This window comes from Sminthopsis crassicaudata, chromosome 2 (genome assembly GCF_048593235.1).
Source record: "Sminthopsis crassicaudata isolate SCR6 chromosome 2, ASM4859323v1, whole genome shotgun sequence".
NCBI classification, from domain to species: Eukaryota; Metazoa; Chordata; class Mammalia; order Dasyuromorphia; family Dasyuridae; genus Sminthopsis; species Sminthopsis crassicaudata.
This window is the reverse complement of record NC_133618.1, coordinates 41,129,411-41,201,499: the sequence shown is the minus strand read 5'-3', so window position 1 is coordinate 41,201,499 and position 72,089 is coordinate 41,129,411. Positions and strand designations below refer to the sequence as shown.

Below are 72,089 nucleotides of genomic sequence, written 5' to 3'. Positions count from 1 at the left end.
TATATAGATTAAGAAACAGCCTTGGAGCTAGGAAGAATAGAGTTCCTCTTGCCTCTGGCACATCCTAGTTGAATGACCTTGAACAAGTCCTTAATTTAGTAGCTGGCTCAGGGAAATCTCTGAGACTTGAAATTTCTCAGGAGTTGCTGATATGCTGTAGCAGAGGGAATTCCCAAACTGATGTCATCACAGGTTCAGGTTAAAACTTTTTTAATGATTAGGAGGAACAAATTGACATTACATTGATAAAAGCTGACAAAAGGAAATGATGCTGAAGACAGTGCTTTTACTGGAAAATGAAATGACATTTCAGCTAGCTGGTTTTTATAACAGTTGACTGGGTTTTGCACATATCTATATCACCTACAATGGAGGCACTCATGCGATACTTAATTGCTTCTGGAAAAGACATTCTATGTTCCCCTATGACATGAGTGGAAGCAAGCAGAAACTGGGCTGTTCCCACCCAGAATGGAGAAATCCATCCATTCTTCTCCATGCAATATCCACTATGTTTCCACAACATGTGGATAGAAGCAGCAAACATCCTCTTTTCTTTACCTCTTTCCTTCCATATTATAGAGGTTGCAGAATATTTTCTCCCCAAAACAGGTGCTGGCTGTCTCCCATAGGGGTGTCTCAATTGAAAGTGATCAGGGCATTTGCAAAATCTGGTTGCCCAAATAACTTACAGATCCTATTGCCCCATAATTCATGGCACCAGAAAATGACTTCAAAACCTAAACTCCAGTTCCTCTTGATTCCAGCAATACTGAAACGAAGGAAATACAGCACCAAAAATGAAGATACACAGTTAGTCCCTTGATTTTTGTTCAATTCAACATGTCTTTTAAAAAATATATATTTTTACTATAGCTTTTGATATACAAAACTATGCACGGGTAATTTTTATACATTGATCCCTGCAAAACCTTCTGTTCCAACTTTTCCCCTCCTTCCCTCCATTCCCTCCCCTAGATGGCAGATAGTCCCATACATGTTAAATATGTTAAAGTTATATATATTTAGAAAGAAGGTAAAAATAACCTGAGAAGAAAAAACAAAAATGCAAGCAAACAGTAACAGAAAGAGTGAAAATATTATGTTGTGGTCCATACTCATTTCCCAGTGTTCTTTCTCTGGGTGTAGCTGGTTCTGTTCATTACAGATCCATTGGAACTGACTTAGATCCTCTCATTGTAATTCAACATGTCTTTATTAAACATCTACTAGGTACTGTATGTCAGCTAAGTGGTCCAATGGATAGAATGACAGAGTGTCAGGAAGACTTGCATTTATGTCCCATCCCAGACATTTACTAGCTGTGTGACCTTGGGCAAGACATTTAATCCAGTTTGCTTCAGTTTCCTCATATGTAAAATAAGCCAGAAAAGGAAATGGCAAACCACTCCAGTATATTTGCCAAAAAAAAAAAAAAAATACCAATGAAATTCAAAATGAGATCACAAAGAGTTGCACATGACTAAAATGACTGAACAACAACATTAGGTGCCAGGATATTCAATGACAAGTTCTTGCTTTCAAGAAGATTACATCCTAATGGAAAAAAAAATTAAATGAAGGTGGTCTAGCTGTACCTAATCTAGAACTATATTATAAAGCAACAGTCACCAAAACCATTTGGTATTGGCTAAGAAATAGATTAGTTGATCAGTGGAATAGGTTAGGTTCACAGGGCAAGATAGTGAATAAAAATAGCAATCTAGTGTTTGACAAACCCAAAGATCCCAACTTTTGGGATAAGAATTCATTATTTGAAAAAAACTGCTGGGAAAACTGGAAATTAGTATGGCAGAAACTAGGTATGAACCCACATTTAACACCACATACTAAGATAAGATCAAAATGTGTAAGAGGCTCTGGACCTGAACCTCCTGGGGGAGAGTTGAGACGCCTTTGTGTCAGGACCCGCCTGAACCTGGATCTGTCACCGTGGCAACTGACTTGGTAGGATCTGGGTGGGTGCAGGGGAGGCACAGTAAGGACTGGCTCCACCTTCGGGAAGGAATCGGGGAGGAGTCCAAACTACACCAAATTAAAAAGTTTCTGCACAAACAAAACTAATGCAAACAAGATTAGAAGGGAAGTAACAAATTGGGAAAACATTTTTACAGTTAAAGGTTCTGATAAAGGCCTCATCTCCAAAATATACATAGAATTGACTCTAATTTATAAGAAATCAAGCCATTCTCCAATTGATAAATGATCAAAAGATATGAACAGACAATTGTCAAATGATGAAATTAAAACTATTTCCACTCATATGAAAGTGTTCCAAATCACTATTGATCAGAGAAATGCAAATTAAGACAACTCTGAGATATCATTACACACCTGTCAGATTGGCTAAGATGACAGGAACAAATAACGATGAATGTTGGAGGAGCTGTGGGAAAACTGGGACACTGATGCATTGTTGGTGGAGTTGTGAAAGAATCCAACCATTCTGGAGAGCAATCTGGAATTATGCCCAAAAAGTTATCAAAATGTGCATACCCTTTGACCCAGCAGTGCTACTACTGGGCTTATATCCCAAGGAAATACTAAAAAAGGGAAAGAGACCTATATGTGCCAAAATGTTTGTGGCAGCCCTTTTCATAGTGGCTAGAAACTGGAAAATGAATGGATGTCCATCAATTGGAGAATGGTTGGGTAAATTATGGTATATGAATATTATAGAATATTATTGTTCTGTAAGAAATGACCAAGAGGAGGAATACAGAGAGGCTTGGAGAGACTTACACCAATTGATGCTGAGTGAAATGAGCAGAACTAGGGGATCATTATACACTTCAACAATGATACTGTATGAGGATGTATTCTGATGGAAATGGATATAGATAATTCTCCACATAGAGAAGAGCTAATCCAATTCCAACTGATCAATGATGGACAGAATCAGCTGCATCCAGAAAAGGAACACTGGGAAATAAGTGTAAACTGTGAGCATTGGTTTTTTTTGTTTTGCTTTGTTTTTCTTCCCAGATTATTTTTACCTTCCGAATACAATCTTTCCTTTGCAACAACAACCACAACAAATTTTGGTTCTGCACATATATATTGCACCTAGGATATACTATAAGCTATTTAATATGTATGGGAATGCCTGCCATCTAGGGGAGGGGGTGGTGGGAAGGAGGGGAAAAATTTAGAACAGAAGGGAGTACGAGGGATAATGTTGTAAAAAAAATTACCTATGCATATGTACTATCAAAGAAAATGTTATAATTATAAAAATTAATAAAAAACATAAAAAATAGGAGTAAACAATAAAGTGCTAAGGCTGGGAGCAATCTAAAGATTCTAAGATGTTAAAGTAAAAAGGGAGTTTCAGCAATAGAGAACAGAGCAGAGACACCGAGGCAACAAAGATTAGTATATTATGTACTGGGAGAATCTAATAACTTAGTTTGATTAGAATATTAAAGGATGTTGAGAAGGTTGTCTCTTCATCCTGGAAATGCTTTCCTCAACCTTCTTGGAGAATCTGGAATTTCCTGGTCCTTTCCTGGTCTCCCCAGTTTGCAATGCTATCCCCTCTGAAGCTACTTTTCATACATTCTATATTTATCTTGGATGTACCCCTTTATGCATATTCCATCTCCCCAAATGGGATGTAAGCTCCTTGCCAGAGACTGTTTTTGTTCTTTGTATCACCATCACTTAGCACAATGCCTGGTATATAATAAGCTCTTAATAAATGTTTGTTGATTAAAAAGATGATAATAATAAATAACAAGTATATAGCACTTGATGCTAAGCACTCTTCATATTATATCATCTGATCCTCACAACAGCCCTGAGGAATAGATGTTATTATTATCTCCATTTTACCAGATGAGAAAATGGAGGCAAAGAGAGGTAACTAAGCCCAGAGTCATACAACTAGGATATGTTTTCATTTTCTCACTTGAGGCTGAGCACTGGATTCTTAGTCCAAGAACTAAGCAAAAATCAGACCATGAAATCTCTCTCTCTTCTAAAGCAATATTGTAACCTTCAAGAAGATGCTGCTTTGGGAACTGTGTCATCTTTAAGGAGACAGGAGGTAACTACAGCAACACTGAAACATGGCTGACCCCAGTCTACGTAAGAGACTTGCAGTTCTGTTGTATGCACAGCTGATTAAATATTTGTGAAACTCATTTTACAATGTCACTTTACTAAGTGCCAACTGAAGGCACTAAACCTACCTGTAATTACAAAGTTCAGAAATAACCTCAGAATGAGAACTACACGGCTTCTTTCATGGCTTAAAATAGAAAAATCTCTAAAGCCAACCTAGAGAAAGCAAATAAAGATGATGGGATATAGAACATGTCTAATTGTCTATCTAGAAACACCTCTGTGTTAGTGGGACACTTCAGAGGGGACCCAAGTCCTACCAACTGACAATCTATCACTAAGACTTGCTCAGAATGTGGCTTTTGGAGGTGCCTTTTTTGGTTTTAGCTAAGGTTGGAGTTTAAATCATATTAAGTTAATGGACAGAACTGACTTTCCATTTGCCCAGCATGGCCTGATCTGGTGCTGCTGGGCTTCCACTGACGTCAGTGAAGCATTTGGCTGACTCTGCTTAACAAATTCAGAAAGAGAGCTAATGGATTGGAATTTTCCACTCATAGAAGTTGGGTGTGAGGTAGTATGGGAGTCAGGAAGGCCTTGGCTCCATCTTTTGCAACATATATTTCTGTGGAACTGAAAGATTTTTCAAAGCTATTTGCTTCTAGAAAAATTTTAATCTGGCAAAATTTTAATGTAATGTAATCTGTCGATGAGGGATGAGGGGAAGGAGAGAGAAAAATGGACATCAAAATATTATAAAAGTAAATGTCAAAAACTAATAAATTAATAAATATATATTTTTTTAAAAAGAGAGATTAGAGTCAAGAAAGGATGCCAAGAAATAGAGCAAGATTGCATGTCCAAGAATATTGTACTGCCCATGCTCTGAAGATTTGACCCTTTCATTTGTGAATCACTTCCCAGGTCCTATATTAGTGGGTTCTATAACTACATTAGACAGATTGCCACAGCCATCATCTTGAAAGCTACCTTGCTGCCACTCTCTTTCCCTTTCCCCTCCCCCTTTTCCAGTTCTGGATTCATAATCAAATCAATACTGTCACTGCTGTTAGAAAGAATGTGTCATTTTACTTCTCTGTATTCTCAAAATAACTTTCTCTGGTCACTATTCTACTCTATGTGCTGTCTCCCCTTTAAAGAGATTATTACATCCTATCAAGAGAAACAATGCATAGTCAATCTTTGATTTTTCAGGGTAATGTTCTTAGAAAGTGGCATGAAAGTTAAAAAAAAAAAAAGCAAATGTAATTATATTGAGCTTATGGGGAATAGGAGTTTAGATTTCTGAGATTACCATAAAAAGCTGTAATCTTTTGCTATAAATTGTTTTATTACTAATGAGAAAAATGTTTTTCATGTTACCTGTTTTATTTTGTGTACTGCATTTTATGGGTTATTTCATAGTTACCACGTTAAGAAAAGTGCATATTATCAGAATTAAAGTTTTGTTATAAAGAATTTTATGCAGGCCCTTTTTGTAGTGGCAAGGAATTAGAAACTGAGTAGATGTCTACCAGTTGGGAATGACTGAATAAGTTATGGTATTTGAATGTCATGGAATATTATTGTTCTGTAAGAAACGATCAGGAGGTTGATTTAAGAGAAGTCTGAAGAGACTTACATGAACTGATGCTAAGTGAAGTGAATAGAACCAGGGGAACATTGTACACAGCAACAAGATTATATGATGATCAATTCTGATGGACATGGTTCTTTCCAACAACGAAGTGATTCAGTCCAGTTTCAATACCTTGTAATGAAGAGAGCCAAATTCACTCAGAGAGAGTCTATGGAGAGAAGAGAGACTGAAGGCCAGGAGCCTGAAAAACATTTATTCAGGAAATATTTAGGTACAAAAAGACAGAGGCAGCATAGTATTGTATAGGTCAGTTGCTGATAGTGTAGGTGAACAAGATTGTCTTGTCTCTAAGTCTAGAATTCTACATACTATGCCCTGCCATATAGTAGACCTAATTTCATGACCTCGATCATGTCTTGTAATGTTCTTGAATTGTGAGGGTCTGGTAGTATGCTCAATTATAATCCTTCTCTGGGAGGAGAAGCGGGGAGTTAATTTTAAATTGGTACAAGATGGTGGAGGGGGCCAAGGCAACGCGGAGGCAGCAGCAGCAGCACCTGCCCCAGGAGCTGCGGCAGCGCCGGCCTTGGAGCGAAGACCCAGCGGTCCAGGACAACCACATCTCATCCCCGTCCTCGCTAGGTGAAGATTATGAAGACAATGAATTGGTAAACTCAGATGAGGCTGTGAAGAAACCCTGTCCAGTACAGATTGTTCTTGCTCATGAAGATGATCACAACTTTGAGCTTGATGAAGAGGCATTGGAGCAAATTTTATTACAAGAGCATATACGTGATCTTAATATCGTGTTATTTGTGGCAGGAGCTTTCCGAAAAGGGAAATCATTCTTATTGGACTTCATGCTGAGATATATGTATAACAAGAATTCCCCTAGTTGGATTGGTGGAAACAATGAACCATTGACTGGCTTTACATGGAGAGGCGGATGTGAGAGAGAAACAACAGGCATACAGGTCTGGAATGAAGTGTTTGTAATTGATAGCCCAGATGGAACCAAGGTTGCTGTACTGCTAATGGACACCCAGGGCACTTTTGATAGTCAATCAACTATCAAAGATTGTGCAACTGTATTTGCTTTGAGCACTATGACAAGTTCTGTTCAGGTTTATAATTTATCTCAGAATATTCAAGAGGATGATCTTCAGCATTTACAATTGTTTACAGAGTATGGAAGACTTGCAATGGAAGAAATCTATCAGAAACCACTTCAGACATTAATGTTCTTGATTCAAGATTGGAGTTATCCATATGAGCATTCATATGGCTTGGAAGGAGGAAAACAGTTCCTTGAAAAAAGATTACAGGTAAAGCAAAACCAACATGAAGAGTTGCAGAATGTAAGGAAGCATATTCATAATTGTTTCTCTAACCTTGGCTGTTTCCTGTTGCCACATCCTGGTCTTAAAGTTGCAACCAATTCAAGTTTTGATGGGAGATTGACTGATATTGATGAAGACTTTAAAAAAGAGCTTCGCAATCTGGTTCCATTACTGCTTGCCCCTGAAAATTTGGTAGAAAAAGAGATAAGTGGATCCAAAGTGACTTGTAGAGATCTTGTAGAATACTTTAAGGCTTATATTAAAATTGATCAAGAAGAGCTTCCACACCCTAAGTCTATGCTTCAGGCAACAGCTGAAGCTAACAATCTTGCTGCAGTAGCAGGAGCAAGGGACAGCTATAGCAAAAGCATGGAGCAGGTATGTGGTGGAGATAAGCCTTACATTGCACCTTCGGATTTAGAAAAAAAAAAAACACTTGGATTTCAAGGAGGTGGCTGTCAAACAGTTTTATTCTGTGAAAAAAATGGGAGGAGATGAGTTCTGCCGTCGTTATCAGGACCAACTTAAAGCTGAGATTGAAGAAACCTATGCAAATTTTGTAAAGCACAATGATGACAAAAATATCTTCTATCCTGCTCGCACCCCTGCCATGCTGTTTGCAGTCATGTTTGCTATGTACATAATCTCAGGACTGACTGGCTTCATCCGCCTGAACTCCATAGCTGTCTTGTGTAACCTGATAATGGGTTTAGCACTTACATCCCTTTGTACTTGGGCATATGTTAAATACTCTGGGGAGTTCAGAGAAATTGGAACAATGATTGATCAGATTGCTGTAACACTATGGGAACAGGTATTGAAGCCCCTGGGTGATAAATTGATGGAGGAAAACATAAGGCAGTCTGTAACAAACTCTATCAAAGCAGGCCTGATGACCAGGTGTCTCATCATGCCCGATTAAAGACAGACTGACAGTTCATCTCCTCTTCAACTCCAACTCTTGTCCTTTCTCAAATCAGACTGGTTTCCTTTCAGCCTGCCTGGCGTCAAGACTTTATCCCAAATTAGTATGGCAGAAATTAGATATGGACCCACACTTAACACCATATACCAAGATAAGATCAAAATGGGTCCATGATTTAGGCATAAAGAATGAGATCATAAATAGATTAGAGGAACAGTGAATAGTCTACCTCTCAGACCTGTGGAGGAGGAAGGAATTTATGACCAGAGGAGAATTAGAGATCATTATTGATCACAAAATCGAAGATTTTGATTACATCAAACTAAAAAGTTTCTGTACAAACAATACTAATGCAAACAAGATTAGAAGGGAAGTAACAAATTGGGAAAATATTTTTAAAAGGAAAGGTTCTGACAAAGGTCTCATTTCCAAAATATATAGAGAACTGACCCTGATTTATAGGAAACCAAACCATTCTCCAATTGATAAATGGTCAAGGGATATGAACAGACAATTCTCAGATGATGAAATTGAAACTATTTCCACTCATATGAAAGAGTGTTCCAAATCACTACTGATCAGAGAAATGCAAATTAAGACAACTCTGAGATACACCTGTCAGATTGGCTAAAATGACAGGAACAAATAATGATGAATGTTGGAGGGGATGTGGGAAAACTGGGACACTGATACATTGTTGGTGGAGTTGTGAAAGAATCCAGCCATTCTGGAGAGCAATTTGGAACTATGCCCAAAAAGTTGTCAAACTGTGCATACCCTTTGACCCAGCATTGCTGTTATTGGGATTATATCCCAAAGAAATACTAAAGAGTGGAAAGGGACCTGTATGTGCCAAAATGTTTGTGGCAGCTCTTTTTGTTGTAGCTAGAAACTGGAAATTGAATGGATGTCCATCAATTGGAGAATGGTTGGGTAAATTGTGGTATATGAAGGTTATGGAATACTATTGCTCTGTAAGAAATGACCAGCAGGAGGAATACAGAGAGGCTTGGAGAGACTTAAATCAACTGTTGCTGAGTGAAATGAGCAGAACCAGAAGATCTCTGTACACTTCAACAACAATACTGTATGAGGATGTATTCTGATGGAAGTGGAAATCTTCAACATAAAGAAGATCCAACTCACTTCCAGTTGATCAATTATGGAAAGAAATAACTATATCCAGAGAAGGAACACTGGGAAGCGATTGTAAATTGTTAGCACTACTGTCTATCTACCCAGGTTACTTATACCTTCGGAAGCTAATAATTAATGTGCAACAAGAAAATGATATTTACACACATATATTGTATCTAGGTTATATTGTAACACATGTAAAATGTATGGGATTACCTGCCATCGGGGGGAGGGAGTGGAGGGAGGGAGGGGATGATTTGGAAAAATGAATTAAAAAAAAAAAAAAAGATATCTTCTTCTAGAAATGTGTTGTACTCCAAAAAAAAAAAAAAAAAAAAAAAAAGACTTTATCCCAGAGTCCATTCTCTCAGACCCAATGCTGCCCTTCTTTTATCCTCTCAGAGAATGGGCATGGGATAATGCAAGGGCTTCTGGGAAACATTACTTCAACCAATGAGCTTGCTCCTCCTAGAATTCCTAAGGTGTAAACTCCTTTTAAAGGCCTGAACCAAAGGTCTGAGCCAGAGAACTGTCAAGTCAACCTGAATTTTCACCTTGTCACTGTCCAGACAATCTGAGTTCTCACCTTGTCACTGTCCAGACAATCTGAGTTCTCATCTTGTCACTGTCCAGACAACCTGAGTTCTCACCTGATAATCCTAACATCGTCCCTCTTCTTCAAACCTTCTTATGACTCCTATTAACCAACCATGTAAAGTTGCAATTCTTTAGCCTAATATTCTTACAATATTAATTTGGATCCATTTACCTTTTCCACTGTCCCGTGGGTGTCAGACTTGAACCTGAACCCTAAATAAACTTTGGTCAAATTTGTTGAAGTTATATTTTCTGATTAATTCACATTCCTACAATGAAAATAGGGATTTTAAAGTTAACTTCGTTCCAAACACTTAGCTAGTATAGTGCCAAGTACCTGGAAACCTAAGCCCACCACCATTACCAACACTACCACATAATAGCTAGCATTTTTAAATTTGAACTAATTTTTTTCAGATTTGAACTCAGATCTTCCTGATTTCTGTTGCTCTGTTTGTTGTGCTACCTAGCTACAAATTATTTTTTAAAATTTAAATATTATTTTATTTTTTCCAAATACATGTAAAGATAGTTTTCAACATTCATGTTTGTAAGATTTTGTGCACCAAATTTTTCTCTCTCCCTCTTTTATCTCTCCCCTTCCCAAGATAGCAAGAAATTTGATATAGGTTAAATAAGTACAATTCTTTTGAACATATTACATATTTGACATGTTGTACAAGAAAAATCAGACCAAAAGGGAAAAAACTATAATGAAGAAAACAAACAAAAACAAAAAAGGTGAAAATACTATGCTTTGATCTACATTCAGTCTTTATAGACACTGAATGCCTCTGGATGCAGATGAGACTTTCCATCCAAAGTCTATTGGAATTGCTTTGAACAATTGAGAAAAGCCAAGTCCATCAGAGTTGATTTATCACATAATCTTGCTGTTACTATATACAATGTTCTCTTGGTTTTGCTCACTTCACTTAGCATTAGAAAATCTTTCCAGGCCTTTCTGAAATCATCCCGTTGGTCATTTTTTATAGAACAATAATATTCCATAGCATTCATATACTATAATTTATTCAGCCGTTCTCCAACTGATGGGCACCCACTCAGTTTCCAGTTTCTTGCCACTACAAAAAGAGCTGCCACAAACATTTTTGCACATGTGGGTCCCTTTCCCCCTTTAAGATCTCTTTGGGATATAAGCCCACTGCTGGGTCAAAGGGAATGTACAGTTTGATAACTTTTTGGACATAGTTCCATATTGCTCTCCAGAATGGTTCAATCATTTCAAAACTCCATCAACAATGCATCAATGTTCCAGTTTTCCCACTTCCTCTCCAACATTTATCATTATCTTTTCCTATCATCTTAGCCCATCTGAGAAGTGATATCTTGGAGTTATCTTAATTTTTATTTCTCCAATCAATAGGGATTTAGAACTTTTTTCACATAACTTTAGCTGCAAATGATAAAAACAAATGAAATGCATTCAATGCAAATTTCACTGCTTGGGCATATACAGGATACACACTGTAGAGGAAACATGAAGGTCATACACAAATACACATTAGAGTTTCATGCAGAGTTCACATCAGATATACTACAGAGGACATTGACAGCAAACTTAAGCATAATGCTTTTGCTTGTTTTTTCCCTTTGACCTATTCTGAGATGATCACTCCTTCAACTGATCTCTCAAGTCCATCTCTAACTTCCAAGGCTTGGCACATAATAAGCACTTAATAAATGCTTGCTGACTGATTGGACAATCGTGGCTCTTGGACAAAGACATGGAATAAATCCCACAATAATACTTCCTGGTAAAAATTATATGCACCCACTAGAAAAGTCACATGTGGATTCCTTTGAGTCTTTGTTCAGGCTTCCAAGTTCCCAGGATATTCAGTAGAGTATGATTAAGATGCTCTGGCTGACGATGTCCTTGAGGATAACAAGATATAGTCTTCTCTATCTATTTTAATGTCTTCTTTATTCCTGACATGAGTAACAACCAAATGAGTAGCTTGTACTCAATGTCTCAACCTTGATAGAAATAAACAGACCTTAATAGAGAAGTATTTTTCCTACAACACTCGGGGAGCTTTTCTGGTTCCTAGTTGCCTAAGCTCCTGTGTATCAGGTGAAGTGATCTATGACTAGTTCCTCTTATTCCCTTCTGGGAAAAAAAAGTTTATTAATGTCAATTCCAAAGATTTGTTGTTGCTTTTGTGTTTCATGTGAGGAGCCTGACTTGGTAGAGCATTGTATTATTGAGCCTGGTTCTCTCACTTCTAGAGAAGAGAATGGGATACGTATTTTTGTGACTAATATGTACCAAGCATTGTGCTAAGTACTTTTTATAAACATGATCTAATCTGGTCCTCATAAACAAGCCTGAGAGACTGATGATATGATTACCTTCATTTTACAGTTGAGGAAACTGAGGAAAACAGTATTAAGTGACTTGTCCAGGATCCCACATTTTTTGTTATTGTTCAGTTGTTTCAGGAATGCCTATCTCTTCATGACCCCATTTTGGGGACATGATGACCCAGAGAAGACCCATGAAGACCTTTGGCCAGGATATTAGAGTGGTTTGACATTTTCTTCTCCTATTTATTTTATAGATAAGAAATTAAGGCAAACAGGATTAATTGAGTTGCTCAGAATCACACAACTAGTTAGATTCTGACGCTGACTTAAACTCAGGTTTTCTGACACCAGGCCTGGTACACTACATACTGAGCTACTTGGTTGTTCATATGACACCGTAAGGATCTTAGACCAGATTTGATTTCATGATTAGAAGCCCAAAACTCTATCCACTGTATTGCTGCCATTTGGAACCAACAGCTGCCTTTGTTCCAGAGTTTTCTCTTGGCCTGAATGGGCAAATCATCAGAGAATGCTTTCACAGCAGTCAACAAACATTTATTAAAATCTCATTATATGTCAGGCACTGTACTGAGTACTGGGAATATAAGGAAAGAAAAAATAAACCAACAGAGCACAGTCCTTTACCCCAGAGCAGCCCATGTTGTAATAATTGTGAATATTTGACATACACAGTGGAAATGGAAGATAACCTCAGAGGGAAGGAGCTATTGTCAGTGGAAACCAGGAAAGGCTTTAGACAGATTTGAGCTAAATCTTGAAGGAAATCAGAAAAGACAGAAGTGAGCCATAGACCGGGATAAGACTGACTGACTTCTGGTCCCATTGATAGTCTGCTAAAAGAGTTTCATTGCATAGCTTCCATCTTGGCTCTTCTTATAATAGCATAGTGCCATTTGGAGAACTAAGTTTTGAGATCTCAATTCTGTTGTCTTATAGCATCTTTTAGAACTCTTCATTTTGGATATATGCTTGTCTCCTGTCATTTGAGAATGAACAAGGAAGGGTATGTTAGATCAATGGTAATTCATTTACTCCCACCAATGGCATTCCCTTAGGAAAAAGTTCTAGACTCTTAACTTATCATAGAATATAGATTTAGAGTTGGAAGGGACTAAAGAAATGGACTAGACAACCCCTCTTTTTACAAGTAAGGAAACTTGCCCAGAGAAGTTGTGACTTGTCCCTTTTTCCTTATATTTTACAGATCATCCCCACTTCTTTTCATGGGGATTAGCAAGATTTTAAATGCATGGAGTCTAAAAGTCATGTATCTGCATTCATTTGTGTTGGTCTCCCATGACTGATAATGCATGCTGAATTTTCAGGATCAATGCGCATCATATACTTTTATGGTTTCCTTGACCTTTTATATTTAGGGCAGCTACCCATCCCTGATGGCAGCCAACATAGCACTTGCTAGAATATGTCAGTGGAGTTTTAACTGTGCAAATTGATAAGAGCTCATTAGAAAAAAGAAAGCCATCTTTTATTTATCTTTTTATGCCCTGGGGATCTGATAGTATCAACTACTTTGCACTGAATATACTTGACTGAAAAAATGAGTGGTTCTCAAGTTTTTTGGTCTCAGGACCACCTTTATATGCATCGAAGGACCCTCTCCCCATTCCATTCCACCCCAAGAGCTTTTGTTTATGTGGATTATTATATCCAGAAATATTTACTAAATTAGAAATTTAAACATCTTATTATTATTATGAAAATAGTTTTGACTTTATAGACTCCTTGAAAAGATCTGGGAGACTCCTATGGAGATTCCTAGAAAAGAATTTGAAAATGGTTAGCCAAGAGATACAATTCATGGCATGATGGCTTAGTTTTCTTTATCAAAGCCTGATAGTCCACATATCAAGGACAGTTCTTTAAGGCAGTTCTTTTAGATGTTCCATCTTAGGAGAAAAACAGAATATCCTAATACTGGAGGGAAGAGGAAAGAAAAGGAGAAGAGAGATAGGAGAGGGGAGGGGAGAGTGTCATTAAAGTATGTATTGCTTCTTGGGTACCTCCTACATCCCATTCAAAAGTAAGACTATTTTAGCTCGTTCATTAATTTCATTTTTAGACATTCCTTCCATTTCATTAGCACTGGAGAATTTCCAAAGCTGGGAATCAATGTTTTCTTGACACTCCCAACTGCTTCCTTCTTCTATCTTCCTAATTGCTTCTTTTAGATTTCTGTGAGCAGTGTTGCATTTATGGACTAAGCTCTAGGTTGCTACCTTTACTATTTTTTGACAAGGCTAAAAACTATATATGCTGAAAAGCTACAGATATTTCCCATGTCTGGACATACCAAGACCACAGTGTCTACATTCTCACACCCACAATTTCCTTTGTGATCGTCAAGATATTAGGACACATTCTGCTTTCCAGAGCTAAGGCCCAGCAAGCCAACTGTGCCCTCGGCTTGGCATAAAAACAATCCTTTGTGCTCCCTCTCTAGATGATCTCAGCCACAGCAAAATCCCAGAATTGTTTCTCACCAACTTCAGGTGGTCTCTAAGCTTGGATAAGCTCTTGTGGTACCTGTGTCCAGCCATAAAGTCCTGCTCTGAATCAAACTTATCACGTTGCCATTACCTCTCATTGTTAGGGCTACAGCACAGTGAGAAGCCATAAGAATAAATATTGAGATCTCCCTGCACTGCCTGCTAGGAGTGGGGTTCTTGCCTATATAGATAGGAAGCATATTGTAGTATGTGCTTGCAAAGCATATCACTCCTTTTGAAATTAAACTTCTGTTTAATGTCTGATTCTCTGTCTGTAGCCTGCTTTGTTTGGCTCCAGCCACTCACAGGCTATAGGCCAGTTCCAGTCCAGCTGAATGGTCGCCAAAAACACTGCAACATTACCAGGTGGAGTGGCTGGAGTAAGTGCAGTTGCTGCTTGTTCAATAATTGTCAGATCTGGCAGCCTCACAGTTGTGTTAATAGTTATGTGCATCACTGTCAAAAAATGTTATAATTATAAAATAAAATAAAAAATTAAAAAAAAAATAGTTATGTGCATCAATCAATATCAAAAGACTCTTGGAGGATGGTTAAAATGAAGCTATTTCTGTGTTACCAGAAACTTAGTCAAACACAGCATAGGGTCAGTGAAAACACTGATCAAGAACAGACCAAGAGGAATTGTGAATATATTCAGCCATTCTGGAGAGCAATTTGGAACTATGCTCAAAAAATTCTCAAACTGTGCATACCCTTTGATCCAGCTGTGTTACTACTGGGCTTATATCCCAAAGAGACCTTAAAGGAGGGAAAGGGACCGGTATGTGCAAGAATGTTTGGGGCAGCCCTCTTTGTAGTGGCCAGAAACTGGAAACTACATGGATGCCCATCAATTGGAGAATGGCTGAATAAATAGTGGTATATGAATATTATGGAATATTATTATTCTGTAAGAAATGACCAACAGGATGATTTCAGAAAGGCCTGGAGAGACTTACATAAACTGATGCTGAGGGAAATGAGCAGTACCAAGAGATTATATACTTCAACAACAATACTATATGATGATCAATTCTGATGGACGTGGCCATTTTCAACAATGAGATGAACCAAATCAATTCCAATAGAGCAGTAATGAACTGAACCAGCTACACCCAGTCAAAGAACTCTGGGAGATGACTATGAACCACTACATAGAATTCCCAATCCCTCTGATTTTGTCTGCCTGCATTTTGGATTTCCTTCACAGGCTAGATGTGCACTGTTTCAGAGTCCGATTCTTTTTGTTCAGCAAAACAACTGTTTGGCCATGTATACATATATTGTATTTAATTTATACTTTAACATATTTAACATGTATTAGTCAACCTGCCATCTGGGGGAGGAGGGGGAAGGAGGGGAAAAATTAGAACAAAAGGTTTGGCAATTGTCAATGTTGTAAAATTACCCATGCATATATCTGGTAAATACAAACTATTAAAAAAAAAAAAAGACCAAGAAGTGAAATGAACCTTAAAAAGCAATCATGCCTTACAGTAACTGCCTCGCTACTTTCTGCCTTGCCAGCACAGTCCAGAGAGAAAACCTTCCTTGATCCAGATTTCCAATGACAAGAAAAGTCCAATCCAAGAAAGCCAGATCAACATTTGGCAAAATGAGCAAAATTCTGCTCATTTACTCAATCCTGGGATCTCCTTCTGATTGACTCCATGAATTAGTACCCCTAAGTTTCTTCTCCTTATGGTGTTAAGATAGGCTAGGCTAGATAAAAATAATGACAACCAATAAACGTTGATTAAGTATCTACTATGCACCAGGCACTGTGCTAAATGCTGGAGATACAAAAAGAGACAAAAGACCATTCCTGCTCTTAAGGAACTTAATAATCTAATGGGGGAGAAAATAATTTAGATTTTAGTATTTTAAGTTTTATAAAGCATTTTATACTTATTAGTGGTTTGATTTATGGTCCTGCTTTCTTGGTTTTCCTCTTTCTCTTCCATCATCTCCTTATTGTTACCTCACCAATGATTCAGCTTCTCAGATCAATTAGCAGTCTTAGGACCTTGTCATCAAACTTGAGTTTTAGGACTCAAGTAATTAAAAAGTATAGTTCCTATTTTTTAGCCTGCTAGAAAGTAGAGGTTTCCCTTTCTATTTTCTATTGCACAGCATCAGATCATATTAAATTTCATTAAATAAACCTGTCAGCCAAACTGGATTGACCCCCAAACATACTCTACATTTTCCCACCTCTCTGTCTTTGCTCATGCTTTTTCATGTGCCAGAATGCCCTTCTGCACCCTTTTCTATCTGTTTAACTTTTATTGTTTCTTCAAAGCTCAACTTAAATGTTATCTCCTCCCAAAAACTCCTTCTACCTTGAACCTCATATCATATATTGTTTGCACTTTTTTCATGTATTTACCATATATTATTTTGTATTAAATTTATTTATATGTGATACAGACTTTCAATTTTCAGTTCTCTTTTATTTATTGTCCCTTCTCCTTGAGGAGAATCACTGTCTTTCTTTTTGCTTTCATGTATGAAAACATATATATATTATATATATATATATAATATATATGGAAATATATATTTCATAAGGTCAAGAATCATATCTTTACTTAAATTTTGTAAAGCTCCAGAGCCTAGTATAACACTCTGGATACAATGCTTTTTTTTAATCATTTAAAAATTACATTGAACTTAATTTCTCTGAGTTTCAATTTCCTCCTTTGTAAAAATGATGGGATTGGATTAGATGACCTAATTTTCCTTTTAGCTTTTAAATTCTGTAATGCTGTGTACATTGTGGTTTCCCCAAAACCTTTCTTAGAAGTATAATATTTTGTGTATGATGAATTTGAACATGGTGAAGATATTTGGGGAAGATCAAGATGAACAGGACCCTGCCCCCATGTAGCTTACAATCTTTGAGATGAATCTCTCTGTCTCTGACTGGAATAATGAAACATATTGATAGGAAGTATATTGTTGCTAAAAAATAGGTTAGAAAACATCTAAAAGAGCAGTTGCTCAACCAGAATTTCTCCCCCAACTTAGAGTCAATACATACTAAATAAACTGCTAAATACTGGGGTGACTCAATAAGCACACAATGTTAAAGACATTTCCTCTGCTTGATCCTTAAAGTCACAAAATGATTCAGTTCCTAAATTAACCTAGAAGCTCAGCCTAGATTTTCCCTTTCTGCAGTGCCCTATGTCAGGTTGCATTCTGAGCTCACTTACTTGAATCTCTGAAAAAAGAAGGCAAGGGAACTGACAGATGTTGCACAACAGCTTGGGTAATACTGTTTGCTCAGGAAATGATTCCATTCACGTCATTGTAGGCTCATTCTTCTCCTAATTCTTCCATTTCCTATAGCCAGAAGCTTAAACAGAATAGAAAGAAAGAAATCTAGGATTTTTACTGATTCTCCCTTCCTTATCCCTCTCACCTTATAGCAAAAACAAATAAAAAAGTCATCCTTACAATGTTAAGCTTATCTTTCTTAGAAGTATAATATTTTATGTATGACAAACATGGTGAAGATGTTTGGAGAAGATCCATTACCCAAAACAATTGCATTGATTTGCCTTGGATTTAATTGGGCCTCCTCTTTGTATATCCTTGGGGAGGGACAGTTTTTAAGGCTTTTCAGGAAAAAAAAATGTTCCCTTACATTTTGATATATTTTATTTTACTTTATTTCTAAATATTGACACATTTCATTTTTGTAAATTGTTTTTCCAACATGGTTCTCTGCTCCATTGAACTCTTCCTTGTTACAGGTAAGCAAGACCAACACAGTGACCATATTTAAACCTGATACAAACAACATTTTGCATCCACACTCTCACATATATCTACTTAGATGAGATATTATCTTATATTTTATTCAGAAATTATCAAAGGAAAATTGATCACATATGAAGTTCAGGGCTGGACAATACCTTATAGGGTAGACTTTGATAAAGTAGATAGGAAAGACACTGAAGATATTTCCACATGAGAATTGGTTGAGATTGATTAGCCTAAAAAAGAGAATACTTAGAGAAGAAAAGACACAAATTGAGATGGCCTGGTCTAACTCCTCTGAAGGGCTCAGAATAAGTCCTTGCCAGGATAAGCAAAAGTCCTTGCCCACGTTGTAGACACCAATATGAAAAGTCCTGTTGTTTCCAGAAACTGCCAATTGCTCGGCATGATGTAGAATCTTAAGAAGAGGACCCACTGAAAAAGAGGCTATAAGAGGACTTTTTCTTATGATAATAAAAACCATACCAAGAAAGCAGAACAGTTCCAGAAACCATTCTGATAGAAACTTTATAGTGAGTCCATCAATGCCATTTGTCTATACCAGGGGTGGGGAATGCTTGATCTGCAGATGGCATAAAGCCCATAAAATCATTTGGTCTGGCCTGCCAAGGCAACTGCAGGCAATGATGAGCTGAAAGCTAGGTACAAAAAAATCCCTCCCACTGCCTTTGTTTTTAAATTGGTAATTTTGTATGACCCATGAAAATGTTAGAAATATCCAAATAGCTCCTGGCAGAAAAGAAGTTCCCCATCCCTGTTTTATACAGGGATGAGTCAGTGACAACCAGTTATTCTAGAGCTTTACTAATTCTTTTTTTTTTTTCCCCTCCTATCCTGTGCTCAGCTCCAGTTAGAGATTTTAATTAGGAGAGGAAAATTACTATGTACAAACAACAAGCCCTGGGCTCCTATTCTGGGTTAGTTGCTAACTCATGTAACCTGATCTTGGATAAGCTATTTAACCTTTCATCACAGCTTGTTTTAATCCCTTAAAAATAGGGATTCAGCTGGTCTTTGAGCCTCATGGCAACAGTGTAGGAAATGAGGGACTGCTTGGAAAAAATACATCTAAAAATCATTTGCTTAAAAATTCTTTCCCTTTTGTCCCCTGGCTGATAAAAATAATAATCAATTAGCATTGAACACTTTAAGACTTGCAAAATACTTAACAAATATTATCTCGTTTCATTCTAATAGCTTTAGGTGACAAGTGCTATTATGGTCCCTATTTCAAGGTTGAGAAAACTGAGTCAGACTATAGTCAAATGTTTGCTTAGGTTCCAGAACAGGTTTTCTTGACTCCCAGTTCAAAGTTCTAAACATTGATGCACCTACCTGCTTCCAAAAAGAATATAAGAAAATTGGTTTTGACCACAGAGCCAGCTAATCAGAAAACAGTCTGTAGGACACTTGTGATAAATGATTTAATGGCAAGATTCTCCCACCTCTTTTTATTATATTTTTTAAAAACTTTATTTATTTATTTTAGATTATACATGTACATTTATTTATATATAAATATATGTGCATATCAGTCATGTTGGGAGAGAAAAGTCAGAACAAAAAAAATTTTTAAAAAACCAAAACATGAGAAAGAAAAAAAAAAAAGGCAAAAAAGGTGAAAATAGTTTGCTTCAATCTGCACTCATTTTCTGTAGTCCCATCCCTTTTTAGATAACATGACAGCATTATAGGTTTAGAACTGGAAGGGCATGCAAGATAATCCAGTCCAACTCATTCATTTTATAGATGGGAAATTGAGGCCCAGAGAAATCAAATGACTTGCCCAAATTTACACAAGTATTAAATGTTGGAGGCAGGACTTGAATCCAGGTCCTGTGACTCAAAACCATTGTGCCTCCTACTGCAACCTACTATCTCCATGGTACCTTCTATTGCAACATACATAGAATGTGCTATTTAAAAAGTGGCATTGTAATTTAAAATATGTTTTAAATTTTTATCTTTTGCCCCCCAAAAAATCATCCATAGGAATGGAAGGCTTAATATCATTGGGGAAAAAAAAGTAATATTATTTACTAAATGATTTTACCCAAGTCTTATTTGTAAAATGAGGATAATAATACCTACAATATCTGCCTTTTGGAGGTATTGAGAATATAGTGTTTGTCACTTGTGAAGCACATAGAATTAGGAGTTATCTACATTCCCATCTTGGCTTGGAAACAAAATTCTTTCTTGCCATCAGTGGAGCAAACTGAGAAAAGCTAATAACCATTGTCCATAGGTATTGCATAGTAGGGGAAAGCATTTAATTTTATTGAATTTGTTTTCTCATCTTTAAAATTAATTGACCTGATATATGTGTCCTATACTGACTTCAAAGCCAAGAAGATGTTATCTCCAGTCCTGCCTCTGAAACAGCAGCTCGGCTATGATCCTCTGTGTCACTTTACCACTCACTTCTCTAGGGGTGGCTCTCTAAGACTGGAGGTTGCTGAGGAGGACTTGCCATGGTAAAGGGAGATTTCTCACCTCACAGGTCTAGTTCCTATTCTAATGACCTAGTCCTAACTCTCAGAGGGTTGTTGTGATTTATGCATTTTCAAAAAATCATGAAGGGCTATATAAATGTGAACTGTGAATATTGTTATGATGTTGGTTGCCTATTATGCTGATTGCCATGGAAGAACTTAAGGAAAATAATAGGATAATTGTGTATTATATACCCTGTAGGATCATTGAATCCTAGAGCTAGAAGGGACTTTGTTTATTTGTTTTTCAGTCTGACTCAATTCTATGACCCTATTTGAGGTTTTCTTGGCAAAGATTCTATTCTGTGTAGTGATATGCTGTTTCCTTTTCTAGCTCATTTTACAGATAAAGAAACTGGGACAAACAGGATTTAGTGACTTGCCTAGAGTCACACAGATGTCTGAGGCCAGTTTCGAACTCAGGAAAGGGAGCCCTCCTGGCTCTAGGGCCAGGGCTTTATCCTCTAGAGCTACTTAACTCTAGGTGCCACCTATCTGATCTGTGAGGGATTTTACAGGTCATCTGGGCTAACTCTTTCAATTTATGAAGAAACAGATGTTGAAATCCTTTTAAAATATTATACTTTTACTCACCCTTCTACTCTAAGAAAAAATAAACTAATAAAACAGGGCCCCAAAAAGCATTTTTGGTTACATTTCCTAACATCTTATGGTGTTTAAAAAGGTTTGAAAGGCAATTTCTGATAATTTAATTATTTCATTAATAATGTCAACATTGTAATAAAAGCGTGGTCATTTGGTCATCTCTCTCTGAAACCAAAGGCATTCATGGTGTCAGCCTCATGGTTCATATGCCCACATTTCTGAGCAATCAACTCTGATTGGCTAACAATGAATGAGAGAATGAATATAACAATGAGGGGCTGCACAGGAACCTTGATTATGTCATTTACTTCTAAGTTACTCCTAGCCTAGTATAATCTACTTAACGAATTTACACCCCACTCCCAATCAAAGCATGAAAAAAGGCATAGTTTCCCTACTTGGGTGGGGTCTGAACAAGAAAGTTAGTCCAATCTCATTAGCAGTTAAGTCCTTCAAGAAGCTGAACTTTAAAAATCCAAACTTTAGGAAAAAAAAAAACAAACAAACCTTTTTTTCTGGATCTTCCCAGATCATTGGTTGTTAAAAATCATTTCTATTTGTCTGTTCTGTTTGTATGTTTTCAAGATGGACAAATATGCTCCAGATGCAATCTGATAAAGGCCAAGAATAGCAATACATCTTCTTACTTATGGGTGTCAAAACTCTTTTAATTCAATTTAAGATTGAATTAGCTTTCTAGGCTGCCATAACATTATACAATATGAGCCTCCTTTGACTAAAATTCCCAGATCCAATAAAGACAAGCTGCTGTTTAACCACGCTTCTCCCATTTTGTTCCTAAGAAGTTGATTTCAGGTATAATAATTTACATTTACAATTTCTCCCTTCCCCCATTAGGTTTTATCTTATTTGATTCAGCCCAGCTGCAAATGTTTCTTTTTGCTTTAATAATCATATGGCTTTATAACATATTTTCCCACCTTTCCTTATTGTATTTCCCACACCAGAATTTCATCTTTTCTTCCATAAAATCTTTACTATTCCCACCTACTCTGACCTTTTTCCTCTTGCTTCATTTACAACTAGTATCATAAATTTTAACTTATAATTCTCCTATGATTTTATGTATGTTGGTTTTCCATCTCCAGTTAGACTGTAAATCTCAAAAATGTGAAACATGTTTTTTAGCTTCTTTTAGATACCAGTGATTAGCACAGTGTACATCAGCGATCAGAAATAGCTTGGGGTAAAGAAAGGAGAAGAAAGTTCCATTTGGCACTGGTTTTGCCCAGATATTTCCACAGACATCCAAAATGGTAGCTGTTTCAAGTATTTATAGGAATATCTAATTGAAGAGGGATTATATTTGTTCCAATTTGCCTGTGTAGCAAAACTAGTAAGATTGAATAGAAATGGTTAAAAAATACAAAGCTTATTGTTGTTTTTCAGTAATGTACAATTGTGCCCAATTCTTCATGACCCTATTTGGGGTTTTCTTGGCAAAGAAACTACAGTAGTTTGTCATTTCCTTCTCCAGCAAATTTAGGCTTTGTGTAGGGAATACCCATGACAGTTGGAGCAGTCTTAAAGTGGAATGAGCTGCATTGCAAAGTAGTGGGTACTTCCTCACTCTATAAGCAAAACACATATATGAGGTGATCTAAGGGATAGAAAAGGTGGAACTGAGAAAACATTTGTTTCTTTCAAAATAATCACCTGAATCAAACGACATAGGTCATGTCCCACTGACATTTATATTTTATGGAAGAGAGCAAACAAACAATTGGATTAGGATTTTAGTCCTCCCTGAATCAATTTTAATTACCCCATCAGCTTTATTTAGCAAAATCTCAAAGATCACTGAATCACTTTTGAGATTTCACCATTTGTCACAAGTTTGCGTCTGTTGATGCATCATTCTCCCTCATTGAATGTGAGCACATCTGGCTGTTTTGCTCAGGCAAATAAATGAGTAGTTGGCTCATCCTTTGAAATGACCTTTACTCCTTCAGATAGTATAATAAAGGTCTCATAATGCTGTGGGAAAGAGCCTGGACCACACTCACAGCATGACTTGGCCAGGTCTTTTTCACTAAGAGTGCCTCAATTTGCTGATCTCTAAAATAAATTCTTTCCCCAATTGATGTGGCAGATAGGAGAACTGGTCTTGGAATCAATCCTGCCTCTGATACTACTTGTCCAACCTTGGTTGGGAAATTACCTTCTCTGGGTTTCAGTTTCCTCATCAATAATATGACAGAGTTCAACCAGATGGTCTCTGAGATTTCTTCCAGCTTTAGTGAGTAATCTGTACCATTATTCTAAAGTGAAGGAATTGGAGTAAGGGATGTCTAAGGTTTCTTCCCTTCTCTTCCTTGACCTCCTCCAACCTTTAGAATGCTGAGATTGTGAATGCTTTTATTCAATGGGCTTATATGAGAACAATTTGGATCCTGGGGTTGATGCAAAATGGACTCTGAATCATTGGGCCATGGTTTTTAGAGCTGGAAGGAAACTTAGAGCTCATTGAGCCTAGTCCCATCATTTTACAGAAGGGCATACTGAGAACCAGAGAGCATAAGTGACTTTAATTTTAGGTCTTTGGGTTCCAGGTCTAGCAGTTTGTCCATTGTCCTCTGTTCCTTCCCAGTCCTATCTAATTCTGTGATTCTGTCCTTTTTATATTTGCTTTATTGAGGTCAACTAGATCTTTCCAGAATCTAATGATGATTAAATTTTTTTCAAGGATTTATCTTCATATCAGCTGAACTATAGGCAAATACTTTGATTAGGTACTTTATCTTTAGCAAACTTTCCATTTTCCTTTTTTATATTCTGTACCTTTATTTATCAATAATACTATCCTCTTCCTCATTCATTCCTGTCATTTATCATGTCCTGTTCACTCCAATGTATACCTTGGTGTCCTATATATGAGAGGAAACATGGTATAAGAGATAGCAGATCAGCCATGGACACAGTAATTCCTGACCTTAACACTGTCTCTGTCATATCCTAATTATGTGAGTGTGGGCACAAGGGCAAAGCTTGTGGTTTCTCAGTGTCCTAGAAAAATTTTTGATGTTTTAGATGAACACAAAGCAGCTGGTAATCTGTAATGGTGGAGGGAGTTTCCACATCAATAAATTATCTAAATGAATGAAACACATGTGTACAATACATGCATGCATGCATATACATTTATATACATGCATAGGCACCAAATATGTTTTCTGTAGACAGAATATCACATTTTATATGTGTTTACATAAAGATACACACACATACCATGACAGGCATTCTATCCATAGAATATATATGAAAGACATTTAATACACATTATATATAAATGTATATGTATATATACATACATATGTATATGCAAGTATATATGCAAGATATTATTCTGACCACAGAAGATATGTTTGGTCACAGAAAAATAATTCTAAACCTTTCTCAGGAAGATGTAATCCACAAATTGTTAATTAATTACATGTTCCAATCTCCTTGATTTGCAAATAAGGAAACTAAGACATAGGAACATTGAGACTTGGCCAAGGGATTAAATCTTAGAGGCAAAATATGAAGTCAAATCTACTGATTCCTATTTCAGTGCTCTTAAAACAATAGACTTCCACTCAGCAAAGATCCTTATGAAGCTGGTATTGTACTAGATCAAAAAGCTATATGAATTCTAGGTAATTTGAGGAAGGAAAAACCATTAATACTATGGGGACTTGGGGAAGACAGGGAAGACGTTATCTGAGTAAAATCTTGAACGATAATAAGGATTTTGAGCAGTGAGCACTGATGAAGAAGGAATACATTTCAGTGAGAAAGATTAGCTTGCTCAACTGTGCAAAGGTAAGTGCCAAGATTGGGGAATAGTAATTTAGTCCAGTAGATTTATCTAAGATATCGTCCTGGATTTCTGAAAGCAACTAATCTGATAAATGAATTCATATAAAAGTAATATGGATGTTACTATGATAAATTTTGGCCTAATTACAGTAGTGTTTTTGTTAATATTGCTAGTTGAAGGTGGGTACTTTAGAAAAGAAAAAGGATACAGAAAGTTAATTAGCTAGCTCAGAAAATATTGTCAGAAAATTAGATCCAACTTTTTGAGTCATCATATAAGTATTACAACTCCTTTTTATGGTAAAAGAAAAAACAGAATCAAAGTAGATGGCCATTAATTAGGGAATGGAGAAATAAATTCAAGAACATGGATATAATTAATATTACTATGTAAAAATAAATTATTATTATAATGGATATAGATGCATTGAAAGACTTACAGGAACTGGTACAAAGTAAAGTAAAGAGAACAAAATAAAAAAAAAACTAACCAAAAAAACCCCCCAAACAAACTAAAACCCACAAATCAATATGAACTACAAATTCTGCAATGTAAATGAAAATATACCAACAAAATACATCTTAAAAATGAATATTGCGAAATTTCAAAGAATAAGCTTGGCCCTATAGAAGAGATCTGAAAATATCTCTTCTCACTCCTTTGCAGAGGTGAATGGTCCACAAATGTGGAAAATTGTTTATCATGTCAATTTTTTCAATGTATTGACTAATTTTTCAGATTTTTTTCTTTGAAAAAATCTTTATGATAGGGGATAGCTCTCTGAGAGAGGAGAGGCAATGAAATACAAGTGTAAATTTAATTGATATAAAAACAAAAGGTATCAAGAAAATTTTATTCTGAAGAAAGAATGATAGCTCATAAATGAAATAATGTTTAAAAAATTTTTACAAAAAAGAACAGAAGAAAGTTTGGATGAAGGCATAAATGAGTAGGATATGCTTGTTATTGTCCTGTAGAATTCAACATATATTTTAGAAAAGCCAAATTATAGGTTGTAATTCACACTTTCACTTATGATACTCTTTTTCTACACCTTATATATTGAAATAATTATATATGTTGATGTTTGTTAAGGTTACAATCAAAAACAAAAATAATTATAGTTCTTATCTAAGAATATAATTTTACTGAGGGCTGGGAAAATGGATTTGCCTGAAGAAAAACTGATTTAATCAATAAAGCTTTTAACTAAAACTGGAGAGAAAGATATAGTTTCTCAAATATTAACTTCTCAGCCAGACACTAGAGAAAGCTGAACTAGAAAAAAGATGCTGGAGAAAGAATAGTAGTAAAGAAGAAATTTATCTGCTTTTAAAAAAAGATAAGGAGGACAAAATTATTTTTCAATTTTATTTATTTTTTGTAAATTATCTTTTAAAAATATGTACTTAGCAATCATCAATGAACTCAAATCATTGAAGTGTTCTCAAATGTAGGTCCAAGACTCTTGAAGGCCTTAAACCCCTTTCAGGGAGATCATGAAGTAAAAAATATTTTCATAATAATACTAAGACATTATTTGCTTATTAAAATATTCCTCCCTTTTCTTACTACATATCCTTGTAAGGTCAGATTTGTTTTCTCTAACATATACCCACAGACTGACTGCAGAAACAGATATGAAAATCTCACTGTCTTCTAGTAAGTCAGATTAAAGAAATTTTCAAAAATACATAAAACAATACTAATTTTCCCCCTAAATTTTGTCTTGCTTTGGAAAATGTGACTTTAAAAATTAAATTATGGTATTTGTAGTAATGTGTAATGTCTATGTTATTTTTAAATAACTTAAATAAATATTTTAAAATGTCATTAGTTTTAATTTATAATATAAATACTGATAGATATGAACCACATAAACAGAAGGATTATGGATGGGAGGGTGTGGTTCAATAATTTTAAGAGTTATAGAAGTGGTCCTGAGAGCAAAACATTTGAAAACAGTGGCAACTGACAAGAATAAGAAAGGATTGTATAAGAAACTGGACTAAAAGAATCCTATATGTATTTTATGTGTTTATATCTTATATTTAACAAGGATGCAAAAAATTTCAGTGTCCTCTTCTGTAATGTTTTCTCTTCTTCTGTAATCCAATATAGACCTTTATAATAGACTATATGTCGATCTTTCAACATTGCTAAAGTGCTTTTATATATAAGATCTCATTTGATTCTCACAACAACCTTCTAAGATGGGTGCTATTATTATTTCCATGATAAAATCAAGGAAAATGAACATCAGAGGGCTTTAGTGAAAAGCAGAGGGACACCCAGCTAGGAAGTATCTGAGGCAGTATTTGATCCCAGGTTTTCCTAAATAGCAGTCTATCTATCACCCCAAGTTGCTTTTTTAATAAGAAAAATCAAGTAAGCTAGAGATTTCAATGCAAGCAGACAAATATGGCATTGTGATTATTCTGTGATTTTATATAAATGTGGCAGTGGATAATCCAGCACAGACTATCCTGGAACATTTAAGGGAGCAGTAGTTAGTTCCCCACTGAAGAGCAGACCTACCAGGGTGAGTTTAGAGATAGTTCTGGAGAGGATACTATATTGGCCTAAAAGAAATAGAATAGACAGAAGGGTTGCAAAGGGAGGGAGATATATCTTCTCATACCTTTTCTTTTCTTTGGAGCCAAACTTGTTTTTAAAAAATATTTAGCTATGTGGAATTCCATAAAGCAAAGATGCACAATAAAAACAAAAAAGCAAACAAAAAGCAGAAAGCTTTGGGCAAGTATAAAAGAGAGAAAAAGAAATTATGTTAGTGGTATTGACTGTCTTTCCAGTTGCTAGAAATAAAGAGTGACTTCTAGATTCAAGTCCCAGGCCACAGAAGTAGGGTAAATGATCTGGACATCTGCTAAAGAGAATATCTCCCTCCCTTCCTTCTTCCCTATCTCCTTTTCTCCTTTTCTCCCTTTCTTCTTCCCTATTGCCTTTTCTCCTTCCTTCCTTCCCTCCTCTCCTTCCTTTGCTTCCTCTTTCCCTCCCTCCCTTCTTTCCTCTCTCTCTCCCTCTCTTTCTCTTTTCTTCTTCCTTTTCCTCCTCCTCCTCTTCCTCTTCCTCCTCCTCTTCTTCCTCTTCCTTGTCTCTCAGTCTGTCTGTCTGTCTCTCTCTCAAAGTAGCTAAAATGTTTTCACAAGACAATGCTGCTAATTTCACTTGAGGAAGTATAGATATGATTCTATCAATAGACTATATATCTACTTTACAAGAACCAGCCTAGCTAGTCACATGTAAGTCAATTCAAAGGGCTCTCAATGATGAAATTCTGCTTATACAAGCATAAATAATTCCAATAATGAAGAAAAAGAAAAAAAAAGAGACCAATGTAATTATAGGGGAAATTCATGATACTGAGGTCATATTTCTACTAGGGAAGGAAAAGAGAATAAGTGACTGAGATGAAAAAGTGTATTCTAAAAATCTTTGTGTTTTTTTAAATTTTAGCTTAAGCATATTTTAATAATATCTTAAAGCTTTTAATTTTAACAATATTTAAAGCTTTAGTTTAAAACTGCACTAAGACTTTGGGGACACTTTCTATAGAAAGCATAAGCATTGGAAACATAAGAATAAGTGCAAAAATATTAAAATCCAAATAAACCTTGAGGTTTGTGATAAATAAAAAGAACAAAAATGTTGGATTTTTGTTTATTCGTCTGTTTGCTATATAGAGGCAAGAGAAGGAATGAAGATGTAATATCACTGCTTATGTGGAATATAATAATGACAATGAATGATAACAAGAAGGGTACATTACTCAACTCCCTTTTCTTTTTTTTTTTTTTTTCTTTATCAAGGAGAAGGATATTTCTATGAGAAAGTATAGAACAAAAAAAAAAGTTGACGGAATTAAGTGCAAGAAGGAAAAGGAAAGAACCCATTTTTGTCCTTAATGAGGACAAGTAATTTAGTCCAGAAAAATTTCATCTGAAGGTACTGAAAGAGCTTATACAAATGATTCTGAGTTCCTTTCATAACTATAATTGAGGAATTATGGAGAACAGGTGAAGTACCCCAAGAGTTGAGGCAAGTCAATGCCCAGAGACACAACTAGAAATTGTGACATAAAATGTGCACAGGGAAAGTAGCATGAAATACTCAAAGTAATTTCAAAGACAAATACCTATAATAAGGGAAGAGAGACAAGACTTTAGGAGAATATTAGAGAGGCTCACCATTAGGTGTGAAAAAGGAATCTACTTGGATTTTGACTGCTGGGTATGAAGGGAACCTGTAGAAAGCTCTCACTTGTTTTTATGCTGCATAACATAAATGCTGTCTGTGTCCTAAATTTCAGTGTCCTTGGAAAAATCCTTGTTTACCCTGATTATGGCTCAGCGAATATCCTCTAATTTTCAGAAAATATGAGAAAATGGATTCTATAAACTTCAGTAGGGTGAATATTGATTTCTGGAATATTACAGAATTAATTCTTTAAAAAGATGTTTTGTGAATGCTTAGAAAAAGGAATAATCACTATAAGTCAGAATAAGGTTATTAAGAGCATATCATGTCAGACTAACCTCATCTTTTTTGACAGCTTTACTGAAATGGTAGGTCAGAGAGTTTGTTCAAGACATAATATGCAGAGATTTCAGCAAAGCTTTAGCATTACTTCCAACAATAGCCGTGTTGACAAGATGGAAAGATGAGGACAGGATAATAATACAGTTAAATCAATTCAGAGCTAGTTCAACATTCAAACCTCAAAAGAATTAATTAATGTATCAATGCCTAAAATTTATCAAAGTATTTCAGGGCTCCATCCATCAGCTCTATTTCATTCAAGGTCTTATAATTAATGCAATAATTTTGATGAAAACAACAATGCCATGCATTTCAAATTTGCAGATAACACAAGGCTGGGAGGAATAGCTAATATACTGAATCACAGATCCAAGATTTTAAATGTTTTTAAAAGGCTAGAGTTCTGGACTGAATCTAATAAAATGTAATTTAATTGGGAAAGATATGGTTTCATCAATAGTCTATATGTCAGCTTTATAAGTTCTGCCTAGCAGATTCCAAGTAAGCTTCCCTTTTCAGTGAATTCTTTGGCTCAGCCAAATGATGAAATAAAAACTATAAAATCTGCTTTGGTCCTATGCAATCTTTTTCAACTTCCTAAGCAATTGTGGCATTGTTGGGGAAAAGCAGATAGATGTTGCTAAAAATCATATTCAGACCAACAGTATCAAATCCAAATAGAAATCATACATAAGGATTCTGTGCACTGCATTTTGACTTAGAACATAAACATTTTCTAAATTCTATAATATTTTAATTTATTTTATTAGATACTTTCCAATTACATTTTAATCTAATTTCAGTAGCATTAGGGAATAGTGCAGCAGCAATATGCCTGCAGACTATGTATTTGAGGCTTCTGGTTTAGACCACTTAAAAACTCAATTTAATTGAAAATAATATAAATATGAAATTTTTTCTCACTAGCTAATAAATGGATATACTACTGAAGTAAATGAATCATATTAATCTTTTTTAGAGTAGCATTTTAAATATTTTATTCACACTTTTTGCTTTTTATTTCACCAAAACTTTTCCCATTATCTCTCTCCATCTTCCTTCCAGAGAATTATTATTCTAACAAGTAATATTTTTAAGTAAAAGAAAAAGAAAAAATAAGCAAAAGCAATTAATAAATAAAAATATGAGGTGTCCCAAAAGTCTTAATGCAGTTTTATACTTTGATAACTTGGGGGAGTAGCAGAAAATCTGAAGATCAGATCTTCAAGTGTGGATTTAAACACTAATAGCTTAAAACTCCATTAAGACCTTTGGGATACCCTGCAATTTGCAATACTTATGAATCTCTCACCTCTAAAAAGGATTGAGATAGAATGGTTTTCTTATATCTCATTTTTGGAATCATGTCTTTGGAATTTTGCAACATTCCTTTTGTATTGTTTTGCAATTGTGCTTTCTATTTATATTAATATACCATAGTCACTATATTATTTTCTTGGCCTGATTGCTTAATTTGCATCAATTCATATGTCGTTCCATCCTTTCACATATTCACCACATACACAATTTCTTATAGCACAAAAATATTTCATTACAATCATAGGCTACAATTTACTTGCCCCATTCCCTAATTAGTGGGCATCTACTTTATTTCTGATTCTTTGCTACTAAAAAAGTGATGTCATAAATATTTTGGTACATGTAATTTCTTCTCAGTGATCTCTTTGAAGCATAAATCTGGTAGAGGAATCTCTGGGTCAAAAAGTATCAACATTTTAATAATTTTATTTGCATAATTCTAAATTGCTCTATAAATTGGTTGTTCTTATTTCAGCCTATCAATTTTAACATAATTGCCACAAATGAAACAAGAAAACAAACAAAAAGCTTCAGCTGAGTAGAAGGATGATTTAAGCTATACTTGGAGAAGCAAATAAAGGAGTTAATGGAATTGGTTTTATTGTATGTCTAAAGGCAACAAGAAACATCATTTCATGGGTTACTTAGCCATCTTGTATTGTAGCACTTATGATAAGCAAAAGCAAATAGACCATCCTAAAGAACACTACTGTTATGTTGATATCTATTTAGGTTAATGATGAGGAAAAGAGGTTACAAAGAATTCAAAAAAGTCTTTCCAATTGAAATAAATATATATTTTGATATTTAGTTACTTCAATGCAAAAGTGAACATTGAGGAAGATGGTGGAAAACTTGTAGCAAAGTGTAGTTCAAGAATAGAAGAAGAGTGAAGCTGAAAATTAAGAGACCACATAAAAGTTTCACAGCAATGAATCATGAATGTTTCTTTAAGAAAATCTGGAAGTGCTAAACATATTTGAGCAATGAACAATATTGCTGATAGTTAAATTTATTTTGTTCAAATAGTGAAAAAATAATTTATTTCCGATGTGAATCACTTCCAAATCAGCTCTCTCCAGACAAATCATAGACCTGCTAGAGAAAAGATCAAAATCAATATCAAATTAGGAAAAAGAACAAAAATGAAAAGATGTGGTACACAATTGTGGGAACTCCAATATGATTTATTTTTAAAAGAGGTTGATTCATCCTTGAAAATATAATTTTTTAAAGAAGGAACACAACACAAAAAGATATCATAACGTCCTTTGGAAACTCAACCCATATATAGCAGTTGCCACAACTAGGAGATCAGAAGAGTCTAGAAACTGATTCAACTAGAAACAAGATACTAAGTGGAATTGAGAAGACAATGGTTAAATCTAGTTTAGCATTGATTTAATCCTACAACAATAATGGTTTCCTAGTGATATAATGATTAGTTTGTACTCAGTGTGTAGTATATAAGCTAGGAGCCTCAGCCAGGATTCAGTTGGAAAGATTCAGACACCAAAGCAGGCAGGCCAGGGCTCGAACTCTTGGGACCAAGGAGAGAGCTAGGCCTCCAGAAAAACTAGCTGAGCTCCAAGTGAAGGAGATGAGACTTTGAAGGAGACAATAAAGGATTTGGACTTTAACCCCTGGCTGCACTTGTGGTACTGAAGTGGCACTTGTGGTGAACTGAAATGAAGGCTGCTTCCAGAGACTCCCAGGAAAACCTCAACAGAGAACATTACATTTTAGAGAAAACATTACAGTTACATGCATTGCTTCACAGCCATGTAGCCTTACCTCTTCAAAGGAGCAGATGTCCCATGAAGAAGTAGAAATCACAATAAAAACAGAATAACCATCCAACAAAAAGATGGAATGAGTAACTTCCAAGACTAGTTTTTTTTTTTTTTAAATCATAACAATTTTGAGGACATTGAGGGATAAGTTCTCAAGATATCTGAAAGAGTAGATAACAGATAATTGGGAAAAAAAATCACAAAAAAATTTACTTATTAAAATTTGATTGTAATAACATTAATAGTTATCAATTCATATTTCTACTTTTATTTTTGTTTTTGCTTATGTAATTGGGGTTAAGTGACTTGCCCAGGGTCATATAGCTAGCAAGTGTTAGATGTCTAAGGTCAGATTTGAACTCAGGTCCCTCTGACCTCAGGACTGGTGCTCTATCCACTGTACCACCTAGCTTATCTTTAAAAAAAATTATGAGAATAATTCACACATGAATTTAGAATTCTTGATGAAAATGTGAGAAGGAAATGTACAAACTTTTGCAACAAATATATAGCTTAGTCCATCTTTATAATCAAGCAACTGAACTTGACCCTGAATTGGAGTAATCTGAATAATCCAAGTTTCTTCCTAAACCAAAAATCCATCTTTTAACATTAATATATTTTCTGTAATGTTAAGAATTTTAGAATAACATAATCTTTAAAGAATTAAAATTGTTAACTACCCAAAGGATGAAGGAAAAAATGGCTAGGAGCACATTTAAATTTATTAATAATTCAATTGTTTAGGAGATTGGGCATAAATTTTAACCATTCAAGTCAGTAATCATTTATTAATTATCTCTATTGTTTATTTACAATTTATCCTATAGATAGCTTACTGCATGCAAAGTATATAGATGCTACATGTTGGCGATACAAATACAAAAATAAAACAGTTCTTGTCTCCAAGAAATTTATATTCTATGTTGGGACTACAACTTGTACCAAAAGGAAATACAAATATAAATATAAAACACAAAAGTAAATAATCTGTGTTTTTTGTTGAATTTTCTTTATATATGGTATTTGTTTTTTTTCTCTATTTCAATTACGTTTCATGAAGCAATATCATTCAAATGTTCTACCTCAAATTGAATGTATCCCAAATTAAGTCAATAATTCCCTTTTAAGCCTTCTCAAATGTCACTGCCTTCCCCTATTCCCTAATGCCTCCTCAATTCCCCTTCCCAACAGCCAGACTTCACATAAGTCTTTGCATTAAAATCTTTAAATGTCTTTAGTATGTAATGTTGTATAATGCAGTTGTCTGTTTTTTGCAACTTATCCCCTTAGCAAACTGCATGCTCCAAGAAGGCAGGGAATATGTCTTACATAAACTTTTTATTGCTTCCTGAGTCCATTGGTCTATGAATAACTATTGTTAAATTGTTTCAGTTGTGTCCCATTTGTGGGTTTTTTGGCAAAGATATTGGAGAAGTTTTTACCATTTCCTTTTCCACTTATTTTACAGATGAGAAAGCTAAGGCAAACAGGTTGAAGTGATTTGCTCGGGCTCACATAGCTAATACGTATCTGAAGTCAGACTTGAATTCAGAAAATGAGTCTTCTTGATTGCAGGGCTGGTCTTCTCTCCACTGTGCCACCTAGCTGCTCACTGAAAATAAATTTTAATAATTTAAGTCTACTGAAAACAGCAGGAACTTAATAAATGAATGAATGAATTTACATTATGAACTGAGTGTTCCAATTTGTTATGTAGACAATACCAAATTCAATTTAATTTTGGAGATTTTATGGTCACAGTAGCTTGGTAAGAGTGAAATCATTTAGATTTTTTTTCATTATTCCAATGAAAACATATGTAACCGCTTATGTTGTTAGACATGTCCCAGACATTCCACATATCCATATCTTGAGATTTTTGACTTTCTTCCCTATTATCTATTTTAACATGAATCTATTTCTGCAGAGACAATGATTTAGAGAGAGAAAACAACAATTTGTGAAGATGTCTCTATTTTCATGGCTAACCTTAATGATAGTCTTATTTTATTTCCCATTTTGGGAACAGGGATGGAATCTGCAGACCATGAAAAACAGTAGCATGCCTCACTTCCTGGTTTGACAGTTACTATAAACTGCATTCATAAGCCTGAGACGTCTTTTCAAAAACCCAGAAATCATTGTCTGCTTCCTGGGCAAATATGATTGCCATTTAATTTCATAGGAGCTGAGGAGTTAGGGTCTGAGTGGGATGTGAAAATTGCTTGCAATAAAGTTCTTTCTTATTGATCAGCTATTAGGTATTTTAATTGAGAAAAATACAATCTTTCTCACTCTTTTTACAGCTGAGGATCTTGAATTTCAAAAGAGGTGAAAAAATATAGCCAGTAACATAATTGATTCCAGAGTTGGGACTAGAATCTGTGTCATTTAGTTCTAATTCTCTTTATATTACTTATTACTTTCTTCCTTGTCTGTTTCATACATATAGGCTCAGAATAAATAAATACTTTTTTGTTTCCTCTCTTATATTTAACATGTTGTGTTTAAAGAAAGTAAATTTTACAAATACCCTAACATTTTTGAAAAGAGGGTTTTTGTTTTTGTTTTTGTTTTTATTTTTTTATTTATTTATTTATTTTTAAGTGTCAAGGCATTCCACTGAGGGAAAGAAGAGAATCAATTAGTCAGTCAATAAACATTTATTAAATACCTACTATATTCCAGACAATACACCAAGTGCTGGAATACAAAAAAGGGGCAAAATTTGCAGTTGAATGGGGAGATAACATGTCAACAAGCAAATTGGAAACAACAGAGAGAAGACATTGTATTTAGGGGCGAATGGAAATGCTTTCTCTGGAAAAGGAATTTTATCTGGAATTTGAAGGAATCCAAGGAAGGTAGTAGTAGAAATGAGAAGGGAGAGCATTCTGGGAGTAGGGGAAATAGCAAGTGAAAATGCCTGAAGTCAGGAGATCAGTATCTTGTTCAAGGAACACAAAGGGAGCTGGTATTGATGAGGTAATAGGGAACCTCAAAATGATGAGGTAATTTGAACCAAATCATGAGGTAAATACCTAATAATGAGGTATATACCTCAATAGGATTAAGTGAGGTCTAGTGACAGGATTCGGGGTACAGGGAGTCACATGGAGCTCCCCTGCAACCCCCTTAGGATTCGGTGCAAGGATACAAAGTTAAGTCAGGTCTAGTGGCGGCGAGAGTCCCCTGTAAATGAATTTACAGGCCCGAAAACCTAGATGGGTAAAAGATGTTTATTGCAGGGTTTGGAAGCAAGGTTAAGGTCTGGTTAATAAAAGGCCTTGGATAGAGGAAGATATACGCCAAAAGCTGCGGGGACAGAGAATCTCTGATGCAAGCATCTTGGCTGGCATCTTTCAAATCTCTGAACCAAAGATGGTTCTAGCTTTGCTCTTTTTATCTGCTTGAAGAAGTAATGGGCGGAGCTCAGGTTAATTCCTTGAAGGCCAGACTTTTGGCGGGCTTTATCCAAGCCAGCTCAGATCCAGTGGGGGGTTGGGTACTAGCCCAAACTAGTTTGACCAGATCTTGTATCAAAGGTCCAAGTCCCAAAGGAAGTTGTAGATCAAACAAGGAATATCAAGGGGCTACCGCCCTCAACAGTATCACTACATCACAAAGTATGTGAGGTTATGTAACATGTAAGAAATCTGGAATGGTGTTTGGGGAGATAGGTTATAAAGGGCTTTGAATACCAAACAGAATTGATCACGGATATTATTGAAATTTATTGAGTAGGGTGGTGACATCATCAGATTTGAATTTTAGGAAAGTTTAACAGTTCGGTGGAGGATGGTGAGGTGAGGAGAGACTTGGGGCAAAAACATGAACCAGTAGGCTATTCCAGTAGGTCAGGTGTGAGGTGATGAAAGCTTGCACCAAGGTAGTAAGAGTGACAGAGGAGAGAAGGGGGCATATGCAAGAAATATTGCAAAGATAGAATGAGAGACAGTGAAGAGAAAAGGATAACATTTTGGTTGTGAATTTGGGTAACTAGAAAGATGTTAGTGTCCTAGAGAACAATATTGATATTTGGAAGGGGCAAAGATTTGAAGAAAATTAGAACTCTATAGGATATCTATTAGGGGATGTCCAGTAGGTAGTTAAAGAAGTAAGACTAGATGGAGGTCAAGGAATGAACTGAAGGCTGGATGAGTAGATTTGAAGATCATGAGCATAATTATTGGTGGAGTTGTGAAATGATCCAAACATTTTGGAGAGCAATTTGAAACTATGCCCAAAGGGCTAAAAAACTATGTAAACCCTTTAATCCAGCAGTGGCACTACTGGGCCTATATCCCAAAGAAATCATAAGGTAGCAGCCCTTTTTGAAGTAGCAAGGAATTGGAATTGGAATGGATGCCCATCAGTTGGGAAATGGCTAAATAAGTCATTGTATATATATGACTATAATAGAATTATTTTGTTCTATAAGACCAAGCCTTAAGCTCTATAAGAGCCAAGTGGGCTGATTTCATAAAAGTCTGGAAAGACTTACATGAATTGATACTGAGCGAAATGAGCAGAACCAAGAGAACACAGTAACAACAAAATTATATGATAATCAATTTTGATGAACTTAGCTCTTCTCAACAATGTGATGATTCATGGCAATTTCAATAAATTTTGGATAAAAAATGTCATTTGCATCCAGAGATAGAACTATGGAGGCAATGTGGATTGAAGCATAGTATTTTCACTTTTTTGTTGTTTGTTTATTTGTTTCTTATGTTTTTTCCCCTTTTAGTCTAATTTTTCTTGTACAACATGACAAATGTGGATATCTATTTAAAAAATTAATCAGATTGCTTGCTGTCTCAGGGAGGGAGAAAGTAAAGGAGGGAGAGAGAAAAATTTGTAACAAAAAGTCTTTACAAAATGAATGTTGAAAACTATCTTTACATGTTTTTGTGAAACCAAAATACTATTTTAAAAAGAAAATCATGAGCATAGAGATAATTATTGAATCCATAGAACCTGATGAGTTCACCAACTGAAATGGTATAGAGGGAGAACAGAAGAGAGTCCAGAGCAGAACCCTATGGAACATCCTTTTATAGTGGATGTGAACTAGATTAAGCTCCAACAAAAGAGACTTAGAAGAATGGAAACAGGCAATGTGTTGATGAAAACCCACTTAAATATCTTTTGGCCAAAATTCAAATAACATGTGACAGGTTTGTAGTGTACGAATAACTTCCTCTTCCCACTAACAGAGGTGTATTAGGATTATTGATAAAGTTAATTATGTTTAATCTTTTTTTTTTTTTGGAGGGGGGGGTCTGGAAATATTATATCCTAGAAATTTTATAAGTACTTTTCATTCTCACAAAGTTGAATGAAGCAACAAATGTTGGTATCTTCTCTGGATTTTTGTTCTGTTTTTCTTTTATTCCTCTAGTTAAGAAAAGTTGATTGAGTATCTATCTATGGTCATATGGATCAAAGCTTTTTAATCTGTAGGTTGTGACACTATATGGGGTCATATAACTGAATGTGGGGGTTGCTAAATTATGATTTATTATCACTAAATGTTTGATTTGTATCCTCTTTTATATTTCTATATGCTTGGGATTGCATAAAAATTTCCTGGGCAAAATAGAGTTACAATTAGAAAAAGTTTAAGAAGCCTTAATATTGATGATGATCTGTGGACTTCACCCCACTTGAGAACTATAGAAAAAAAGAACAGAACATCCTGCAGAGATGTTACTAATTTTTGTATCAAAGCCTAGATATTTAAGAATGAATGTTTTGGATATTGGTGGTACATGATATCACTTTAGGCCAATAAGATAATGGACTTTTCTTTTTTGCTTTTATAAATCATATCTCATTAAATGGCACCAGACATTTCAGGAGACATAATTTCCTTCATTTTTCTTCCAAAGTCTACAATATTGATCTAAATATAAGAATTGCTGGAAATTGCATAAAAATTTTGTCTTTGTTCTATATAATTGAAAAATAAGTTTATAAGGTACAAATATATATTCAAACTTTTGAAAAGTATCCATGTTTTAAAATATGTATTTATATGCAATATTATTCTATATAATGGTCATACATGAAGTAATAAATTATATGCTGTTTATAAAAATACCTTTGATAGTAGAGAGATAGGTGAGTTTTATTGTTGCTTGTCCTTTGTTCTTGAAGAGGACCTATGATATCATAAGTGATGACTTGTGCATTAATAGGATTTACATAAGGCAGAGTTACACAAAATCATCAGCCTCATTCTTTTCCTGAGTCTTTAAAGCCCAGTATCAGGACAAAAGTCCACAATGGAGCAATGGCTTGAGATGCATTGAATAATCTTGCATATTTGGTTCCCGATTAAATTCTAAGTGCTCCACAGCACCTGCTTTACTCATCTTCATTGTTCTTATTCGTGCATTCCCCTGGGGGCAGTTTTCACAAGCTCAGAGTAGATGTCCCCCTAACTCAAGGGTCCTCAAACTTTTTAAATAGGGGGCCAGTTCACTGTCCCTCAGACCATTGAAGGGCTGGACTATAGTAAAAACAAAAAACTGTGAACAAATTCCTATGCACACTGCATATATCTTATTTTGAAGTGAAGAAACAAAATGGGAACAAATACAATATTTAAAATGAAGTAAAGTTAAATCAACAAACTTACCAGTATTTCAATGGGAACTATGAGCCTGCTTTTGGCTAATGAGATGGTCAATGTCTGGTTTCATATTTGTCACTGCTAGTCATAACAAGTGATGCAAGTGTGTATCTGTTAGTCTTGATCTGGCTGGAGATTTCAAATGTTTCATTCTAGAAAAAGTCTGTCACAGACATAAGTGCTGCCAAAGATGGTTGCCATTTTGAGTGCATGCTTGCTGAGATGAGGATATGTCTCAGAGGGGAGAGATACATAGAAATTATGAATGCTGCTTGACCTGAATGCGTCTTTCAGAGAGTCACAATTCTGTAGTTCAGCCAGTTCCATTTGGTAAATTGTATTCATATTTTCAGTATCAATAGAAAATGGGTAAGGAAAAGCTGTATGTCCTGTTCATGGAGATGAAGCTCTTTAAATGTAAATTGGAACTCCTTTTGCAATTTTTCCAATGAATCCACACATGTTTTGTTTGGGAATGCAATCAGCAGTTTTTCTGCTAACAGATTTTGAGATGTGGGGAGATGGCAGAAGTTTTCCTCCTTCACTTGTTTGATGAGGAGGCCTAATTTCATTTCAAATGCTTTGACATGTGATTGCATATCACAGATGAGCTTCCCCTTTCCTTGAAGTTACATATTGAAATTGTTGAGTAGCTCTGTTACTCTGTCAGAAAGGCAAGGTGCCATTTCCATTCTGCATCATTGAGCTCTGGTACTAATTCCAACTCTGAAACTTAGTAATTTCATGATCCTGTCTGAGGCAACACATATGAATATCATTTTTCTTTTTTATAAAATTATTAAAAGGTTGGCTGAGATAGTTCATAATAAAAGCATGGTGAGAAGATATAAAGTGTTGTTTATAATGAGAATACCTAGGTTCAAATCCTTCTTCTGTTATTTGTGACCTGTGTGACCATTTGTATAGAAGTCAAGTTTCTTCATCAACAAACCTAACTCTAGATTTTTTCACTTTCTCCATAACTGTTTGGCTCATATTGGTCACCCTCTCCACTCCTTCTTCTAGGGCCTTTTTTATGTTTTGTATTCCTAATAAGAACGTAGTTATCTAAGGTCAGAAATTGCCTCAATGAGGTTTATATAAAAACCTCAGACAGGGCTTTAGTCATATGATCCTCAGAAGTTACAAACATCTTCCCAATTTGGAAATAAAAGAAACTAACACCAAATCAAATGAAAAAATATTTGCAAAGTACTTAGAATAGTGCTTGCCATATACTTAATGTTACATAAAATCCAATTGTTATTACTGTTCTTATTCTTTTGTGATTTTTAGATAAGTACTCAGATGGGGAAACTGAAGTCTTGCCTGTTTTTTAATAAGTCAGTTGATTTTTGAGAAAATAAAGAAAAGAAAGAGACAGGTGGCAACAGATTAACTATCAGGCAGTGTCTGAAACTTCTACAGTTTGTCTTCAAGACATGAATTTTGATTCCTACATGATGAATTCTAGATCTTTATGCTTGTAGTAGAAACATGAAAGAAAAAAGACAAGAAGAATGAGCAGCCTTTGTTCTGACCCTGACTTTTGTCTATTTAATTATGGGTGTTTTAATCCTGTTAAGATGTGTTTGTAAATTTCTTCATGAATACCCATGGATCATCATAACCTTAAGAAGATTGGACTGAGGAGATTGTGAACAATGTACTGAAAAGGAAAACAAGCTTTCAATGAATTACAAGGCAAGGCAGTTTATTACTAATAGATACTCAAGTGTGAGTCGCTGTAGTCTTTCAGTGAACAAGCACACATAGTGGGGTGGGCTTCTGCAGGAATGCAAACCCGGACTGAGAACCCAAAGCTCAGTTTCTGTCCTTATATCTGACATAAGAGGCTGGTAGATTCACAGGCACTACGAATGAGGGGAATCTTAAAAAGAGTGGATGAACCAGGTGAAAGTTCAACATGATGTTTATTCCAGCAGCTCTCCTGTATAATCCTACATATGGCATCTGAACGTGGGGCAAGAATTACAAGAAGAACCAGAGCTATACGTGAGAAAGATCCTTCCAGAATTAAGGAAGAAGAGCCCCAGTAAGAAATTTTTATTTGGGGTAATTAAATGAGTCAGTACATCAAAGGGCTGAGCCAGGAGACTGATGAAACACTTAAATGCTTGTTCTGACGTAGTCCTCTTCTCTGTTTGAAAGTTTGCCTTCATGACATTTCACAAGATCAACACTTGCCTCAACCATCCAGAAGTGATAGTGCCTCTTGTGTTCCTCAGTGTGCAGACCATGCTGTGTGTGTGTATGGGGGGGGGGGGGAGCAGGAGGGAGAATAACAGCAAAAAACAAACAAAAAACCCCAGAGAATTGTTAAAGGACAGGTCAATTCCCCGAGAGCCTCCCCAGCTGTGGATCATAGCATCTGAAGGAGTTGCTGACACAGGTGTTGGGGACTGGGAATGAGATAAATTGGAGGCAGAGGGAACAGGAGGGAGGTGAGACAATTGTAACAGCCTCTCAGTTAGAGATGTCTGAGAACAGCAACTGTCTCAGTCTCCTTGTTTCATCCCTTCACAAGAGGAGATCCATTCTGGGTTGGATCTTCAGCAGCCACTGTTGAGTGGTATATTCCAACAGAAAGTCACTTCTTAGTGAGGGACATCCTAAGTAGTTTCAAATAAACGTGTGGTTTTCTTTTCAGTTAACCTCTGAAATTATTCACTTCAGTTAGGAGATTGAATTTATGGATGAGATTCTACCTTGTTTCTCCTAGAAATAGAATTAAAATTTCTCCAAAAAATTTAGAAATGTGTTGGCTACAACTTTCCTGAGGTCAGAGAGTGATGGAAATGAAACCAGCACATTGGAGTGGAATCCCAAAGGAAAGGTTTTTTATTTCTATCAGACTTCCCTTCTTTGGTTTGTGTGGAATAGAGAGATAAGGTGTGTGTTTAAGATTGGGATGAAAATTGTTAAATTGTGCAATTATTGCTGTTATGGATGTATGGGAACTTTATATTTGGGATGATTATTTGATGCTTTAGCTTAGAAATCCCTTATTCTGTTGGAATTGCTCTGGCAGACTGTGCTCTGATTGTCTGTTTTTAGGAAATCTCCAAGATTCTCCAAGATTTAGGAAATCTCCAAATCTCACACCTGTCTTGGGACTAGCAATCTCTAGCCCTATAAGCCCAGTTTCTTACTTGGTATCTCAGCATTTTCAGAGGACACTGCTGTTTTGAGATCAAGCCTCCAAAGTTCACAATAAAAGCATGGTGAGAAGGTTATCAATGGGTTTGAAGCCCCAACGAGTTTAGCTCATCTACCAAGATTGTTTATTGGAGTATGGCTGCTGTGCACGCCACTACTTCTTGAACTGGTAAATAGACATATAAGACACATGTACTTGAATGTGTCTCCATGTGCAGACAGACATACATATACATAGATAGTATACATCCACGTGTACATGTGTGTATATATACATGTAATTCATACATAATAAAAATGCATATATATATGTATATGTATGCATTTTTATTCTAATCCAATGCTTCTCTTTGAGTGTGTGTGCATGGATGTGTGTGTGTGTGATTTTGTGTGGGGGAGAGGCAGGGCAGTGTAGTATAAGGACAGATAGAGTGCTGGAGTTGGAATCAGGAAAAGCTTGTTTCAAATCCTGCCCTTGAGACTTACAAACTTTATGACCACAGTCATGACCATAAAACAATTAAGCTCTCTGAGCCCCAAGAATTTCTCTGTGATGGCTTGTGATCTATCTTGGGAAAGAGAATTCCTACATTAATGAAATCACATGTCCTTTATATTTTTTATTTTTGGTAAGTTCTTACTATGCATTCTTCATGTCCTTGAAACAGTGTATAGTTATGATTATGCATCTATGTATCTATCTCACTATCCTAGGACATGTGAGTTAATATGCTCCTTATTTCCAACATGAATCTTTGTAGTCCAATAAAATTATTCCCTTAGGATTCTTTCAAGCACTACAACTGAATAGTTATTAAAACAATGATCAAAGCGAGCTTTCCTTTCTCGTTACAAATATACTTTTGATATTTGAAGATTACAAAATGTTTTTGATATTTGGAGATAACAGCAGTTAAATATCAACCTGAACTCTGACTTAGCAGAAGTTCAAGTTACCAGATTTTTCACACAGATGCTTCTGTTAATAGTATATAATATTTTGCTTGAAATATAATAACATAGGGGCAGCTAAGTGGTGAAATGAATAGAGCACTAGCCCCTAAGTTGGGAGGACCTGAGTTCAAATTTGGCCTCAGACACTTAACACTTCGTAGCTGTGTGACCCTGAGCAAGTCACTTAATCCCAATTGCCTCAGCAAATAAATAAATAAACAAACAAACAAATAAATAAAATAACAATTAGTCCTTTGTCATAGAAACCATGGCCATCCTAGTTTCACTCCATGAGTGATATTAATCCTGGAAACATACTATACTGCATGCTATGCTTTTTTTCAAAAATACATAGTTTTGGGGAAGCTAGATATATCAGACCTGGAATCAACCAAGTTCAAATCTAACCAATTACTTAGTTGTGTGATCCTGGGCAAGTCATTAAACCTTAATTGCTTCTCCCCCTCCAAAAAAAAGGAAAAAAAAAATTAGTTCTTTGCAGTATTCATTACATTCAAATTAAAACTTTCACCTTTTCCTCCCTGTCCTTTTACCTTTAAAAAACAATCATGTACTAAGTGAAGCAAGCAGAACCAGAAAAATAATGTACACAGCAACAAAAAGATTTGTGATGGTTAACTATGATAGACTCAGCTCCTCTTGGCAATTCCAATAAACTTTGGATGGAAAATGCCATCTGTATCTAGAAAGAGAAAATAGAAACTGAATGTGGATCAATACATGCTATTTTCACCTTTTTTTCTTCATGGTTTTTCCCTTTTGTTCTGATTCTTGTCTACTAACATGACTCATGAGAATATGTAAAAAATGAATATAGCATTAAATTTTATTTTATTTTATTTTGCTGAGGCAATTGGGGTTAAGTAACCTGCCTAGGGTCACACAGTGTTAAGTGTCTGAGGTCATATTTGAACTCAGGTCCTCCTGACTTCAGGGCTGGTGCTCTATCACTGCACCACCTAGCTGCCTCTAACCTTAAAATTTTTTAAAAATAATAATCATTCAAGATTAGCATACCACATATTGAAGTGGAAATAGCCAATTAGCCTGGGATTTAGGAGACCTTAATCCCACTTGCAATGCTTATATAAACTACTTTGAGCAAGCTAATTAATCTTTCTAGATCTTAATTTTTTCACCTGTAAAATGGGCTAGATATTAATTTCATTTCCAGATCTAAATGTAAATCCTTTGCTAGATTTATTTTTCTTTCCCCATTTGAGGGTAAGCAACAGACTTCAAACCCACTGGTGAATTAAAAGGGTGTCTATCCCAAGGATGCAAAGGTTTACCCTGGTGGAATGCACAAAAGGGAACCATTTGTTCCCCATGCCATGGGGTCATCTTCTTATGGGACTGAAGTAATAGTGAGATTTGACAGCCCTCTAGGTAACTGAACAACCTTTTTAAATAACCACACTGCTCATATCCTGGCATGAAGAAAGGGGCTAGAAAAGGTATCCTAAAAATTGTCTGGTTCATCTAATCTAATCCTGGCTTGCTAACCAAGGTGGATAGTGATCTTGCTCTGCAGTCAAAACACACTCACAGAAAATGTACAAAAACTTTTCCAAAGATGATTCCACTCACCACTGATACTTAGAATGTGTACATCTTTATGGACAACACAAAATGCCCTTAGACTGAAAATAGCCCTTATCCGAGAAAATAGCAGATAACTCCAACCAAGTAGCATGAATGAAACAAGTCTGGCAAATAAAAGCTAGCCTGCTAAAGTCAGAACTGAATACATGTTTTTTTGTGTTTTTTCTGGAGTGGAAACAGTCATGGGAAACACCATGAAGCTGACATAGCTTTTACAATCAAATCTCATCTAGTCAATAAGCTTGTATACGTCCCAAAAGGAGTGCATGATGGGCTTATGACAATGCAACTGTCACTTGCAGGAAAGCACCATGCTACCATCATCAGTGCATTTGCTCCTACCGTGATAAACCCTGATGAGGTAAAAGAAAAACTCTATGAAAATCTAGAGACCTTCATTACCAATGTATTGAAAGAGGATAAACTTGTAATTTTGGATGACTTTAATGCCAGAGTAGGCACAGACTATCAGATACATCAGGGAGTCCTGGGGAATAATGAAATCAGAAGCAGTGGTTACTTACTGTTTAAGACTGGTCATCTCATGACCTTCTAGTCACCAACACTGTTTTTCCTTTACTTAAATACAGTAAAACTTTATAGATGCACCTTTGCAGCAAAAGACATTTAATAGTCTATATGTATTTTTCCCTTGAACATAAGAGCCTCACTAGTTGTGTGCTGATATGTCTGTCTTCTTCAGTGATTTTATATATACATATATACATGTAAATATATATATATATATATACATATATCTTCTTCCATCAATGATTTTGTTTAAATATGATCTTGTTAGTTTTGTATATATACACATACATGAGTATATATAAAGATGTACACATATTAAAAAACACATATACCTAAATACATATTCTTTCACTCTCTAGCCTTAAATTCTCTTCCAAGAAGATGTTTCCATGTGTATGATAAAATAATAAAAGATATATGCATTCGCTGAAATATATTATTCAATGAGTTTCTAATTATCAACATCTAATAATGGACAAAATATGGAGACATATACTCAAGGTTGTTTGGTAATATCATGTAGACTCCAGTATTTAGTTCAAATGAAAGAGGGATTCCCTATGAATGGGTATATTCTCTTGATAATCTTTTGAAGATGGCATTATGATGATTGCATCAAGCCCCAGAATACTAGGATCCTCCTCAATGAATTCCAAAACCACATAAAACAGATCAGCTTCATAGTAAAATCCTTACAGGAAAATTTAAACTTGAAAAATGCTTATTGCCTGGGCACATATGCATAGTTGAATATTTATCTATATCGGTTTATCTATATTGGCTAGGCACAACAGTCAGACAATTGAATAGGAGTAGAATAAGAGCAGGTGAGTTTGCATTTGAGAAGAAGAAAAGCTCATAACAATGCCTAACAAAATCCTCTTTGAGGATCTCATTGAGGAGGCCTTAAAACATTCTAGGACTTACTGTAATCCCCAAAATATCAAATCAAGTTAAACACCTACCACTTGCCAGGTCTTGTGCTAAGTGCTATCATTTGCCAATAGAAGCATCCAAGATATGAGAAAAACTTCACCTTTCAATCACCAGTATTTTTCTGGGTATTTTTTTTTAGCTGTGGAAATCATGGAACAATACAATCTCTAAAGTTGTCACAATTGTGACTTATCAAAATGATAATTGAAGGCATCAGTTTCTTTAACATGTTCAGTGATGACCTTCATACAAGAGTAATCAGTGGGATAAAAGATATCCAGGAAATGCCTGATTTGAAGAACAGATGAATCAATCACACAACTGAGATTTAGAGATAATAAGCAGACTTCCATATTCAGAATGTTAAAAGATCAGGAGGAAAGTTGCCAGTAAATTGGGTAAATCTCCATTCATTGTACAATGAAATATGTAATCAGGAGTGTGGTAGAACCAGCTCATAAGGTCTCATAAAAGCTGATTGTTATACCATAGAAATTGACAAACACTATAAAAATGGGACTTAATTTATTGTTTTGTTGATTCTCTAGACATAAGAAAATGATGATGGAAAAACTTAATACTGTATATTAAATTTAAAAGTATGTACATATATTTTTCCAGGGAGCCAGTTGTTAAACATTCACCAGCACACTACTGTCTACAGTGGAAGATTTTTGGAGAAGATGGACAAGAATTGTATTGAATGAGAAGGCATGGCTGAGTTGTAATCTGCTGAAATGAAAGGAAATCCCACACTGATGATATGATAGATCCATTCAAATATTGTAGTAATATCAACAAGAGTCTTGTATTTAAACAGTTTCATACTGACACTACTGCTAGAATAAAATTAAAGATTTCCAGTTTCTTTAAAAAGATGATTCCTATGAACTAAAGGGAATTTCTTAACTTTACTTCTATTTCATCTCTTATTTTAATGACAATTTATATCATCTTATATATAAATAAAACCATCCCACCCAGAATTATTTTATTTTCTTAATTATCTAATGAAAATTGTATCTGTACCCCTGATGTCTTTAGTTTATCATCCAAAATTTACTCATCTTTGTGATTGCTGTTCAATTGTTTGTCATGTCTGAATTCTCTATGACCTTAATTGAGGTTTTCTTGATAAAGATATTGAAATGGTTTACCATTTCCTTCTCCAGCTCATTTTCCAGATGAGAAAACTGAGGCAAACAGGATTAAATGACTTGCCTAAGGTCAGACTGCTAGTAAGTAACTGAGGCCACATTTGAACTCAGGTCCTTATGACTCCAGCATCCACTGTGCTACCTACTTTGCCAGTTCATCTTTGCCTTGTTGATCTTTGCCAGTGCTTTGTACCTTGTAGCAGAATCTTTTTTTCCCTTAAACAAGTGTGATTACCAGAATTAGGTAGCAGTCATCTATTTTGACAAGCCTTAAGAAATGACCTGTCATATGTTGAATGTGTGTCTCAAAAGCTGGCATCATTTCTTGTGGGATCAGTAAGTGCTACTTCAGTGCTCTTTAGCAGGAATCTATCAACCATTATTTTTCCTCTGAATCTTACAGGATATTTCTCTCACCTCACAACAATTGTAGATCCATATTACTATTATTTGTTGAATAACTTGCTGCTTCCTTCTTAGAGAGTCCAGCTCTTCTTCATAAAAAGCCTCATATCTATTACTTAGCCCTTTGTCACATTCTTCCACCACCACCAAACAAATAAAAAAACCACAAAACCTCTGAAACAGGTCAGGATGCCCTTATTCCTATTCAGATTTCTTTTCTTTATGTATATTTTTATTGAAATCCTACTTACATTTTTAAGAGCATGCTATTCTAAATGAGCCATTAAATTTAATTGGTCTCCAAAGGACTACTGTTTAAACTTTACAAATATGGTAAAGAGTAATACATATAAACTATTGCTACAAAAAAACTAAAGTGAGAGGTTTTAGAAAGAAATCTGATAAAAACCAATGTATTATAAATAAAAAAACTGCTTTCTCCAAAATATTTATTTTAATAATTTACTGGAAATTACACACTAAGGTAATAAAGACCACAATCAATTAATTTATAGGAGCCATGTTGAAATTCTACTCTAGGAAAACAAACCCAAAAATTTGAAAATGAGTGGAATTCCATTGGGGTAAATATTAGTGGCCGGATGGTCTGTGAATGTAATGAAATATTACAATTTTGTAAGAAACAATAACAAAAGAAACTTAGAAAAACAAAGTAAAATTCATATAAAATGATACAGGAAAAGGATATATACAATAAACGCAATCAATGAAAACAAGACTAGAAAGCAGATAAAGCCAGTTCAACTACAATGATCAGTCTTTTCCCAGAGGGATAGACAATAAAACACCGCTTCTTTACATTAGTAGAAAAGTACAGAGTACTATGGGGATGAAATGTAGCATGTACTTTCAGTGAAGACAATTTATTTCTTGATTTTATTTAATGTCTATTTTTTTTATTACCAAGAGGGCTTCATTGGGGGTGAGGTCTATCAGAAAATGACTTTGATATAAGAAAGAAAAAAATACTAGGAAAATGATGTGCACAATGAATACAATAATATAAATTAAAAGGCCACTGAGATGAAGCCAGTTGTTATATAGTTGTATTATCTAACTGGTAATAGGTAAGAGTTGAAGGAATGGACACTTTCCCAGGAGAAGTGGGGGACTATGAATATAGAATATTGCATATATTATAATTACATAATTATATTGGTTGGTTTTGCTTTAATTTTTTTCAAGGATTGGAGAAATGGGCAAGTACTACATCTGAAAATAATATGTAAAAAGAAGGAACCAATAAAATTTTTAAAAAAGAATATATAATCTAGTCCATAATAAATTCATATTTTGTTTTATTAGTCCATAATAAATTCATATTTTTATTTATATTTATGATTTATTGATAATATAATCTTCGTTAATCATTATACATATTAGAAAAAGTTTAATAAAAACATAATTTGGGGAAAACCTGGAAAAAAGCAACAATAAACTTTATAAAAAATGAAATCCTATCACTCAAAATTCAGCTTTCTAATTCTAAATTCTAATTCTAAAGCTCCAGGTCAAATTCTTCATAGAGCAGAGGTGATAGAGGCTGGGATGATATAGAGACAAGAAATTTATATAGTTACTTTAAAAATAGTTTTCTTTAAAAAAAATCAAAACTATTTTACTAAGTCCCATCAGTATTCTGATATTGAATTGGGTGTACAGTCTCTTCAATGATCCCATGGCAGAATAAAATACTTAACTGAAGAACTTGTGCTATGTTCAACTACATAACTGTACTATAAGAACAGAATTGATTAATTATAGACTGTTTTGCATGAGCAAATTTGATGTAGCTAAAATTATAAGGGAAACAGTTAATTGGGAAAAAAATCTTCACAGGTTGTATCCCTAGTAAAGGTTTTATTTCTAAAATATTCAAGGAAGTGATTCAAATTCAGAGGCATAAGAGTCACTACCCAAATAACAAATGGTCAAATGATGTGAACAGATAGATCTCAAAGAAAGACATCCAGGCTATAAACAGCTATGTTTTTTTTTTTTTTTTTCAATCTCCAAATGACTAATGAGTAGATAAAATTAAAGCAACTCTGAAGTTTGACTTCATATGCATCAGATTGGCAAAGATTACAAAAAAAGAAAATGACAGATGTTGGAGGAGCTGAGGGAAAATAGGCACATTAATGGGCTGTTTTTGTATTTGCAAAATATTCCAACCAACTTGAAAAGCAACCTGAGGCATGTGTGTATGTATATGTGAGACAGAGAGAGACAGATAGACAGAGAGAGAGAGAGAAAGAGACAGAGAGACAGAGACAGAGAGAGAGAGAGAGAGACAGAGACAGAGACAGAGAGAAAGAGAGAGACAGAGACAGAGAGAGACAGAGAGAGACAGAGAGAAACAGAGAGAGAGAATGAGAAGCTAAGTGAGTGGCCATACATTGGGAATAGATGAACAAATTGTAATATATGAATGCAATATAACATTATTGTGCCATATGAAATGATAAAGGAGATGGGCTCAGAAAAAAATTTGAGAAGAATTATGTTAACTGGTATAAAAACAAAAGAATGAGAAGAATAATTTGGATAGTAACAACATTATAAAGATACCTTTGAATGAGTTAAGGTCTCTAATCAATGCAATGATCAACCATGATTCTGATAATTGATCATCTATGTGTCTCCTGACAGGGAGATTATAGGTTCAAGTTAAAGAATTAAATATACATTTTAAATATGGATATTGTGAGATTTTATTTTTTGACCTTATATATTTGTTATAAATATTTTTGTTTTTTTCTTTTTCTTTTAAATTGTGGAAAGAATGGGAGGGAGAGAAAATAAATGCTTTTTAATTAAAAAAAAAAAAACCCGTAGAACTCTTTATTTAAATTATTTCTCTACTGGGTCAGTTCTCCATCATATCAAAGAAACTATTAGGGTAAGGAAGCTCAGTGGTATGGACTTTTAGGCACAAGGTAAAAAAGTAAAGTCTGAAAAGAAAGGTCCTTTTATGTCCATAATGAGTTGGCCTGCTACTACCCCATGCTGCTGTATGTTGCTTTCAAAGCAAGCAGTGATAAATACAACCGGATATTTAATCAAAACACTTTGCTCTTTGGTTGGCCCTTTTAGCTATGATATTTTCCAGATGGCAAAAATAATTAAATGCAATAGAGTTCTGCCTTGTTAATCTTTCCTTAATTAAACTCAGACAAAACTTTTAAGTAATAGCTCTCCAAACCATGATCTTGGACATTGCAAAGGCAGAAAGACACCACTGGACTATACTAACTTGACAAAATCACATCTGTCAGGATCCTAACCAGCAGACCTTCCACAGGCCTTTTCTTTTGCTTAGGTATTTAGAGACATGCCAAAAGTTTCTTGGGGTAGATTTCGGGGAGCTTCCTCTGAAACATTGGTAGAAATACTCATTTATTTATTTACTATCCAATAGAATTATTGACAACTTCAAAAATCAGAATTAACTTAGTTTAGCCTGAAGAGTTTAAATGATGCATACACTGATGAATTATTCTGATGACCCTCTTTAAGAAATTGGATCTGAAATGTTATCTCTTTTTACATTTAGAAACCTATTTTTTAATTTTGTTCTCTTTGGACCTTTATAACTTATTTTAAATTTTGAGCTTTGTGTGGTGGTACATACCTGCAATCCCTGCTAATAGGAAGGTTAAGATCGGTGGATTATTTGACCTCAGGAGTTCTTAGCTACAGTAGAGTAAAGGCAGTGGGGTAGCTATCCTAAGTACAGCCTCACTGAGATGATTGATGCTTAAGAAAGGATGAACTTATCTAGATCAGTAATGGAGAAGGTCAAAAAGCAGTCTAACAATCAGTAGTATGATTGGACTCTTGAGTGCTGATTGTACTCTTAGTCTAGGTGAGATAGGGTGACAGTCTAAAAAATGAACCATACCTCTTCTAGTTTATAAATATTTAAGCATAGTATTTATTATCCAAACTCAACTATTATGAAAATATTTTATGAAATTCAGCATGTAACTGAATAAGCCACTAACAAGCTTCATCATTGCTAAAATTTCATAAAGATTTTAAAAGGCAAACAAAATTCTCACTTTTTGTGCTTTCTGCACAAATAGAACTTTTTAAATAGTTATTATTTGTTTTTATGTTTTATCAAAAATCTATTTTTGTACTTTCAAGATGTGTCTTTGCCTTCAAATGGTTCTTTAGTTTCATCTTCAAGGTTCTGTTCATCATATTTATATGGTGCAATTATTAGCAGAGAAAGCTTGGCTGAAGCTAAAATAGATCACAGTGCAAAAATATATGAATCTATATTGGGCTTTTATCTATTTCATCCTTTTTTTCATATCCTTGATTATTGATGAGGTACCCATGATAGAAATAGATAACTCAGCAGTTCTGTCCATAATAGTCTATTCTTCATGAAAGAAAATAAAAATTTACAGATTATTTTTAAAATAAAAGCTCTTATAGTGAAAGCCTATAAAAGACAGAGTTCTGCAAAAGGTTAAGCAGAACCTGTGTTGTGCTTAAAAAGGGAAATTTGTCAAGTTGTGGTACATGGTGGAGAGTGTAAATGAGTTGCATGAAATGCAAATTAAATTTTATGGAATTAGGGTCACTGATCAGAAGGAATACTCAAGGGATGAGCTAATATGTCTATTTTGGGGGCAGCAGCAGAAACAAGGAGCATACAGTTATTGTTATCGGTATTAGTAGATGGGGACCTATGCAGATCAATATTGATCTGCAGAGAATAGGAAAAAGTAAGCAATACATATAATTTAAATTTTCCACTAGATGGCACCAAAACATAGCACAAACTAAAAATTTCCCGTGGAAAAAAATCTTATGTAACTTATATTTTTTATATATATAAACATATGTGTGTGTATATATATATATATACACACACACACTGGTGAATTATTCTGATGACCCTCTTTAAGAAATTGGATCTGAAATGTTATCTCTTTTTACATTTAGAAACCTATTTCTAATTCTGTTCTCTTTGACCTTTATAACTTGAAGTTATATGAAATATATATTTCATATTATATTATTATATAATATTCATATTATATAATTCATATTATATATTCATAATTGTTTTTAATGTCAAAAGGCATTCAAAACTATTTAGTGATATGAGAAACTTTACATGAATATGTTTTTTATTTCTTAAAGGTGAAGTTCTAAAAAGTCACTAGCTCCCAAGAAATTTGATGTCTCCTGTCAGTGCAAAGGCCACCCATAATTGCAGAGGACAGAGGGCATACCTTACTGTTTACTTCCTGACAGAGAGAGATTGAATGCATGAGGTAGAATGAGACATTTCTGGGGACAGTCAATGTGAGAATTTGTTTTGCTTAATTATTCAAATAACTGCATCACAAAGTTTTACTTTTATTTTCTTTGAAATGGAAGGATTGGTAAAGGGTGGAAAGTAAGTAAAATAAAATGGGGAAAAAAGAATTCTTAATGTTAGATTGGAGTCAAGAAGCCTGAATTCTGGTTTTATTTCTGTTTTTCTTTTTTTTAAAAAAGTTTTATTAAAGTTAATGTTTATTAAGATTAAAGTTAATGTAAATACTTATAGAGTTTTCTTACTTTGTGAGAGATCTCTTTATTACATGAAACAACTAAATTAATAATTCAATGGTTTCATTTTATTTAAAGTGATTCTACATTTCACATCTGTAACATCTCTCTTCTTCTAACCCTAACCCTATTTTCCTTACCCCCACTCTCCACTACTCTTGTAACAAATTCCCTTAATGACTGTGTACAGAAATATATCTGTGTCTCATCCATCACCTTTCCTTCACTGATAACATTCTTCATAGTAATCCTCTGGAATCATGAGTAATCATTGTATTGATCTTAGTTCTTACAGCTTTCACGAAAACATTGTTTACAATAGTCATTGCATAAGTTCTCTTAAATCTGCTCATTTTGTTCTTCATCAATTTATTTTAAAAAAAAACTCAAAATTGTTTATTTTTATAATGTTGATTGTATAGTATAATTTGTATTTTTGCCTCTGCATATTTCACTCTGTATCTGATCACACAACTGCTCAGTCTCTTTTGGGTCTAGGCCTGGCAATTGTATATCTGAGTTAAAGGGAATGCATTGTTTTGTAACATTTTTGTTTGTAACACATTTGTCTATAATTTAAAGTTGATTTCCAGAATGGCTGTACCCATCTACAGGTCTAACAGTGCATCAGTATACCTGTTTTTCCACAACCCTTCCAACACTTATCATTTTCCCTGTTTTTCTTCCTTGCATCTCTAATGAGTATGAGGTGAAATCTAAGAATTACTTTAGTTTATATTTCTCTAAAAATGAGTGATTTGGAACATTTTTTTCATGCAACTATAGATAAACCTGGGCTTCTTCTCTTGCATACTGCCTAATTGTATCCTTAGATCACATAAATAATTGAATGTTAAATATTAAGTCATTCAACCCTACTGGTCTCCATTTACTGTAAAATGAGCAAGTTGATGTTTGTGATCTCTAAACTTCCCTGTATTTCACATTCCAATTTGACACCTAGGTCTAGTCTCCTTCCTTTGAGAGAATTTTAGAACTCAGAAAGCATGAGGTGATCATATACTTCAGTTTGTATTTTATCCTACAGGCAGTTGGTGGTTACTGAAACTTCTTGAGTCTGGAAACAATAGTCAGTCCTGTGTGGCATTGCATTGGTGATGGAAGAGATGAGTCGGAGAGAAAGATTAGGAGACTATATTAATAAATGAGGTTAGAAGTATTGAGGAATGACCCAGAGTGATAACTATGTGAACAAAGAAGGGGGTAGATGCTATATAAGTATAACCTATTAATTATTGCAACCATTAAGTTATTTTTACCTTATTGTATTTTATCGGATGTTACTGTACTTGACTGACAGATTTTCATAATATCTCTTTTCCCCTTTGCTATAGATATAGCAAAAGAGGTAGCTGGTCATAGAAGAGACAGAAGAATACATTTGGTATCAGAAACATTTGTATTTTAATTCTACCTCCAGAACACTCTAGCTAGATTACTGGAGGATGACCTGATTTCATAATGTCCCAGGTATATAATATCAGAAGAGTTGCTGATCTTCTCTGATGGAGGGCATTTTTATACAGGAATGAAATTATATGTCTCTAGACTCCAAAATAAAATATATGGAAACTAGACATCATATTCTACTGGAATATGTAGACTTTCTTCAGCCTAAAGGACAAAATTCAGACTTTTTACTCTGGACTATCCACAATCTAGCTCAAACCTATGTTTTTAACTTTCCTTAATTTTTCTTCCCTTCACACACTCTATTACTACTACTAGCCATCTTCCTACATCATTCTCCCTTTTGTCTTCCTGCATTTGCACAGATCATCCTAGATCAGGGCTTCCTAACTTTTTCTTTTTAATAGTTTTTATTTTTATAGGGGAAAACCATAAGAAAACAAAAACAAGAAGAAAAAAAGATGAAAATTGTATGTGTTGATCTATATTCAGTCTGTGGATCCAATTTTTTTTGTTGATGTTTATCATAGATCCTTTTGGCAGTCTGGTGAAATCTTTTGGAACTCTTCTTGGAATAAAGTTTTTTAAATGCATAAAATATACTACATTACAAAAGTAACTGGTTACACTGAAATATAGATGCTTAAATTGAATACCTCTGCCTCTCTCTATATATCTATTTCTTCTTTCAAGACTCAACTCATGTTCTAGCTGTTTAAAAAAATCTTACCCACAATTTTAAAAGATACCCTCCTTTTCAAATTTTTCTCACAGCCCTTTTTCTGGATCTTTCCTTTCCTTTTTTTTTTTTTTTTTTTTTTCACATTCTACTTTGTATCACACTTGAGAGGCTACAGTGAAAGACAGAAAGGGCCTTGGCCTATGAGTCAGCAAACACCCAGGATCAAATCTCACCCTGACATTTATTAGCTGATTTACCACTGGTAAATCATTTAATCCCTTTAAGCCTGAGTTGTTGTTGTTTTTTTTTAATCTACAAAATAAGGATAATATTATCTGTAGTTAGTATCTACCTTACTACTGTTATGAAAATCACATGAGATTATATCTATATCTATATTACTTCTTCCATTAGAAGGGTTGTGTTATTTCACATTTCTTATCCTTGCAAAGTGCTTTTAATGACTCTGAACTTATCCCTTAAATAAAGACCTATCTATTTAATAACAATCCTCTTAGAGATATGACATGGCCATGAGTCATGGAAAATCATAATCTCCAAAGAATTAAAAGTGAGGATCGCTCAAAGGGCAGCAGAAAGGCATATGGTGGATTTGAGCAGAGTGCAACTTGTTATTAATGAAGAATTGTGCAAGAGAAGTAGTATAAAGAATATTATCAATTTCACTTAAAAAATAATGAATTGTCATATGTCGAGAGACCTAGAAGAAGATCTCAGTATATTGCATGGATTCCCACTGGTCGACTTATGGATGACATAATAGATTTAGAGTTGGAAGGGAGCTTTGAGACTATTAAATCTAACTCCCTCATTTTACACGTGAGGAAATTGAGGCCAAAATAGATTAAGTGACTTGCTCAGGGTAACATGACTAGTAATTTTCTGAAATGCCTCAGATCTTTCTGATTCCAGAGCCCTAACCACTCTACCATGCTAGAGAATTTCATGAAATAAGCTGTGGGTATATTGGCGTATTGCTGCATCCCAAGTGTAACACCTTGTATTTGAGAGACAGAGAACCAGAACTGTGATTTCATTTTGGAAGGGAGTATCTGGAAAACAATTCTCTTCATGGATGGAAAAAGGTCAAATCTGTTCCTCTATTCATTCTTCCATTGAATCCCTTGTACACTATAGGCACCTAAATGCTTGCTGACTTGCATTACTATTATCTTTCTGGTATTTAGACTAATTTTACTCAGACTAAAATAGGATTTATTGAGCAAGATCTACTTTGTGGATGGATAGTAACAGTGGAACATGTTATCAACAATTGATACAATTAAAGCAAATTTAGATGGAACAATCTTGCTGTATTTATCCACTATTCACAAAGTAGGACTAACCATTATTTAGGAAAAAAGAATCTCACTGCTATTCATATGCTCTTATATTTCTTGTAAAAAGACTGATAAACAATAACAATAAAATAATGATAATAGAAGTTTTCATTTCTATAATACCTTAAAGTTAAAGACAGAAAGACTGAGAGACAGAGAGAGGGAAAAGTACTGAAGAAATATGCCTGACTAATCTTCAGTTTAAACTATGCCAGTTACCTCAGTTGATTAGAAGATGATGCTAACACAGACCAAGGTTTCTGGCCTTAGAGAGATGGTTAGTTCCTTAAAACTTTTTAAATAAAAGATGGAGAAGCAGCATAGCCCACTTCAAAACCCAAGGCCTGAGAGCCATCCTCCCGAGTGGGGACTGAAGCAGATTAGGAAATATTTAACAATTAAACAATCAGGAAATGTTTAACAAAATAAATAAAAGTATAAAACAATGTTAACATGGAGTTTTCTAAACTTATGCATAGTTTAGCGGGCTCATTTCTAATTGAGTTTGACACCACTGGCCTAGTGAACAGAAAGTTGGCCAGTCGGGAAGTCCAGTCTCTGATACATGCTGCTTGTATGTATCACTTAACCTATGGGATCACAGGCATTTTTCTGACATTAAGTGGCCTAGCAAATGATGATCTGCTTTGATAGAGGACGCTGCAAACTGTGAGTTCCTTACACCTAAGGGAACGTATTGGGTCAAACAAAAAATTGGTGTGTTTAATTTTTTTTTCAAATGAAAAACCATTGGATTTTACCAATACTAATTTTATCCTTATGACAACTTAGGGAAGTAGATACAAGTATTATCCTCATTCTACAGAGGAGGAGAATGAGTCAGAGAGATGTTAAATGATTTGCTTGAGTCTCGTAGCAAGTCAAAATTGAGGTCAGATTTGAATTCAGGTGTTCTTGACTTTAGGTTTAATAGTGTATTCACTGCTAGATGAGGAAGATATCTCAAGGTCTTTCTATTCTACATTTATAGACAGATCTTATGACATGAGAAATCCTTTTTAGCTCATCTGAGTTCTCAATTGTTGATGGCCCAAGGGGATGGATGCTCTATTCAATCAATGCATCTATTAGAAGGCAAGAACGGGAAAGTGACCCTTCTACTTTAGGTCTTGGGTCTGGGATCCAGCAACATAAATGGTCTAAGTTGTGCTTCTCAGCTACTCAGAACATCAAGAATGTCGGGGATGAGTGTTTTACAGGTGACAGCATGATGTTCCCCAAAAGGAATGAAATTGCTAGTTCTCAGCACTGCTCAGGTGCGCGTAAGGGTGAAGTTTATATAGTGCGGGCATAAAGTTTGTATACTGATTTGAGGTTTTCAGAGTGCATTAGATACAATATCTCACTTGACCCTTCTGCTGACTTGATGAAGTAGGTAATATTGTTAACTTATTCTTAGATGATACTGAACCTCAGAGAGATTACGAGATGTGTCCCAGGTCACTGAGGCTTGATTCCTGCCCCAAATGCAGCACTAAGCTCTGTCACCTTCTAGAAATGAGAAGTTCTCCCTTAATTTGTTAAGATGTATCTTGGGTTCTAACTCGATAGAATGAGAACCTGAGTAATACTTTAATGAAAAATAAAATTTTATTTCTTTTTATAAAATAGCTGCCGGGTCCGGGCCTCCCCGGATGAACAGAAAGCACCAGGAAGGGGGGAGGAGTGAAGCTGGGCCAGGTCAGAGAAGGATGGAGCTGAGGTCCAGCTCTGCCCGGCCTAGCAGCCGGTCCCGCTCCAGGCCCCGGCCCTTGTTCTCGGCCTTGGCCCTCACCGCCGTGCGGCGCAGGTCCTCCTCGGACAGCCCGTCGAAGAAGAAGTCCTCGTTAAACACTGGGTTTGGGCTCCGCTGGATCACGGCGCTGCGCTGCTCGCGCGGCTTCCTCGGGGGCATCAAGGTGACGCTGACCCTGCAGCCGATGGCCCCCGGCTCGGCCGTGCCGCTGTACAGCCCCTCGGCTCGGAGCAGGCGGATGCGCAGCCGCCGGGACGCCGGACAGTACTGGGTGGCCAAGTGCAGGGCGCCGCCGTGGTGGCCCAGGGTCACGGTGCTCTCGGCCTCCGGGCGCTCCCGCGGTGGGCCCAGGGCGGAGGGGAGCGGCGGGGGGGACGGAGCCCCCGGCCCCGCGGAGTTGGAGACGCGGCCTGCGTCCGGCGCGGCATCGGAGTCCTCGTCATCGTCCTCCGCGCTGGAGACGGAGCGGGCCCGGGCCAGAACGCGGCTCCCCCCGGCTCGCAGCGCCGGGCCCAGGAGCCCCTCGGGGGCGCGGAGGAGGCGGCGGCAGCGCTGGCGGCTCCGGGAATGCGGGGCATGGCAGGGAGACGAGCTGTCAGAGCAGGAGGAAGGGGCGGCGTCGGCAGTGTGGGGGGCGTCCCTCCGCTCTCGTGGGTTGCAGGTGTAGCCGGGGCCACCGCAGTAGGTGAGAGCCCGCGGGCGCAGCAACTGTCGGGACGGGAGCTGCTGAAGAAGGGCGGCAGCGGCTGCAGAGCCCCCGAAGAAAAGGGACTCCTTGCGGCGGGTATTGGGGCTCTCCAGCAGCGCGCAGAAGCCGTACGAGGTGGGCCGGCGCGGCAGGGGCTGCAGCGAGAGCGCGGCCTGCGAGCGCGGGTCCCAGTCCGTGAGGTCCGGGTCCTCCCGGGCTCCCACTACGCCTGGCCGCAGCCCCTCCTCCTGCCGCCGATCTCGGACAGGGCGTAGGGAGGGGTTGGGCAAAAGCCGGGGCGGGATGCAGAACTCCGGGATGCTGTCTGGGGTGAGAACGTTGGTGAAGGTGGACTGGGCGAAGGCAGAGGGGACCGCTGGGCGTGTCCGCACTCGCAGGAGCCGCTCCAGGCACCACATTATAGTGATGGTACTCGAGCGTGAGGGGTTTCTTGGGTCAAGCTAATCTATCTAAAACACACACGGAGACTGTCGATCAAAGGGCGGCAATTTTGGTTTCTTTTGCTTGGAAATGCAATTTCTCCCTCCAGCTCCTGCGCCTCCCAGGCTACGACTCCCCAGCCCCGCCCCCCACCCCAAATGCTTTCTCTGATGTTTCAACTTGCCTCTAGTGAGTTGCTTCCTTATTCTCTGAGCTCACTCACTCCTACTTTCATAAGACACTTCTTCCTTTTACTTTCCTAACCCTCACACTCCTAGAGTGAATCTGGCCCTCGTTTCTTCCTTGCTACTTCTCAGAAGCAGCTCGGCGATCTTTTGGTGAATTCCCAGGTGACTGGATGTTTTCCCTGAAAAGGGGAGGGACAGATAATTCACAGATCCTAGCCGCATAACTGGTCATCATTGCAGGACCTGATTATGACCCCTCTGTACCTACCTAGAATTCACTGATTATTCTTTTTTGAGTCTCCACCTTTGCAGATTGTGGCTGACGGAAGCGGTGTCTGAGTTGACATAGATCTGCTCAAATGCTGATAGAAATTAGCAGCAGCAGCAGCAGCAGAATAATTTTCGGCAGCTCCTTTATAGGGGCAGCGAGCAAATGTCCAGCCAATTCGAAGGCACTGAGCGCCTAAGGTGAGCCCCGCTCCTCAGCGCTGTGAGTATAATTCGCAGGTCGTGTAACCCGATACCGCCCCACACCGTGCCCCCGCATTTCTGTCCGGCCACATGGCCGAAGCCGTGGAGGAACTTAAGGAAACTACATCATTTCCATGGCATTGATAGAGGGCTCATTTCTTTATCCTTTCCTCTATCCCCTAAACACTATGGTGTATTTTTCTGACAGTTGTCTGGCTGAACGTTTTGGAGAACTCTGAAATCTCTGAGAAGAAACTATGGATCCCCCAAAGGGCAATAAAGAAGTGCATTGTGGGCATAAGCACACAGTAACCATTGTAAATTAGGAATTGAAGTGGATGTTATCTGAGAAATGTCGAATTAGGGGGGAAAAAAAAAGATGGATTGATCTAATTGTTGGATAGCCCATAGACTTCATTAGTCTTTGTGCCAAGTCAAGGGAATAAGGGAAAGGCGCCCACGGACATCTCTGATGTTTTCAGTGGGAAGTAGTTAGGCAGTTCAGAGGATGGGAAGGTAAGATGGGGTGAGATCTGTGTCACTAGAAGGAATATTCATGTTAGTGATGTCACATATCATGGGGATGCAGGAAGACCAATGTAGCACTCGGATTGAAGTAGTACAGCATGTAAGATGGATAATCAAAATAATCTATTTTATTTCAGTGACTAAGCAGGAATGTACTTTACATCCCTCATTAGCCTTTAAAATAACAATGGGAAAATTGGATCAAGGTAAATGTGTCCTTATGTGGGCTAGTGTAATTTGGGATAGACAAAGTTATGGCATTATATTTTAAAAATAAGAAAATAAAAAACTAAGCCTGGAATGGTAATGATGGTGGGCAATTTTTTTTCTCTCAGTCATAGGATCCAGTTAGTCAACAAGTATTATTTGAATGCTCACTATGTGCCTAGCTTTGTGTTATAAATGTTATATATGAGATGCTCAAGAAATATTTTATTATTACTCAAGGAACAATTATTTATAATATCTTCAGATATTATAATATTAATTTATTCAAGAATTTTTATGTTAAAAAATGCTACTAAGTTACATTTTCTGTTGAAGCAGTAGAAAAATACATACTTTTAGACCCAGAAGGAAGACAAAAAAAAGGAGAAAGGAAGAAAGGAAAAGAAAGAAGAAAGGATAGAGATCTAGATTTTATTTTATAGATGAAGAATCTGAGATTCAGAGAGATAAAGAGCTTTGCTTAAGCTCACAATAGATTATAGCCAATATCAGAATTCATATATCCTGGCTCTCACTGGAATAGTCTTACTACCATATTTCTTTGAGACAGCTAGGTGACAGCAGATAAAGTGAATACTTTGCAACTAAGAAGATCAGAGTTCAAATTTGGCTGCACACATTTATAAGATGTATGACTTTGGGCAAGTCACCTGTCTGCCTCTTTATCTATAAAATAGGAATAATAATAATAACACCCAACAAATGAGATATTTGTAAAATGCTTAGCACAATACTTGACACATAGTAGGTGCTTAATAAATATTTATTTCCTTCCTCCTATATCAAGCTGTCTCAAAATTAATAGCGATAGCTCACATTTATATATCAATTTAATTTTGTAAATTATCTTATAATACTATTTGTCTATTGTCCTCTTTGCCTCATCAAGGCATTTTAAAATATCTATATCTTTAAGAGACCAGATTGAATGAAGATAGAAACTATTTAAATAACTTGTAATGAATCACATAAGGAAACCAGCAATGGAACCAAATTATAGCCAGACAACTTTATAGAACAGTAGGTCTTTGAGCTAGAAGAGACATTAGATTATATAGTCCAAACCCTTCATTTTATTGATGAAGAAACTGAAGGTCATACAGGCAGAGTACTTGTTGAAGATCAAACAGCTATAAGGGGCTCAGCTAATATTCAAATCCAGGTCTTTCCACTGCAAAATATATTTTCTTTCTGCTACACTTGTACCAGGGAGAGACTGGAATCCTTAGTCCCTCATGGGGAGGACATCAAACATTTTAGTATAGGGTTTTCCTCTATCTCCCAACAGATTTTGTTTTTGTTTTCATATCATGTCTATTAGAGTCAGCTAGGAGATGTAATAGAAAAAATGCAGACTCTGGACATTTCACTTTGAACATTTACTTAGTTACATAACCATAGGCAAGCCACCTTTTTTGCTTCAATTTCCTCAACTGCCAAATGGATATAATAACAGCACCTGTTTTGTAGGATTGTAGTAAGGATCAAAGGAAGTATTTTTTAAAAAAGCTTTTAGATATTAGGCATTATATAAAATGTTTATTCCTTCCCCTTATCTCTGCTGAAAGTACCTTTTCATTCTCAGAACAAATTCTTTGATCCAACTGACCAAGTCTGTGCTAAGGATTTGCCATCTGTATGATAATTTTTTGGATAAGAAGCTGGTACTAGACAGAGACAGAGGGAGACAGAGTGAGCCAGGGAAATACAAGCAAAGGCAAAGAGAGACAGACATAGAGAGGATTAGGAGGAGTTCTGGAAAGAACAGAATGAGAGGCACCTATGGTTGAAGAAAACAACACTCAAGATTCTGAAAGTTTTTAAAAAGTAAAGATAATATTAGTTAAGGATTAAAGTCATTTTTAGATTTGGTGTTTCAGGGATTAATTGCTTTCATGCACAAAGTCATGAAAATGTTTTTGCCTCTGACTAAACAAAGTCACTTGTTTTTGCCTCTGACTAAACAAAGTCACTTGTTTTTGCTAACAATTAATCTTCTAAAGTAATATAACAGTGTCTGCACACAAGATCTGCAAATGGCAGCAAATACAGCTAGCTGTTTCATGGTGTGTTTCATACTCTCCATAACCTCATGCTCTTCTCACTCCTCAGCCACGAGAAGCCAACTGGTCATGAGGCTGGGGAGCTTGGGCTAGACCACGTTCACAAGCAGGAGCCATGTGTTCCAAGAAAGATTTTAAATCTTTCTTGCTGTCACTTTTAGATAGCTTACAAATGTAACTATGGGAACATTCAGTTATGGTGCTGGAAAGCAGTTCCATGAAAAAAAGCAAAAATAGGCCACAGACCATTAGGCCGCTGGTGATTTTGAAGTAAATGTTTGAAAGATGAATAACATAGGTTAGGCATTAATCTAGTAGTCTGCATATAATAAATAACTGTTGAATGAATGGATAATATGAAGATAAGAGATGGTGGCTACAAAAATGTTACCATATATGCTTTTTTTTCTTATTCTTTCCACATGTTGGCTTTTCTAGTTCAACTTTCTACCTCTCTTCTTTATATTTATCCTACTTTTCTAATTCATATTTTAACATTATCTCTAGAGAGAATTCTGGGAAGATGGCACAATAGGTTAGAAAATTCCAAACTCTCCAGATATCCCCCACATACAAGACAAAATTGAACCTCAGAGCAAACATAGAGTAGTAGTTGGGGCAGAACAGTGGTCATCCTAGGACAATCAGAGAAGATCCAAAAATACCAGGAAAAGATACCAGGAATGAGATTTGGCCTGTGTGAAATGTAAATACCTCCAGGCTAGTTCTGCTGAGAGAGCAAGGAACAAGCCCTATAGTAGCTGGGATAGAGTTAACCTGGGCCCCAGCCACGGGAATTTTCACCTCCCAGACAATGTGGGGAATCAAGAGTCTGAATTGAGAAAGACTAGAACCTCTGTAGATAAGGAACATCAGGCCCAGCAGGGCTGCTGAGATGGAATCCTGCATGAGAAGAAACCAGCACAAGCCTGGTTAGTGAAAAAGTAGTGCGGCAGGGATGCTGCTGGTTGTGGATATTTACAGAAGAGTAGAGTTCTTGGTTTCAAGTTCCAGGCTGGAAAGGAGAATTGAAGGAGACCCTGAGGTCAGAAATACCATTCCCTATACTTCACCAATCATCTGCTATAAATAAAAAAAAATGAGCAGGCAAAGGAGAAAGAACCAACCATAGAAAATTACTATGGAAATAAGAAAAAACAGGATTCATCTTCAGAGGAGAGTGAAATTAAAAACACTTCTCCTACCCCAAAGAATAACATTAAATGGTCACCTCCCCAAAAAGAATTCATAGAACTCAAAAAAGACTTTAAAAATCAAATGACAGTGGTTGAGAAAACATTAACAATAACAACAAAAGAACAATCCAAGAAAAACAAAAAGATTTTTAAAATAAAGTCAACCAACTAGAAAAGGAGATCCAGAATATTAAGGAAGAAAATGACTCCTTGAAAACTAGAATTGTGCCAGAGGAAGCTAGTGAAGTTATAATAGACAAAGAAATAATAAAACAAAATATAAAGAATGAAATAATAGAAGAGAATGTGACTTATCTAATGAGAAAAACAATTGATCTGGAGATGAGATCAGAAGTGAAGTGAAAAAATAAGAATAATTAGACTACATGAAAGCTATGCTCAAAAAAAGAATCTTCATAAAAAAGGAAAAGGACCTGTATGTGCAAAAAATGTTTGTGGCAGCCCTTTTTGTAGTGGCAAGAAATTGGAAACTGAGTGTCTGTCCACTACTTGGAAAATGGCTGAATAAGTTATGGTATATGGTTGTTCTATAAGAAATGATGAGCAGGCTGCTTTCAGAAAGGCCTGGAGAGGCTTTACATGAACTGATACTAAGTGAAGTGAGTAGAACCAGGAGATCATTGAATGGACGGAGCTCTTTTTCAGCAATGAAGAGATTGAGGCCAGTTTCAGTAGTCTTGTGATGTGGAGAGCCATCTGTACCCAGAAAGAGAGGATTATGGGGGCTGAGTGTGGATCACAACATAGTATTTTTTGTTGTTGTTGTTTGCTTGCATTGTGTTTTCGTTCTCATTCTTTTTTCCTTTTTGATCTCTTTTTTTTTCTTGTGCAACATGATTATTGTAGAAACATGTATAGAAGAACTGAACATGTTTAACATGCTTGCCATCTAGGGGAGGGTTTAAGGGGAAGGGAATGAAAAAAAAACATAAGGACACAAGGTTTTGCAAAGGTGAATATTGAAAATCACCTATGCATGTCTTGAAAATAAACAGCTTTAATTAAAAAAAAAAAAAAGAATCTTGATACAAGAAAAAAATAAAATTGTCCTAAAGTATTAGAATAAGAGTAGAAAGTATACATTTAAAAAACCAAAAAACCCCACTGATCACCACATGAAAGAGATTCTACAAGGAAAACCTACAAGAATATAATAGCTAAATTATGAATACCCCAGCTCAAAGAGAAAATATTATGGGCAAAAGGAAAAAGACAATTCAAATATAGTGGAGCCACAAGATCTAGAAGTGGTTACATTAAAAGACCATAGGTCTTCCAAAGTTATCTATCAAAGAGCAAACTAACTAGGGTTGCAAACCAAAAATATCATATCTAGCAAAATTAAGCACAATTCTGAACCACAACAACAAAAAATTAGACATTCAAAAAATGCACATGGATTTTTTCTATCCTTAAATTTTAAATAAATAAATTAAAATTTTCTTAACATTATTTTTTTCTCTGCTTTGTAACTTATTACATTTTCTCCACTTCACAAAAGGGAAGTAAATAAAGAAGAGGTTGAAAAACTTTTTCTTTTTCAAATAAAATGTTATTTTAAAAAATCTACTAGTTATCTAATTTTAGATTTTGACAAACATTTTGACATCAATAAGAATGTTTATTTTCTTGTTTAATCCTTTGTTACTCTTATATATTAAACGTTTTCTATTTCTGACAGCTTTTTCAGGATAAGCATTATCTTTTATTTAGCTAATCAATTAATTGTTTTTCTTTGATTTAATTGTGTTAACCAAGTTCCAAATTGTATAATGTACTGACAGCAAAGGGCACTCAGTTAATGTTCGGGATAATGGTGTTGTTAGTTGCTGTTTAAGATCATAAGAGTCAAAGGGACATTGACTTTAGAGTTTGAAGAAGTCTTAGAGATGATTCTAGTTGTCAATCACTCAACTTGTATTTAACTAGTACCCACTATTATGTTGGTCAAGCACTGTGTTAAATGCTGAGGATACAAAGAAAGGCAAAAAACCTCAAAAAGTTTCTGCTCTCCAGGAGCTCACAGTCTAATTGGGAAGGAGATATAAACAGGAGAAATTGGGGGTGGTCTCAGAGGAAAGCACAAAGATTCAGGAGAAATGGGAAAGGTTTCTTGGGGAAGATACTGATGTGATTCATGGATTATGAGAGAAAGATTGTGGTTCAAGAGTCTGGAATATTCAAAGGATTACTATGTAATGGTTTTTATCCTATAAGATCATTGACCATAGAATTAATTTTATTAGAGTCCAATTATGTAAATTTGGATTTTCCATCTCAACACTAGTCTTTCAAAATAAAGATCTATGTATGGGAATTAATATATTTGTGTGTGGCAGGTAGAACTGTAGGTCCCAGAGCAAATCCAATGGTAGTTTTTCAAAGTTGATTTAATCAGGGACCCGAGTAGAAGTGTTAATGGAAGCAAATGGATACATAAAACACCAAATGAAGGTCAGGAGACCTGGGTTTAAGTCCTAGATTTGCTATCAACAATAACTGAAGTTGGTATTGAAGTGCCCAGGTGAGAGAAAATACAGGGTAGCCCAAAATAATGAAAATTTAAGAGTTCTTATTGCTAGCTAACGACTAAATCTCACCAGAACAGAGGAGTCAGTATCAAGCGATTTTAGAGACGCATATTTATAGAAAGAAACATAAAAGTTCCCTAATACATTTGTCATACTAAAGGAATTTCATCCTAGACAGGAGGCAAAGATTATCACACTAAGGGTGTCATTCCCAGAGAGGTAACAAGCCAGTATTTCTTTATGTTTATCAAGTTGTCAAGATCTTAGTTTTTTAGGGCAGCACATCTGAGGATTGTAAAAATACCATCTACATTAGAGTGTGAAGAGCTAGTACCTACAGTTTCAAGATTATGTTTCAAACGATCTCAGGGGTATCCTTCCACTTCAGTATATTACTTTAAGGTTGGGAATGCAGTGCAGATATATGATTTTCTTCACTTTATGGATAAGGAAATTGAGACCCAGAGAGGTTATAATGGGCCTATTGACTCAAAAACTCCAAGAATTTTAAGCTCAACCCACTGGGCCATATTGCCTTCTGTTCCTATGTAAGCCTGGAGAAGCTGTTTAACCTTTCTCTCTATCTCAGGTCAGCCTCTATGAGATTGCATCTATCAGCCTACCCCTACAAGTTGAGAGAATTGCTTGTATCCTTCAAGGATCTGTGCAACCTCTCCATGATTTAGTCTTTGGTAACGAACCCTTCAATACTTAGATAGGCCAGTTCCTAGGAAGAAATATGTACAGATTGTCATTATGTCTCTATCTAATGAAGCCTTGCTAGCCAGGTGAGACCTGAATGAATGAAGCACTTAGTGAGTGCTTCCAACATGCAAAGCTCTTTGCTGGATCCTGGGAGTATGAATAGAAAGTATGAATAGAAATAAAAGACAATCCCTGCTCTTGAGGAGCTCATGTTCTAATGGAGGAATATAGCATGCTATGAGTCCGATGGAAATATCTCATGGTCTTTAGGATGCATGAATGGAGATATTAATGCCTCTTTCTTTTGACAAATTTATCAAGTTGAATTCTCATAAATTTCTCCAGATTGTGCTAATGACTTTAGCAGCAAGAGCTTTCTTTTATGAGTTTTTGATAGCCATGGCTGGAGCACCTGTAGGAACAATTGCCAGATTGCCAAGACAATATTTTCAATTTCAAAGTGCCTTTAGGTGGTAGAGTGGGACTAGGGCAGGGAGGAGGGACTGGACTATTGATCGTATATATCCATATATAATTGGATATTAGATTTGGAAATTGACGGGAGCTTAGAGACTCTCTAGTTTAAGCCCCTCATTTTACATCTGAGAAGTGATGTGATTTCCACACTTCCAAAACTTTTTCAAAACGTACCTTTTAAATTAAAGAATGGAAGAAAAAAACACTCTCCGGGAGACTCTCTTTGAAGAGAATTACTTAGCCAACCCTTTAACAGTAGTGAAGGATTCAGCTCATGGAGCGTTCTGCACAAAGATCTGCTGATTGGCAATGTTATGCTCTACCGGGGTGCACAAACTGCTAACACTTTCTTTCATAGCGGTTAAGCACCTAGAAATTGAAGATAGTGTTTGGAAAATGACATAATTACCCATATCAGATTTAATGAGGGTGAGGAGCACACGCCCTAGTCTCCTCCTTGTCTACATCCTTTTTTTGAAACAGTCAAGAAGTGGACCTCATTAAACCCGGGGCTGGGCAGGAGCAGAGCCAGCAAGCAAAATGAAATAATGTTTTCATCAGAATTCGTTTTCAAATCCTACTCTCTTATTTTATATCATTATTTTAATATTTAAAATGGATTTATTTACATTTGAAGACTGAAATAGGCTCAAAACACGATGAACCCGCAGGCTGTTTGTATCCAGAAGAAGTGAGTCAGCTGACCAGCGGCTTGAAGAGCGGATTTAAGCGGCCCCTGCGTGGGGCTCTTTATTTTGTGACTATTTCCCGGGTAGTTTCTGCTAACTCACTCTTACGGGGACCACCTGGGTTGGGCTCCCTTTTGAAATGGAAGCGACGAGACAAGGATTCCCAGATTTCAAGTTTTTTTTTAAACATTGTTTGGGAAAAAAAGGCACGTGCACAGACCCTCTCGTCCGACACCCAGGTTAAAGAAGGGCTTGCTAGCCTCCTCGAGGAACTGCTCGCAGACACTTGCCGGGGGCAGGGCAATCGAGCGTCTGCACCCGCGAACAAGAGCCCGGCGGTGAGGCCGCGCACGTTTCGGTAACTAGAGCTAAAGTCCTTTAAAATCTATATCTATATCTATATCTATCTCTATCTCTATCTCTATCTCTATCTCTATATATATATTTATTTATTTTAATAGTCTTTCGGTAACAGGGGTTTAGGCACCAGTACATATCATCCCCACGCTCCACCTCCCCCTTCTCTATACTGAGACAATACAGAAATTAACAAGATAGAGCCATTCAGAGTGAGAAAATCTAAAATTTTTAACAAGTGTGTCCACCACGCACCTCTTAAACACTTGAAGAGATTTTAGCTTCTGAACAATATTTTAGTGTCTATTTCCTTTCCTGTTTCCGAGGGAGGAAATAATCACTGGATGGAGTGGTAGCAGCCAGGGGCTAACCGTGAGCAGTTAGCTGGGTCATTGCACTAAAGTAGCATTGGATCTTTAATTTTCAACTGGATGGCTTTTAAACTAGACGCCCAGGAGAAAGGGTGTCCCAGAAGTAGGAGTGCATTTAAAAGTTCTAAAAGCTTAAACCACAAGCTTCGCTAAAGCTTTAAGAAGTCAGTTGCATGTGGCTAGCCTTCAGCCTTGGGAGCAGGAGCTCCCCCACTAGTAGGGAAACTTATCTGCCCTGCCATCAGTAGTCCTCAGGCTGCTCCTGTAATCATCCAGGACACACTCATCCTAAGGTTGATGATGATTCAGATGAACATGTACATGATAGGTACCTAACATCCAGGCAAGTATTTATGGGAAAATTGTGACAGGGACAAGTACATTTGGTGTGAGGATTTAGGAAGAAAGGCTACTAGGCTGAGGTATTCCTACATAGTTTCTTCCTTCAAAGAAGTCTAGAAGGAGAGGTTCTCTAACTATGGCCCATGGTCGGCCTGCCTGGTTATGGCAAATGGGCCGAGGGGCGGAGACAGAGTGTAAGTTTTTGTTTTTACTCTAGTCCGGCCCTCCCACAGTCTGAGGGACAGTGAACTGGCCCCTGTTTAAAAAGTTTGAGGACCACTGGATTAAACAAAGGGGATTAAGATAGAACTAGGGAGTATCCCTGGAAAATGTAGTAGAGGGCCTAAAAATAAGAAAAGTTTTTCAGATAGCTGAGAAATGGAGAGAAATGGAGAGATCTGAGTATAGAAGGAAGTTGTATGGAAATAAAGTGGTCTGTTAGGGAGTTAAAAGCAAATTACAGAGGCCGTAGAATGTCACCATGAGCTTTTTTTTTTTTTTTTTTTTTTTTTTTTTTTTAATAGGAAACAGGAAGTTGCTATTGATCTGCAAAAAAAGTTTTTTAGTTTTTTTTAAACAAGATTGGTATAAGTAATATGAAATATAAGTAAGTACTGTGAAGGTTGGATTGGGTTCTCCCTGGATAGACAGAAGTCTTTAAATAAAGGCTACATGACCACTTGTAAGCAGGTATAATGCAGAAGTGAGGCAGAACTAGGTCAGAGATGAATTGAAGGAGAAGGGAGAGTGCGTCATTGAAAAAAAAAAAAAGGTTCAAGATTATGGAAGGCTGAAAATAAAGCAAGAATATCACTGATAAATGGGGAGTGAAGAGATTTGTTCATTGGACTTGGTGAGGATGAAGAGTAGGTACAGCAAAAATGAAATTTTGGTAGAGTAAAAGGACAGTGGTACCATAAGGGAATTTGAAGTAAGTAAGGGCCTTGGAGGTGGAGTAGATTTGAGAGAGATGCTTGGAATCAGGAGAGATCTAGTATTAGTAGTGAGACCTTGGCAAATCATTTAATCTCTCTGAGATTCAGTTTCTTATTTGTAAAACGGGTTTCATAGGATCATACATTTAGAGCTGGACCAACCTTAGAGGCCATCTTGTATAATCCCCTCATTTTATAGATGAGGGCATTGTGTACTAGAGAGGTTATATAACTTCTGAAGAAGTAACACAGGTAATGAATTATAGAGTTGGGCTTTGAATCCAAATTATCTGACTCAGAATCTACTTTTACAAAGCTTGTTTTATATTCATATATACTGGGGGTCATATAAAAATTTCTTGAACCAAAAAGTGGAAAAAGTTTATTTAAGAAGTTCCGGGCTAGACTACCATACTTGTAATATCTATTTCGTAGAGTTTTTGTGAGGAAAGCTCTTGGTAACTCACAAGCACTGTAAATAAAATTGTTGGAAATACTGATCTGAGGAATTGAGGAGGTAAGAAACAGTCTATCATGTTAGAAACTCATAAGTATGGTTCCGGAAGTTGCTGGAGTTGATGGTAGGAAGTGGAAGTGAGGAGAAAACAGCCATTTTCAAAATTATAGTAGAAGATGATAGAGAAAGGTCCTGAGGGTGATAA

At 36.0% G+C, this 72,089-nt stretch overlaps 1 protein-coding gene, 1 long non-coding RNA gene and 1 pseudogene across 2 annotated transcripts; 2 read left to right on the top strand and 1 right to left on the bottom strand.

Annotated features, from left to right (window-relative positions):
- The first annotated feature begins 6,198 nt into the window (after positions 1-6,198).
- Positions 6,199-7,954, top strand: LOC141554245 (atlastin-2 pseudogene; annotated as a pseudogene).
- Positions 7,955-20,704: 12,750 nt separating this feature from the next.
- Positions 20,705-47,784, top strand: LOC141553187 (uncharacterized). The gene is made up of 3 exons (XR_012485305.1): positions 20,705-20,839; positions 45,520-45,700; positions 47,428-47,784. It is a non-coding gene; the product is annotated as an uncharacterized LOC141553187 (long non-coding RNA).
- An 11,265-nt stretch (positions 47,785-59,049) lies between these two features.
- Positions 59,050-60,416, bottom strand: LOC141553186 (C2 calcium-dependent domain-containing protein 4A-like). The gene has a single exon (XM_074285006.1). The coding sequence runs from the start codon at positions 60,301-60,303 to the stop codon at positions 59,143-59,145; it is 1,161 nt and encodes a 386-aa protein (XP_074141107.1). The 5' UTR covers positions 60,304-60,416; the 3' UTR covers positions 59,050-59,142.
- Between the last annotated feature and the right edge of the window lie 11,673 nt (positions 60,417-72,089).

Excerpts from the sequence above, each read along its gene's own strand:
- LOC141553186 (XM_074285006.1), bottom strand. The coding sequence starts at position 60,303 with ATGTGGTGCCTGGAGCGGCTCCTGCGAGTGCGGACACGCCCAGCGGTC.